Genomic DNA, 67,498 nt, shown 5'->3' with positions numbered 1-67,498 from the left:
TTTGTGCAACAGAGGGTCCAGTAGGATTTTCTCTAAATGGGAGGTTAGGTATGGGTGGCTTTGGGACTTGGTGCCCACATTCGTTGGCAGCTCGGCAGAGTCAGGGCGCGTTGAGTGCTACGGAAGGTCCAATTAGGGGGGTGGTAAGTGGGAGTCTAGGTCTGGGTGGCTTTGGGACTTGGTGCCCACATCAGGTCAGAGCGAGGTGCTGGCGTTTGGAGGGCCCTCTTTGAGCCGAACAAAGTTGAAGTGCCGTTCAATAAAAGTGCTCGGTAAAAATTATGCCGATCATAACTTACTAATGAAGCTCGGCACTCCCGAGCTGTGATAGCAAGGGTTGGGCCTTGGGGCGAAATGAGGATTGGGCCCAAAGACCGCGTGTTTTGGGACGGAGACTTGGGGTTGAGTAGGCCCAACACTTCGGGTGCCGCACAGTATTCATATGCCTCTTTAAAATATAAAGAGGTGAAAATTGCTAAAGACAAAGGCCACAATTCATTGGACATTATAGAAATCCATATAAGAAGTTAAAACATTTAAAGTATAGACATCTTAAGTGATATTGCCCAAAAACTATTAAATTTATTCATTACAAAATCCATTCAGCATGATGTATTCCATATGAGAAGCCATTTCACAAGTCTATACATGAATAAACATTATATGCTATAATAACAAATCATTTACTAACTCAAAAAAAAAGAAAAAAAAAAATCATTTACAAAAGATTTGCTCTAACAAATCTAAAAGGGAAAAATTTTCCCTACAATTTCCTTCTTTATGTCTTCAAGCTATGTTAAACAATTAGACTTTAAACAATGATAGCTTTTGAGCAACTAGAGCTTTAGTCTTAGTCCATAAAATTATGGTTTTGCCAATAATGCTGTCACAACATTTAGGTCCATGTTTGAAGCTAGATGCCGATCTTGCAAGTATCCTACATAATAGTAGACAACATGAAAAGTTAAGCAACCAAAACAGAGAAATTTTCAGAATCCAAAAATTCAAAACTTTAAAGGTTGGGGAAAAAAAAAAGACTTTAGTGAGGTGAGTTTAGAGCAAAAATAAATCATGCTAAACTTCAACCATGATTCCAAGATTAAGTTCGTTCTATTAAGCTTAAGAGAGTACACACCAGTTCAATCCAAAATTGAAGGAAGAAATTAAAGGTGATATTTATGTCTATAGTTTAGGATTAAAAGGGTGATATATATATATATATATTATGTATATAACCAATCAGTTTGAAGGTGGCAATTCAAAGGCACCAAAGGCAAGCAATGGAAAACCAAATCCAAATCCTCCACATCCAAATCCAAAAGCCCCTCTGAGATTTGCTACCCCAAATCAAAGACCAACCATTTCATCAACTCAATCAACAAAAACTACCAAAGTAACACCGATTGTAAACCAAAAACTAGCCACCAATATTAGTAGTAATAAGCAAACAAATGCAACAACCATTCCATCAAAATTCACAAACCAAAGGGAAATTCATAATAATAATCCAGTTCAACAAAATCCAGAACCCAGTCCAAAACCAAGGAAGCAATCATGTTCACCAAGTATGACGAGGGGTCCAAAAGCGAAATTCAAGCAAGAGAATACATAATCAAATTTTATACCTTATTCCATTTTCTCTTTATTATGAGTGTGAAATTTGAATGAATTTATAAGTAAAACAACTTTGTGTTTCCCTTAAATTTTATGACATAGCAAAAGCCAGACATAATATTATAACCCAAATAACATTAAACGCCCACCAGTCACCGCCTCCAGCATTCACCAACCCAAACTCACAAAATCGAGAAAAAAGAAGAAGAAAGAGTTGCCTCCTACAACCCAACTGTCCTTGGTCATCAACACATATACACCCAACTTGGGTTTCATACCCATTATCAAAAATCTTAAAAATTTCAACAATACTTTAATCAAAATCACAAAATGAAGTGAATTGAAAAAGAGATGGGATCAGATTACCTTTAGGTGAGCAAATTTGAGAAAAAACTTGTCCCATAGGATACTTTCTCAACGCGAGAAATAAAGATTTGAGGAAAAAAAAAAAAGATGCATGATTAGACTGTACATAATAAGTAAACAAGTACAATTGTACAAGTAGGAAATGTTTTAAATTGGGCCAACTTAGCCCATTGAATTGCCATTAATTAGTGGACTATGAATCTGGTGAGCTTGCTCGTTGTGGTAATGTACAAGTACAACAAACCCACCCTACTTACATCTAATTCTTCCAAAGATGCCACATCACAGCTTAAGTGGCCTAGCTCTAGTGTCGGCCATGTACAACAACATTTATGCTTATGAGTTATGACACGGCTTTTACATTAATTTTGTAATTATTTTCACTTTGTGACCCTTATATTATATTATATTATTCATAAATGACTCTCTTCATTTTACAAATGGAGGGGTAGACCTCTCAAGAATATTATATGTTTATTGTATTTTCATACATACATGTGCCTTGAGGCTTTAAATAGAATCACGTACAAATATTTTCTTCAATGAATAAAAATTTAGGCCCCAATAAATGTAATTTGCAAATTTTTTTTTTTTTTTTTTTTTTGTAAATGTACTTTTAGTCTCTACATTTGGACTTTTTTCCATTTTGGTCCCTACATTTTAATTTTACCACTTTTAGTCCCTAAACCAATTAGCACATGTTATTTTTGTCATTTCCGTCAATCAACCGACAAAAATAGTTGAGGTGGCTACCGAAGGAATTAAAATATTATAAAAATGCCATATCACCCCTGACACATCAGCATCTAAATTTAAAAAATTAATTTATTAATTTAACTAAATAATAAAAATAAAAACAGAATTAAAAACTAAAATTCACATGAATTAAGATTGTTCTTCATGTTCTTCAGATTGTTATTCATTTTACAACTTGTTCTTCATATTCTTCCCAAATCAAACCTAGCAACCAAGAAATCAAACCCATCACAAGAACAAAAACCCAACAATCCAAGAACTCAAACCCAGATCACTAGGACATAAATGAAAACAAGAAGAAAAAACCCAAATTCAACACCTCAAAGATCATCAAACCCAGCACACTATTCTCTCATCTCAACCAACCCAAACAAAAATTTATCATTAGATCATTTTAGTTTCAAGTGTATTTATTTTTCTTTAAGTGAGTTAGTTAAAAGCATCAAATGAATTTTATTTATTTATTATTAGACCTTTTTAAACCATGATCTGATTTTAGAGAGAGCTCTACCAAAAAAAAAAAAAAAGAGTTAAGAGAGAAAGAGGGAAAGAATGAGATAAGGCCGGCGATTTGGAGCAAATCTAGAGGAAGGGGGTCGGTGGTGGTTTAGAGAGAATGGAACTCCAACAATGGCAATCACAGCCACAGCCACAGCTCTCCAAGACCCACCTTAAATCCACAGATTCTCACAAACCAAATACATCAACACCGTCCGCTAGCTCCCTCAGCTCTTTGCCTTCAACCGCTTCGCCATCCTCTCTCTCTTCGACTCCGACCCCAACACCCCTTCTCTCGAAATCCACTCCCTCAATCTGCAATCCCAAACCTTAACCCTAACCCCTCAATCCCCATTTTCTCCACCTTCCTGAATCTCCTCCCTCAAAACCTCCCAAACCCCAATGCACAAACCCCTCATCACTGCCTCCACCTTCTCCGGCTCCCTCCACCTCCTCTTCGCCAATGTCGTCGACGCCTCGCTCGAGTCTGAGTGCTCGGTCCCCGCAAAAGAGTTGCAGGTTGGGGCTGTGTCTTATGTCGATGTGAAGGATGGTGGGGCTGAGTGCATGACAATGGAAGGGTTGTGGTCGGCGATGGTTTACCTCCAATCTCTCACAGATCAGTGGGTCTCTATTAGATTGGAGGGTTTAAAATTTCTGGGTTTGTTTACGGGTTTCTCGAATTTGGGTTTGAAATTTATGGGTTTGTTTTTAGGTTTGATGTTTGTATGGAGGGTTTGATTTTTCATGTGATGTTTTGGGTTTGCTAGAGATTGAGGGTTGGGTTTGGGTTTGTGTTCTTTGTGTTTTGAATCTTTGAAGGTCTTTGTATTTTGTAGATCTGTGCCATTTGATTTTACGTGTTCCATGTTGGCATGTTCTTGATTTTTTTTAATTTTCTCGGCAACCAAACATATTATTTGAGGAAGTGCATGTTCTTCATGATGATTGGGAAAAACATAATGTAAAGAATTTTTTTTTTTAAATTTAATTTCTTTTTTAAATGATTTGTTTTTAATTTATTTTTATTTAGTTAAAATTAATAAATAATTTTTTTAATTTATAAGCTGACGTGGCATTTTTAATAGTAAAACAAAATTTTTTATTATTACTTTAATAGTTCCGTCTGCCACCAAAGCAATTTTTGGTAGTGGGCTAACGGAGAGGACCAAAATGGAATGCGTGAATTGATTTAGGGACTAAGTGGTAAAATTAAAATGTAGAGACTAAAATAGAAAAAAGCCAAAATGTAGGGACTAAAAGTGCATTTACACTTTTTGTGTGTGTGTGTGTGTGTGTTAAGAGCATTCACATCAAAAGTAGGAAATGATTTAAATTGGGCCAACTTGGCCCATTGAATTGCCATTAATTAGTGGACTATGAATCTGGTGAGCTTACCCATTGTGGTGATGTACAAGTACAACAAACCCACCCTACTTACATCTAATTCTTCTAAAGATGCCACATCACATCTTAAGTGGCTTAGCCCTAGTGTCGGCCATGTATAACAACATTCATGCTTATGAGTTATGACACAGCTTTTACATTATTTCTAGTTATTTTGTGTAATTATTTTCACTTTGTGGCCCTTATATTATGTAGTATATAGATGATTCATAAATGACTTTCTTCATTCTACAAATGGAGGGGTAGACCTCTCAAGAATGGTATAAGTTTATTGTATTTTCATCCATACATGTACCTTCAGGCTTTAAATAGAATCACGTACAAATATTTTCTTCAATGAATGTAATTTGTAATTTTTTTTTTTTTTTTAGTGTTAAGAGCATTCACATCAAAAGTCTAAAAAAAATTTAGCATTTAACATCTTAAAATGTCATTTTATTTATTTTAACAACTCATTTTACAATACACCTAACATCAAAGGTTTTATATTTTTTACCACTTCATTTAAATATTCTTTTTTTATTACTTCTTTATTCTTCAATATATATTTCTTTCTCTCTCTTCCTCTCTGTCTCTCTCAACCCAGCAAACTCACACAAACCATCTCAACCCAACAAACCCATATCCACCACCATCACCCGAAAAAAAAACACCAACAACCCTTACCCATCTGTCTATTCAACAAACTCATACTCTTCCATCTCAACCAGGCAAATCACACCCATACCCACACCCACACCCACTGCCACCAGCCACACCCACAACAATCACTACCACCATCACCATCACCATCACCCACAACTACAACCACAACCACAACCACCAAAATCAAAAGCCTAAAACCACAACAACATCCACCACCAATCAGAAAAACAAAAACACCAAAAAAAAAAAACATCAGATATATGCAAGACCATTGGAATTTAAATCAATACTAGAGAGGAAGAGGAAATAGAAGGACAAATCCAACATTGAACCCAAACCTAAACCCACAGCAACAATCAACACATGGCAAAACACCTAGTGATGATCAACACATAGCAACACATGGAGGAAAAATCTTCGAACAAAGTCAATCCAAGAGCAGGATCTGCATGTTGATCTCCACACCGATGCTGATTTGGAGTAGAGAAAAAAAAAAAAGAAAAAAAAAAAGAAGCTTAATGTGAAAAAGAGGGAGATGGAGAGGCAGAGAAAAAGAGAGAAAATGTAGAGAGATTAGAAAGAAAGAGAAAGAGAGAAAGGGTAGAGAGAATGACAAATCAGAAGAAAGAGAAAATATTAAAAAATTATAACATCTTGCTACGATGCGCTTTCATTTTTTAGAGAGCACACTATAGCAAGATGTCAAATTTTTTAGCATATGGCATCTTTGATAGAGTGGATTTTTGTGGTTATAAATGCTAAAAATAACATTTTAGCACTTATAGTACCCTTGATAAGAATGCTCTAAGGAGATAATACTTTAGGGATGCTCCAATTAAGGTTTTATAGAGATAGTATTTAACCCAAAAGCTTAAGCTTAATAAGGGTTTGGACTCATTTATGTTATATTAAAATTTTCAAATTCCTTATGTTTCCATCATGTGGATATTTCACTCACACATGTATACTTAACAATTTCCTCTCACAAGTGATTCATTGTCTTTATCTAGGTTTTGAGATATTTCTATGGATAGCAAACAAGGCTAACTAGTTCCCTGTTACCTATGTCTTCACTTATGTTATTCATGGGTTCTCATCAACCATCCATGAAAACCATGTCTCAACACCACACACTCCATGTGAACCACAATACCACATCCACGTTAATGGGAACTTTATATTGTGCCATTCTTCTTTGATCTAGCATTATTGATGATATCATCCATATCTTACCATAATGACTATCTCTCAAGTCGAGCAAAGAGGATGTATGCACAATTCTCATCATTGTTCATTAGACATTTCGAAAATCCTATAAATTAATAATGTGGTTGATAAAACTTAGGTTCTACAAATCACGATATATCCTTCAAATCACGATATATCCTTCAAATCTATTGAGTAGAAGAAGTAACTTAAGTTGGCGTTTTTCACCTAGGGTGATCATAGTGGTACTCTACCTGTTAGATCGAGCATGAGGGAGCATTGTATCAGGGTAAATTGCCAAAAATAATAGAAAAACTCTCCAACTTTTAAAAGTATACATGCGATCCAAAGGAGGAATTGGACTTGGTAATCGGGAACGAACCAAACTTGATGCGATAGTTCATGAACCGAACCAAGTCCAGTCCAAGAGCAAAAGTTGATAAGATTAGGGGTAGGGCAAAAAGTGTAATCGAGATTCGAGAGTCGAGACGCAGCCCACTGTCCATGCTAAGTTGTAGAAGTAGAACAACGTCTCCATTGAGGATGCTATTGCAGCTTTCACCATTATTATATTGCGCTAACCCTAATTTACTGCTCTCTCCATCTCCAATTTCCAGATCCAGAACCTCACAGTCTCACCATCCCCTCTTCTTATTCTGCAACAATAACATTGATCCCTTCTCAAGCTCTCACACTCAGAGCAACATGACTGGCATTTCCAGATGCTTCTTCTCTGCGCCCATCATCGAACCCAATGATGACCCTGACCCTAACCCGGAGGGGGAGGATTCTCAATCCCTCGTCGTTGTCTCCTTCTACAAGTTTGCCGATTTTCCCGACCATGCCCATATGCGAAAACCCCTCAAGGACCTTTGTCAGCAACTGGTACTTTCTTCTCTCTCTCTCTAAAAGGATTGTCTTTCTTTCTTTGCTTTCAATGCAAAATCGATTGCTTGCAACTGACCCTTTCATTTTTTTCTGACTGCTGAGTCTGAGAATGAATTCTAACTAAACCCATTTGATTGTTAGGAGATAGCAATCTGATTTTATCATGCACTTATTAATTATTATTGATTTCCTTAGAATGTCTATCATTTGCTTTTTATTTTCAATAAGGAATCCATGCCCCCACAAACTCTACTACTTACTTTGGAATGGGATCAAGCCTCAATATGTTGAGTTGAGGTGAGCGTTATAAAGTTTGAAACTTTTGTATTGTTGGCTAACCAGTTAGTCATAATGTCCGGACTTAGAATGTGTTCTCTATTTATTTAGTGCTTAGAAATTCACAATGCTAGTGCCTATTGCTGGGCCTGCCAGTGCCAACATCATTTGCAATTTTGTTTTCCTTTCTTCCTGTATTGTATCGTATGCTATATGACTTGTCATCTTTACTTAGTCCAAGTTGTGCTTCTGACCTTGTGTACTTGTACCTCACCAAGCTGATGCTTTTCAGCGTGTTTCAGGTGGTATTATACTTGCACCTGAAGGAATCAATGGCAGCATTTGTGGGACGTGGGAATCAGTGGAGAGAGTTCTTGGATTCATCCAAAGTGATAACCGTCTAAAGGAGCTAAGACAAGTGGAATCACCTGTGAGTCCTGAGGATGAAGCTATCCATCATGGTCATGGACACTCTACCAGTTCTCCTCTTGCTGCAGGGGAAGATGCACCCTTCCGATGGGATCATGTGAGGGTCAAGTTGAAGAAAGAGGTATTTTTTTTTCCCTTAAAACTAAGCCTATGCATTTTCTTTCTCACTCGTTGTATAAATTTTAAGGCTCTCTCATTATCATGAACAGTATGAAGTACTTCAAGAACTTTATTTATAAGGTGATTTCTTATCATTGGTCTTTATCTTTTTTTGAAGCAGATTGTTACTCTTGGAATGCCTTCTGTATCACCTATCGAGAAGGTTGGAACATACGTGAATCCAAGGGATTGGAATGCTTTGATCAGTGACCCCGATACAGTGAGTGATCAAAACTTTATTACAGTTGTTTACCCTGTAATTGGTATGGGGATTACAAATAATGTTACTGTCATTTTCAACTTCTCTACAACTTTGACAAATACATGTTCTACTTATTATAGTTTTTGTGAGAACGGTTTATCCCAAAGCTTCTTCTTTTTTTATTGATAAGCTAAATAGCACCTGGCTGAATTAGGCCTCTAGCCTTAGAAAATTCATTGCTTTATGTTTTCTTGGTTGGATTGAAAAAAAAAAAAAAAAAAAAAAAAATAAAATTCATTGCTTTATGTTTTCTTGGTTGGATTGAAAAAAAAAAAAAAAAAAAAAAAATCTGATAAAGGTGTTACAAATCTCTGGTTGGTTCTTTTTTTTCCCCAGTCAGAAAACAGATGTAAGATTTGTTGGTTATCTGTTCTGAAACAAACATTTAAAAGGTTTGGAGTTGTCATTACCTTTGAGAAAGTCACAACAGAAATAGACACGGTTTTGGGTTAAGTTCTGTTATCTGTTATACACTTATACCCATCTGACAGCATCGAAGCAAGGTTTCTTGGGTAGAGGCATGCAATAATTATCATATTTCCTGTATTATTTGTGTAGTGTAGAAGCTCTAGAAACTTTTTTTGTTAAGTAACAGGTTTTATTGAGATATAGAGGCATGTAGAGAGTATACAATAGGTATACCCACGCTTAAACTCTAAAATTACAATGATCAATCAAATTTAATAAATTTTTAAAATAAAATAATCTTGATGTGGTTATCCAATCAAACAAGGATCTGAAAAACAGAAGTTTCAGATCTAAAATGTCCCTTTCACAACTCTCAAAGCTTCTAGTATTCAGTTCTCACCATATGCCAAATCGAACGATGAGGAATCACCTTCCAAATTTTTATTTTTCAATGTTGGCCAAAGTTGCCTTGCCAACAAGCTTGCAAATCAATTACCCCTTTAGGCATCACCCACTAGACCCCAAATAGGCTGAACCCCATAGTCCACAGGACAATGGAGGAGTAAATAATCAACTCCCCATTTCCTTTGTACATAAGACACCAATGTAGCACAACAATATTCCTTTTTCTTAAGTTGTTTATTGTTAAGATTCTCCCTAATGCTGCAGTCCACAAAAACGAAAGCGACTCGAGTACCTTTGGCTTTCAGATGCTCTTCAAGGGGAGATGTGAACTAAGGTACAATAGTAAGATTTGACCTCAAACCCCTTTTTTGCAAATGGGGTCCAACGAAGCTTATCATAATCGTGCTTTCTACTATCTATATTCCAAAATTTCTACAAAAATTTCAAGCACTGAAAGTCATTTTGATTTACGTTTAGGATTGAAATAAATGTTAAAATTAAAATAAGAAATGTAAACACTGTATGGACATACAGAGTGGTCACAATTGAAATTTGAAGCTTTCATTTTGTATTAACTTTGCATGTGTGAAGACTGGATCTGACTGTATTTAATTTACAGTAAGCAGGCATAGCGATAAGTGTTGGGACTTCCATTTGCATACATATTTTGGTTTTAATCTTGATTTTGTTGAACACATATTTAGGTGGTGATTGATGTGCGCAATGACTATGAAACCAGAATTGGGAAGTTCAAAGAAGCAGTTGACCCATGTACGACAGCATTCCGGGAATTTCCATCTTGGGTGGAGGATCAGTTCGAAGTTTCTGATACAGATGATGAGCATTCAAAGGGGAAAGAGATTGGGCCAAATGGAAGCACCAAAACACTAGAAGAGAATCCAGAGAGAAAAATGCCTCAAAGGGTTGCAATGTACTGCACAGGAGGAATAAGATGTGAAAAGGCTTCAAGTTATCTCCTCAGCAAAGGATTCAAAGAGGTGATTCTGTTTGGAAGATCTATTTTCTTCCAGATTTCTAATTATTTGTTTTATGAGTTATTATACAAGGGTAGATATCCTGTGGCCATGATGCCTTATCTGGTTATACATTTACTTCTGAACTTTGGAAACATATAGTAATTGTCAAGTTTCTATCATTTGAATGCATCACCAAAATGCAATGGATGAAATATGAAACCAACATGTTTCGTGTCTGTACTATCTCTAGTGCATTAGAGCTCTGGATGCAGGCCAAATCCAAATATTATTTGGGAAAAGTTAACGGATACCCTAATGGCATTGGTTTAAGAAATATTTTTAGAAACTTTTTATTAGAAAAGAAAAAAAATAACTAACTTTTTTTATAACTTTTTATATTTCCTATGAAAGTAGTATTAAAACTTTCTTAAAATGGGCCATGCCCTGAGGGCATCCGTTAACCTGGCACATGTTATTATGTGCTTTTGTTTTGACCCATCCACTTGTTATAAACCTTTATCTTTTCGTTTTTCACTTGCTTAGAAAAAGCTCATAATATCATTTGTTGGCAACTTGCCATCACTTTATTTCTTAGAGCAACATAAAACAACCATCTGATACTGCAGTTTTTATTTGACAATTTTACATATCTTCAACTATAATTCTTCCCAGGTTTATCATTTGGAAGGTGGGATTTTGAAATACCTTGAGGAAGTACCAAAATCAGAGAGCCTCTGGGAGGGTGAATGCTTTGTGTTTGATAAGCGGGTCTCAGTTGGGCATAGTTTGGTACCGGGAACTTTCAAGCTTTGCTATGGGTGCAAACAACCAGTGAGTGATGCTGACATGGAATCCCCTGAGTGGGAGTATGGAGTTTCTTGTCCATACTGTTACTCATTGAAATCTGATGAAGAGAAGGAGAGAGCAAGAGCTCGACAAAGGCAATTTGAGGCATGGGGCATCATAGGTGGCCCAGACAAGGGTCGTCGACCAACATCAAGTCAAGATGGTAATAGTATTGAGAGTTCAACTTCTACCCAGCTTTCTGATTCAGCTTAGCTAGTGCAGAAAATGCAGTTTGAGAGAATTTTGTGTTGGAAAAATTTTGGTTGTGTTAGAAAAAGTTTTTAAGAACAATGAATTAATGTTCTCATCTCTCTCTTGCATTCTGTCTAATTAGTTGTCTTTACTGTATGCATAGAGGGTTTTCCCCTTTTTTATTTCTTATGGTAAGTGAACTCATCCCATGATACTGTAATTACTATAACAACAGATTTTTGTGGGTTATAGAAAGCTCTTTGGATTGGCAATTGGTTAGGTGATTTTTTAGTGTAGATACAAATATAACATGCAGTGCAAGAAGGAAAATGTCATATCTGTTTAAGTGGGTTGAGTGAATTTATGCCTTTGCATCTGCTTTGTTCACATTTGGCAAGAGAAAATAGAGCTGCGGAGAAGTTAGGGACAACTTTTTTTCACAATATTATAAAGTGGTATAATGTGAGTGGTAAAACTTGACTTATGGATAAGTTAATATAAAAGTGATTGTCCACCATTCAAAGTTGTGTTTACCATATGAGGTCTAAGGATATAACAAAATTTCATAATATTATCACACACCCTTGTTTTTGAGTTGTGGTTGGTATGTCTATTGAGTTGGAGAAAAGTTTAGGGTATCACTTTTATCACAATTTCTAAAAAGCTTTAATCACAATTTTATAAAGTAGTCTAATGTGAGTGGCAAAAACACAACTGTGAGTGGTGGGTCAATGTAAAAGTGATTGTCTACTATTTACAATTATAGCGTTTATCATATGAGAAAATTTAGGGACGAGAAAAACTCACTACATTTTTATATAACCATTGATTTTTTTTTTTTTTTTTTTTTTAAGTTATGGTGGATATGTCCATTTCTCATCAACTTTTTAGTTTAGTTTTTGACTTGTGATGTTTATATATTTTTTTAAAACTCACCTTTTCTCACTTGAAACTTTTTTAACATATAAGTATAATTTAGTTTACTTCTAGTAAAAAAAAAAATAATAATAAGACAATTAATAAAAAGCCAAATAAGTTAATGCCAAATAAACACTTAATACGAAGCTTATGAATAAGTTTAAGCTTATTCACCAATAAAATGAATCAAAATTGAATATATAATCTCATTTATTGATAAGTTTTAGCTTGACTTGTGATTGAAATAAAATTAAATAAATTATAAGGATTGTTTAATAGCTACCCCCCCCCCCCCAAAAAAAAGGTCCATGAGTAGACTTTTGTAGAGGGTTTTTTTTTGTGTACTGTGCGTTGGGCTGGGCTGCCTCCTGCAGTAATGGGCTCGAGTATTCTGAGTAGGAGAGTTGAGACCGATCCAACTGTAACTCAATTTGGGTCGGCTTGTGCATAAACTAGACCTCATTTGCCAGGATTGTACTTATGACAGGTAGAGCTGTTTCAAATGAGTTATGGTAGGCAAATATAATAACAAAAAGAAAAAGAAAAAAAAGAGTACAATGACCTTTTTTTTAATGAAAAATGATCAAGTAATCTCTATTTATGACAATCACAGTGATAACAATGGCTTTTACAAAAGAAATAAAGGAGTAAGTGATAATATGAGTTAATCAAGAATAAATATCAAGTCAAGTTTAGTCTGTAGAGGCAAAGACCAAAGAGAAAGAACACCTCCTCTTAATGCAACTAATCTCCTAGGAAAGATCCTGCCGTAGGGATTAATAACTTTGAGGGAACTGGACCTAAATGATTAGTGCCCAAGGGAATCCTCCTTTCATTACTTTTCTCGAAGAGAGTAGGATTTCGAAGGGGAGAGAAAGAAATTGACCTATTGGTGCATGCCCATCGTATTATCTCTCTTTGTTTTCTGTTTTCTCTCTTATCTTTTTTCTTTCCCTTGTTTTTGCTTTCTTTCTATTTTACTTCATGATACTCCTTGTTTTTTTCGATCTGCCGTTCTAGGCATGGCAAGGGTCTTCTTATAGTGCCTGCCGTGACCAGGTTTTACCACTTTGCCCTTTAACTGCCTTTGTTTGGTCTGGGCGTACTTGCCGACCATCAAAGGGTTCGTCTGTGTGCCACTCACTCTCGCTAGACAAAGGTAAGTTTGTTTCATTCATTAGTCCACCGTGGCACCATTTCCTGCCACAGTGTAAATGCTTTCTCTCTCTTTCCCTCATGGCATGCACCTAACGGTTCCCCTCTCAATCTTGTCTTTTTTGGGTGGTCTATCATCCTAGCAAGACGTACCCCTCAAAAGAGGTTGGGCAAGAGCCGTAGAATAGGTCTTTTCCCCTCTCCCCACCACCAAACCATACCTCCCTTACCTCTTACCTCTGACCCATGACCCTACCATGTCCCATATTGGCTGGGTACAGGCTGGTGGCGCTTGGGCCTTGTGCGTGCTTCCTTTTCATGTATGTCTAAAATTTGCCTGTTGCTCATGCGTTTGCTGTGGTCTGGAGCTGCGTTTGTACAGTTTACCGCTCTTCTTTGTCCTTTTATGTGGACCGTTTTATAATTCACTGTTCCCCTTAGGGGCTGGACTTCATTTGATACTGGACTTCACATTTCTTCCAGCCTATTTCTTGATTGCCATCATGTCCTGTCATATTACTTTGTCATTCTTGCTGTATTGACTTGATCTTGCAGGGTCCTTTTTAGGCCTACCATGTGTTCTTTCCCATGACTTTGGGTTTTCTTACTTATGGGCTCCTGTGTTCCTTTTGTTTTCCCTTGGACATCTTTGGCCCATTTGCTTGCCTTGGACTTCCTCGGCCATTTTTCCTAACTTTGTGTTCCCATGAGCTTTTACTAACTTCATTGGGTTTCCCCGACCCAATTACCTTATTCTCATCTTTGGGGTTTGTGGGCTTGCCATTAATCCCCTACTGTTTTTGTTTATATTGCTTTAGGCCTGCCGCGGCCCATTCTTGCTTTTCCACATCGTATTCTGCCCATAGGTTTGTTATTCACTGTTTCTCTCTTTCCGGACTCTTTTGAGCTCATTTACTTTCTCAAGACCCATTTATTTATTTCATGGATCTGTGATCCATTATTTCTACTACTTGGACTTAATGGTTTTTATTTCCTATCCTTTTGCCAGTTTCTTTTCGGTCTATGTTGTTGGGTTTCTTTCTTTCTTTATGATTCTTCAAAAAAATGGAGTTGCCAATTTAATGTAGGGACCTTTTTTGTATACTGTGCGTTGGATTGGGAAAATTTATCAAGTTTATTATCATATCAAATTTATTTCTCAAATTTGTTTGATAATAAACTTGATATGAGTTTGGGAAATAAACAGATATCTTACAAAACTTTTAATTAATTATGAATTAGAATCACTTGTCTAACTCAAATGAGTTTGATAGTTTACGAGACTATTTGGGATACGCTTATTTTGTTGAAATTGAAAACTTTTTGTTGCAAGTACGATAGGTAAAGGTAAAAGTTAGTTGAAATAGTACAATAAGACCCATAAATAATATCAAAAAGTACAGTAAAACACATAAATAATAGCAAAAATAAGTTGAATAATAAAATAAATTGACAAAAATAATTTTTTCAAACACAAATTACATGTGTTTAATCTCAAACTTAAAAACTTAAGGCCCGTTTGGTATGTATATTTTAACGACAGTTTTTAGTTTTTTTTAAGAATATGTATATTTAAAGAACAGCTTGAGCTTTACTTAATTCGCTTTCGAACAAGATTGCACTTGTTATTGAACCGAAGTGTGGAATATTCTAAACTAACAAAACTCGGGTCCTATGCAACAAAAAGAGAGTTGAAAGGGTGACGTGGTGGGTCCAATGAAATGAATCCAACAGTTTCTCCGAACTTTCTCGTCCTCCAAAAAGAATCGAACGGTGTAGAATTTATGAGATGAGATCCATAAGACATTGATTTGACTTATTTCTTATTATATGAAAGGTGAGAGACAAAGATAGTTGGATTGAATAGAAATCAAATAGGGAATTTATTAGGCTTTTGCAAATCTAAAGAAAAGAGAAGAGAAGAGATGGCAGCAGGAGTGTTCAAGTTCCTGAGTCCTAGGGCTCGTCCCCAGCCGATTGACATCCAAGCCGCCGCCTTGTGGGGCGTCGCTGCCGTTACCACCGCTCTTTGGATCGTCCAGGTTCCTTTTTTTGGTTAAAATTTATATATTTTACCTTTTATTATTTTGATGATTTAGAGCTGAAAACTGTTGTGGCGAGGCGAAGGAATTTTGGTGCTACTGCTACTTGCTTTGCTAGCCTATGCCTATCTGATCATTTTGTATTTTCTGCCTTTTCTCACCATTATTGCTTCACCTTCAATTTCTGTGATTATTCGTGGAAAATAATCGATGGGTTTCATTATATATTTCTATGTTGTATATGCATATTCCTTGAATTCTTTTCCAAGGTGTTATTTCCTTCGATTTAGTTAACCTTATTTCACTCGTAAAAAACACACCTCTAATGTTGTTGTTGGTTTCTTTTGTCCCCCTTGCCTTTAGTTATTGGTATGCTCAGTTTTGGAGTTCATAATATATACACACGGACACATATCAAATTTCTTTGGCGCTCCGAGCATGGGCTTATTTTTCTGAGGGTTGGGTTGGTCACATGTATATGGATGCTACCATCTCACCCGTATTGTGTATTTAAAAGGATTTATTTGATGTGATATGTTGATAAGTACTAGCTTATTGTTGCTTATAAACTTGTTTGCATTTCTAGATTCTATCTATGCTAAGATGAAGAAGTGGAAATATCATCAAAGAAGAATAAGAAGAGAACGTGTTTGCTTCTTTCATAAGTAGAAAAGAACTTGTTTGTTACAAGATTGATAGTGCTGAATGCTGATGCTAAAATAGTTGGGACTAAGATTGCGTAAAGAGAGTTTGTTAGACACAATTCCATAGCTGCTTAACATTTTTTGTTTTGTTTAATTTGATAGTTGGGGGAGGGGGATTAACATATAGAGGATTTGAATAATTTTTATCTTTATTTAAAAAAAAAAAAAAAAAAACTTCCATTGAATTATCTAAGCATTGTCTGCTACAGTTGATTCTGTGTTTTCTAAGTATTAATGCCACTTCTTTCTGAAATATTTCACAGCCGTTTGATTGGTTGAAGAAGACCTTTTTGGAGAAACCAGCGCCTGAAGAGAAGTGAACAAAGATGTCAAAATTCTGGTAGAACTTTCTGATAGTCTTATGATGGGTTGATGAGGAAAGAATAGGGGAAGTTGAAAATATTTGATCTGAATAATGTAATTTGACTTTCTAGTCTATTGTTGGTTTCATGTTGAGGTTTTTCTTTCCCTTGATTCTTGGAATCATATGATAAATTCTGGCTCATAAATTTAGCGTTGCTCTCTCTCTCTCTCTCATTTTTAGCTCTGCTCTGCACTTGTGGACATTCAATGCGTACTTGTTTGATAGTTCTCTAGTTTTATAATATACCAAACTCAATCTCAAACTGTTCAATGCATACTTGTTTGATAGTTCTCGACTTATATAATACAAAATCAATCTCAAACTGTTCAATACTGGTGAGACTCTAGACATGGCAAAACGGGTCAGAATTTTTTGATCCAACCCGACCCGAAAAATACCCGACCTGAACCCGATTTTTTTTACCCGAAGCAAAAACGGGTTGACCCGTGACCCAACCCGTGTTTTTTGCGGGTCAACTCGACCCGCGACCCATCTCGAACCCGAACCATTTTTTAAAAACTTTTTTTTTTGGGGTAAAAAAATAGTAAAATTAAGATAATATTGGTTTAATTGTTTTTTTTTTTTTTTGAGAAAGATATTGGTTTAATTGTTTATTGTGTACTTTAAGGAAACAATTGATACATTTACATAATTATATGCAAATTAATTGAAAGATTAATGGTTGAACATTCTGTAACGAGTAAATATTTTTAGATATCAAATAGCAAAGTACATGCCAAGATAATCTGGTTACAATAGAGTTAAAAACATAGATTTAAAATTGTAGACATGCAAGAAATATTCATAAGTGTGAAAATAGTGAAGCTAAAGTATCAAATTAGCATAAATTATGAATACTTAGACCTATTTTTTAATAATTTATGTCTAAAATAAACGGCTTTTCAAAATAAATTATGATATTTCCTAGAGTGTGTGTTGTTTAACAATAATATGATATTCATAAAAGAGACCACGTATAAATAAGTAAGCAATCAAATTTTAAAGTATATCTCAAATTAAAATAGAGTGTCAACCACAACTGATAATAGATTATAAAATTAAATTTCAAGATTGTAAATTTCTTATATATTTTTATTCTTTATCAAATGAGTTATCCAATAAGTCATTTGTAATTTTGTTTTATATTTGGAATGTTGATATTGTATAGAAATAAAATTTGTGTATTTGTTTTACTTATCTTTGTGTTATTTTGTTTTAGATTGTAATGTTAGGATTTGTATAATTTTAAAATTGTTGAATAAGTATTAAAAAGTTTAACTGAGTTCATTCTTGATATATGTGGTGAATTCAAAATAATGCATTTTACATTAAGTAATTTGTTGCATAACTTTTCAAATGACAGATACATGTTGTTTTCTATATAAAAATAAAAAATAAAAAAAATTCATGTGAAAAATACGGGTCAACCTGACCCGACCCGCAACACAATTGACCCGAACCCGATTTTGACCTGCTTAAAATGACCCGTTTTGACCCGTGACGCATTTGACCCGTGATCCGATTAACCCGACCCGACCCGCCTATTTTGCCATGTCTATGAGACTCCTAGAGTGCTGTCTGACAGGTACCTAGCTGACCAGAGGTCCAGAACGTTCCAGTTACTTCCTGAATTTATGATTTTTTTCGAACATTCAATGTTTCATGCCTGTTTTTGTTTATTTCTTCCCCATGTTGCCAGTTGCGTACGATAGGAAGACTCCACAATGCACAGATCTATTCTCATTTAGTTTTTGCTTATTTGAAGGCAGTCTATCCATGCCCTTTAATAATTTTTGTACGACGACGATCCCAGGCCTTTTACCCATGAATATCATGTCTTTAGTCCACTGGAAGTAGGAGTATTTCACCAACCAAAAATAACAAAGAAAAAAAGGGGGGGAAAAGGGACTCAGGTAAATCATGAATAACAAAAACAAATGATTTTGTTTTTTGGGTAGAAAATGAACGCAACTTAACAGGTTTTGCCTTTTCGGTGGCCTGTGGTGTTTGGTAGAGCGGAGGTAGAGCCGGCGAGGTTTGGACTGTGGTAAATGGTAAGTGGTGCTAGGCGGTTTGCTTGTCATTGTTTGGTGTGTGGATGATATCATGGTACGTACCAAAAAGGAAAGGAAAAAAAAATGTCAATATAGAGTAGAGAAAATCTAGTACCACACCTTATCTCACAATTTCTTTGCTATAATTATGATGTGACAGAGTATGAAATGATAAATTCATGTCTAAGTGATAGGTATTACTCATAGTCTGTTACATAAGAGTTATCATAAAAAGTTGTGAAATAGTATATGATACTAGAACTACTCTATATGGAAGGAAAATTTCTCTACAATACCACGCTCATTTGCCTCAACAACTGTCCTATGTGGTAGATTGAGTGGTGGAGAAAAAATGACTAGTTCATATGATAGATAATCAATCATAGTCTCTTACATGGTACGATTGTGGCAAATTCTGTGTTTTTCTAGGATGAAAGCAAATTATCTATTTTGGATGTCCAAAATCATTGTATGCTTTATTTTATTTATGCTCCATTTGTTTCAACATTAAAATTTTCAAGAAAATTAATCATTTTTCTAAAAGTATTTTTTAGAAAATTATCTCATTTTCTTATGTTTAGTAGCAATCTTATAATAACTCAAAAAATTATCTCTTAACCTTCCTTAATTAGCATGGCATGAGATAGAATTGTTTTTTAGATAATTTTAGTGGAAAACAATTCTATCTCATGTTAAGATAAATAAGAGAAGTTCAAAAATAGCTGTCATTTGACCATTTTTTTTCTTATACTACCAAACATAGGAAAACACAACAAAATTATTTTCACATAATATTTCTGCTAAAACAAATGGATTTGTAATGTAATTTTTAGGATAAAAAGTTTCTCTTTTAGTGGAGACATGATTCAATTCAAGTTCTTTATTTGATGGCATGAGACTGCTAATTTACTTGTGGATAGATAAAACATGAATGTATATTTAATAATAGTTAAATATACTATTATTGGTCCGTAGAGTTTAACCAACTATTTTTGCTTTTAATTTATGAGATGATCCGACCAAACCAAAAAAAAAGAAAGTTATATCATCACTTTATTAAATATACTAGCGACTAAAAGAGACCATTTTTAAGTTGTTCTTTTGTTTTGTTTTATTTAAAAAAAAAGGGTTTGTTTGAAGCTAAAATTGATCACTTTGAGTTAGGAATCAAAATCAATCACATTAAATTGTTAGGCTCTAAAAGTAATCACTTTTAAGTATTTTAGGGACTAAAAATAATTACTTTAAGTTTGTTAGGAATTTCCAAATTACAAATGATTACTTTAAATATCACAGATTAAAATAAAATAATTTTAATTTTAATTCCTTGTGCATTTATTCTTAGGAATCAGCAATGTTTTGGATTATGGAGTATTTTAGTGAAAAACTGAAAAAAAAAAAATTGGATTTATGATAGTGTGAAAATTGTATTTTGAAGACAAGATGTTATATTCAAAGTTTCATTTTTATATTTAATGATGTATTGTAAATATGATTTAATCATTATGGAAAATGAATAATGTTAAAATTACTATTATTTCGACTTCAAATTTTTTTAAAAAGTCTGAGATAAGGAGAATGTCAATAGTGCCACGCAAATGACATTAATATTATGAATAATGATATAAACACTACAAATTTTATCATATCAAGCTTACAAAATGATGTATTACTAATTATAAAAATATAATTCAAATATTCAGTTATAAGGTAGTTAAATTCCACGAATCACATTAAGTGTCACATTAATTTTTAGGTTTTATATAATAAAACTTGTAGTATTTTTAATACTTTTTAATATTATATATATACACACATGTGTGTTTGTAAAAGTTGACATATAATTTAGTAAAAGAGCATGCAGTAAAATTATGAAATACGGAGTTTAATCTCTTATCTAGAAAGAGAAACAAAAAAGAATTAGATAGGAATAATAAAAAGTGGAGTAATTTCTATCTCAAAAAAAAAAAAAAAAGAAGGTAATTTCAGACAACACAGTGTGTAGTACAACAAAGGTAGGCAGTGGCACGTGGCACAGAGACTTAGAAAGAGAGCAACCAAAAAAAGGCAGGCCTACAAGTAAAGAGGAGTTGTAGTAGGACTAGGACTAGGACTAGGAGCAGGAAAGGAAGACCATTTCCAAAGTCATCCAAGCACACAAAACAAAAACCCCAAAAGTATTAATAGAATCAATCTGATCCCCTGAGCTAAATCTAACATCTATTACACGTGTCTCAAATTCAACCCTTGGATCTGATTACTCTCATACTATCGCTCCTTAAATACCAGATAAGACCCCATCCTCAGATTTCTTTCCTTCTTTTTTTCTCCCTTTTTGGTCCTATTTCGCATTACACAAACAAAGGCTAGGGATTAGGGATTAGGGATTTCTCTCTCTCTCTTCTTTTTGGGTTTCTGAGAAATCATCAGAGAACTGGCGAAATTCCTCCCCTTTCCGATACCTGATCTAGGTATGTTTATTTCACAATTCTTCTCAAAAAATTTTTTTTTTCTAATTTTTGTTTTTCTGATTATTTGAATCTCTCTTTGATTATTAAATTTTAAATTAGGAATAGCGAAATATAAGTGCAATGGAGAAAGAACTGGTGGAATTTTTCGAAGCGGCGAAAAAAGCAGCGGACGCAGCTGCATCCGAATCGGCGGACGGAGGAGCAGAGGAAAGTCGGTGCCTTGATGCCTTGCAGCAGCTCAAGAATTTTCCTGTCACTTATCAACTTCTTGTATCCACCCAGGTACTTTTTTTCCCCTACTATATTATATATACATTGTTTCTTTAATTTTTTTTTATAGGTTGTTACAAATTATTTGCAAAACCAATGGAATTTGGGATTTAGGGTTTTTTTTTTTTTTGGTTTTATGGGTTCCAGTGAATCTAGAAGCTTTAGTTGAGTAATAAGGCGTTCAGTTTGATGAATGTAATTGTTGAAATTTTGAGCTTTGGATTTTGTGATTTTGTGACATATCATTGCTAAACTTTACTATTTAATCCATTGTTCAACACATATCACCCAAAAAAAAAAACTATAATTTTCATATTCTAAGATGCTTTTGGAGGATTGTGTTGTTACAAATAGTTTCTAAAACCAATGGGATTTTGGATCCTAGCCAACCCCAAAAAACTTGGGACCAAGGCATGCTTCTTCTTGATATGGGTCCTGTGAATCTTAAATCTATAAGCTTTAATTTACTATAGCGTTTTGTTGTTGTTGTTGTTGTTGAACGTAGTGTTAAAAGTTGGAGCTTTGGAATTTTTCATATAGAAAATCTTGGTGGTAGTTGTGAAATTATAGTTGAAACCAATGCACAAAGCTTCCACTTTTGCAGGGTCTAGATGAGGTGATTGGTAGTTGTGTAATTATAAGAACATAAAATTTAATTGATTGTTGAACAAAACAAAAAGTGTGAAAGATCAAATGTTGCTCTGTCTTTTGATTCATGATTTATTGACAATGTGCCTACGTTAGGTACACATTAAAATGCTTAATGCTGTGTTTTTTTAATTTTAATTTCAATGAAACTGAATGAGTCAACATGCAATAATCATTTTTGAGTGTGTAAAAAGTTGTAACACAAGTGATTGGAAAGGTGCTTTTCTGTTTTCGAAGAACTCCATAAGAAAATTTTGATGTTTGCTTATTCTTTTATCAATTTTGTTATCCACACAATTAATGATCATTCAATGAGCATTTGAACAATTTTTAATTTAGATGTTTATCTTCTATGTTAGGTACACATTAAAATGCTTAATGCTGTGTATTTTTATTTTTATTTAAATTACACTGTATGAGCCAACATGCAATAACTATATTTGAGTGCGTAAAATACTGTAACACAAGTGATTGGAAAGGCACTTTTATGTTATCAAAGAACTCCATAATGAAATTTTGATGTTCGTATATTCTTTTATCAATTTTGTTATCCACATAATTAGTGATCATTCATTGAGCATTTGAACAATTTTTAATTTAGATGTTCTTCTTCCTACATCACATGTTTATGAACTGCCTATGGATTTTTACTTTGGTCTCCATATGCTTGATACATGTCCCTTAACCAACTAGTGTTGATTATAAACTTGGATGGTACTCCAATGGCTCTAAATATTAAAAATATCTAGGCAAGGGCCATTGTTATATTTAAATTTTGGTCAAGTGGTGGCATTGGTGTTGGAAGTGCACTTAATGCACAAGGCACTAGGCCTTTAGCGCATTTTGCCTCTAAAGCGAAGCGCATTTTCAAAAAGTTCACCTAAGATGTGATTTTTCGGAATTTCAATAAGCATGAAACATGCCTTTTGAGCTTTTATTTTTTCAAAAACTAAATTAGTTATTAAATGTGACCCTGAAATCTTAACAGTATGATATATGCCTTGATTTCTTATACAAAGATCAATATTGTGGTATGCTATAATACCACATAAGCTCACCCCTCAACACCACATTACAAATTCTAGAAGACAATATCCATGGGGGAACACTCAATCTCACCACTACACAGCAAGACAATCGAGCCAAAGACAAAGCCCCCTTTTTCTGAATTGCTGCTTAACTCTCTCTCCTCTCTTTAGTTTTATGTTCTCTGACCAAATTTCTGCCTAACTGTCTCTCCTATACTTGACCCAACATCTAGTTCCTTTTTTTGGTTCTTGGTATAACCCTCTTCCTTTTTTTTTTTTTTTTTTTTTTTTTTTTTTTTTTTTTTTTTTTTTTTTTTTTTCCCCCCTCCCCCCTCTTGATCTTTTTAATTTATCTTGAAATTCATATCCCTTCTTTTTTCTTTGTTTAAAAGGTTCACTTGTGCCCTAGAGGAAGTATGATTTATGTCGTGGCAATCAATTATCATGGTTATGTAAATTTTGCAAAACATGAGAATTATATAAATTGTTATATTTCCATTTTATATGATTAGTTAATCACTTGATTGTCATATTGTCCATTATAATTGTTCTCCAATTTCTTACATCAAATTTTAAGAATGTGTTCTTTACTTCAATCAGGCACATGCTTGCGCTTTGTGCCTAGACTCCTGGAGGCCTTTGTGCTTCATGCTTTTACCAACACTAGGTGACACTCAATCTACATCAATGTGTCTCTGTGTATATGTGTGTGTGTATATATATATATATATATGCCTTTTTGCCTCTTTTTTTTCTTTGTTTGGTTTGAGAGGCATTTGGGATCTGGTCCACAAGGTGGATCCTGAAGCAAGAGCTATTTGGTCAGTTTAACTATGATTTCCACTTAAAAGAAAAAATAAATTTAAAAATTTTCTGGGTAAGTTCTGCATTCAGAATTTTGTGGTTTCTTATATGGGCCAGAATAAAAACTGCTAGAAAGTAGAAACTATAAGCATTGATAATTAAATTTATTACTATCACTTAATTTCCTTTATCAAAGAGATCCCACATCTGTTTCATTTATTCTACTAATTTGCATTGGGTTCTTTTCATTTTGTTTCATGCAAACAAAATTTCAAAACACAGGTACAGAATCACATCTTCCTGTATTTTCTAGTATCTCTTTTTAACCAAACAGTATTCAATTTCCTTAAGAGAATGATGTTTTGCTTCTTCTTCCTTTATCTCTTCTCATGAATTATATTATTTGCTGCAATTATTCTTAATCAGTCCTTTCTCTGCCCTGGTGAAGCCCATGTCCATATTTGCAATTAAGTCCCATTGTAGATTTTGGTTGAAGCAGTCCTGTTTTCTATTTGGAACATCTTTTGATTTCTGACATTTTCTCTCCCCAGATATGCCACATATGGCAAAAAATCAATTGCATTCCAGTTGTCAATGCAGTGATATCATTTGAAATGTTCCTTCCAGATGGGGAAGAATTTGGGGGGTGTTTGGAATTTAGCTCCGTTGTGTTCGATGTGGTGCATTTGGAGAGAATGCAACTGGCGGAATTTTGAAGACTTATATAGATCCGATGACTAGTTGCTTGCTCTTTTTTCTAGTTCCCTTTTTGATTGGTCTAAGGCTTGGCGACTCACATCTAGTGAATCTCTCCCTTTGTTCCTTAGCTCTCTTTTTCTCTGTAATTAGTTTTTTTCCTTTTTTTTTGCTTTTCTCTCTCTTTTTTTGTAATCTTCGATATGCTTTGTGCTTCTTTGCATAAAGTATTTTTTCGAATATACATCTTTCTTACTTAACAAAAAAAAACCACCCTTTTTAAGTTTGTCCTAGGAGTTTTGTGATTTATTGGATTGCTGAAAGAGATGTTTTGGACAGCATTGCAGCATTGACATTTGGCTTGCAATTCCTTTGTGTGCCTTATGTGTTGTATTTGAAAAGAAAGAAATGCTCTTAGCTTTGAAACATGTGAGAGTTTTGTTTTGGATCTGAAGCTTGTTTCTGTGCTTCCTATATGATTGGGCGGTTACCACTAATTGCTTGCTTTTCTTTTTCCTATTTGTTGGAATTAATTGATCTTCTAAATTTTAGATGCTAGTTTTACATTTTAAGGTGTTTCTCTTGTATACATCCTGTGTTTTAGGGTTGCAGCTTTTGCTCTTTTTTAATAATATTACTTATAAAAAGAAAATCAAAATATTTTTTAAATGAGAAAAACATTTGATGATTGTAGGAGAAAATTTTTGTTCTTTGCATAAATCTATGCTTGTTTATGCTGCAGTGCAGTAATGCCTTTGGTTTAATTATATGCAAAATTGGATTTGAAATTGGTTGTCTTTCATATGTAAATCAGGTTGGAAAGCGTCTTCGACATCTCACAAAGCATCCTAGGAAGAAAATCCAATCATTTGCTTCTGAACTGATGGAGATATGGAAGGATATAGTTATAAAGGAAACAAACAGAAACAGAAAAAATGAAAGCTTGGATGTTAAGGATTCTGTCAAAGTTGAGTCTGTAAGTGCAGGGACTCCCAAGGCTGAGAAGGATCAGAAGCCCTTTTCTGTGAAGGTTGAGAAAGTTTCGAAGGCTGAAAGCATCAAGGTTGAGAAAATTGATCGAAATGGTACACCAAGCTCGGAGAAAGTTTCAATGTCAGTTGGTGTCAAAAGAGAGAGAAAGGTTCAAAGTGTAGATGTTGTCAAGATTGAGAAAACTGATTCAGCTGAAAAAGTTAAGTTTGAACAGAGAACCAAAGAAGAAAAGCAAGCTTTTGGAGTGAAGAAACAATCACTAGTCCCTAGTGCTCCCAAAGCTGACATCAATGGTTAAATCTAATGATTCTGTCCGGGACAAAGTACGAGAAAGTCTTTGCCAAGCTTTCTCTAAAGTTTCTGATGAGGCTGATGAGGATGTTAAGGAAGAAGTGAATGCATGCGACCCTATTAGGGTTGCTGTTTCTATAGAGTCTCTTCTGTTTGAGAAGTGGGGAGGTTCACTAGGGGCTCAAAAGGCCAAGTATAGATCCTTAATGTTCAATCTTAGGGATGGTAACAACCCAGATTTTCGGAGAAGGGTACTTCTTGGACATATCAAACCAGAGAGGCTTATCAACATGAACACAGCAGAAATGGCAAGTGATAAGAGGCAAAATGAGAATAAAAAGATTGAAGAGAAAGCATTATTTGACTGTGAGCGTGGAGGGCAACCCAAAGCAACAACTGATCAATTTAAGTGTGGTAGATGTGGGCAACGCAAATGCACCTACTACCAAATGCAGACACGGAGTGCTGATGAACCCATGACAACATATGTAACATGTGTAAACTGCAATAACCATTGGAAATTCTGTTAGTGTTGGGTAGCCATTCTTTATTGGATAGCCATCATGAGAGAATTTATGTAACTGCTCGTGTCATGGTGTTTATGTTTCAGCACCTAGTGTTAGTCAAGAGTCTGAAATTTCAGTGAAGAACCTTTATTTGTAGAATTAAAATTTTATTTTATTTTTATTGATGTTATTGTAGGCGATTTAGATTTTACTTTGTTTGGATGCTGAAAGTTTTATTGGAGTAATATGGTAAACATCATTTCATGTTTTGTTACTTGTTTGGATGATTGGCTATGATTATGGTAGAACTCTGCGGTGGTGGCTAGTCTCTTTCAGGTCAATACAATGCTTTTATTGATATAGTTGCACTTTTGTGGGGGGGTGGTGGTGGGGTGGGGGAAATGCTCGCGTCTGATTTTATTTCTGTGATTAGAGATGACTACTCAAGATGTACTTATTAATCAATCAATCTTTTTGCATGCATTGGGAAGTTTGCTGTTACACACTGATTGGAGATTGGGTAAAACAATAGATAAGATGGAACGAAATAGTAAATGGTTTTGAGGATGGAATCATATATATAAATCATAAATAGGCATTGTCATTATTATTAGAAGATGATTGATGATACATGGATGGGGTAGAATCAGATTATGATGACGTGAGGTGAGTGTGTTTTTCTTTTTCCTTAAGGGCCTGGAAAACTCTGGAACTACTATCAAAGATTTGAGCCCTTCGGTTGTAGTCAGTAGGCTCTCTACCTTGATCTTCTCCCATAATAGCTTCGCTTTCCAAACACTCGAGCAAATCCACCAGTCCCCTCCTCTCTCCACACTTGTTGCTTCTTGTTATTGCGCTCATCCACTCTTCCTTTTCTGGGTTTATCTCAATTGCTTCCAGTTCTCTTTCTATGTCAGCTAATGGACCCTGAGCCGCCGCTGCGCATCTAGCTGCTAATCCCCACTTGCCTACCTCGGACCTCAGCCTCAAACCAGTCTGTGTCTCTGGAACATGCCACCAACCACGACGACTTTCACATTGAAATCTAGCATGGTGGTTGATTTTTCCAAGGGGAAGAAGAGAACACATGTTGCGTGTATTGGGATTATGATAAAGTGAGACTTCCATGGTCACCTAAAACTAAGAAGAAAAATAACACTGGGCTTTGTTTTGTTTGTGAGCTGAGCACAGCAATGGTGATGGTGGGGGTGGGGTTTATTGTATATAAGGGTTGAGGAGGCACCTCTTCTCCACGTGTTGCAGAATGCAGACGTGACATGCAGTGAGTTAAGATAGAGCCACTTGTAGCTAGCTAGCTAGAGTGTTCGAGAGAGAGAAGGAGAAGGCACGCGCTTTCCACTTTGACTTCTTATTATAAAATGCGTGTCGACTTTGTCTGACTATAATGCTATCCGTATCCATCCAACCTTTTCAGTCCCTTGTTCACACTGGGCTTTCCACACTAGATAGTATTAACTTATTAGCAGAACACATGAATGCTACAATGCCGGACTTGCTCACTGTTGATGTGATTCGTATTGTAATGTTTGGCAAGCAATACACAGGCTATTACATTTCTAAAGAAAGACAGAGAGGGATATAAACAAATCAAAAACTTCATTAGCTCATAAAAATTGAATTAGTAACGAATTTGTTATTTACTAAATAATATGAATCAGTTTATTACAATGAATTATCTACTTTAAATTAGCCTAAACCTATGTAGTTGTGTCATTGCAGCCAAAGATATCTCCAAGGAGGAATAAAAAGAAAGAAAGCATCTTTAACACACTGCAATTAATAATTAATTTTTGTTAGACTAAACAAAAAATTGATAACGCAGTGCAAGATTTTGCCCCTATGACTATAAAAGCAATATCTGGCTGGATTAAATTTAGCCAGAAAATTGCTTTATTGCACTTGTATCAAGAAACCTATCCAATGCTGCAGATTGATTGATTACATCTTCATGAAGCAAATGCTGTAAGCTCCTTGAGCCTCCTCTCAGCTGCTACACCAGCAGCAACTGAAGGTGGCAAATGTCTAAGACTTTCAGTTGCTTTGTCCTCATTTTCTGGTACCGTTGATGCTACAGTTGCAAATAGGGATTCAACATCTTTAAGAGTCAAAACAGGCTGATCTTGATTTTTAGTGTTCCCACTGATGAACGAATTAGTATTCCTGCTTCTATTCAATTTGTATAGGCTCTCTTCAACAGTGTTTTTAACCTACACACAAGAAAAGAGAGATTTAAGTACTGTTATTCCATGCATTTATCTATAGTAGATTCACTGTTACAAAGAGAGCATGACTGTGTGTGCGGGTCTACGTTTTATGTATATTTGATGACAACTACAACTAACATTGCATAAACAGAACAATGCACATACTATAAAACGGTGAACGAGTGTCTTTTTTTCCTGCCCAATTCGATGTACCCGGCTGATAGCTTGTGCTTCTGCTGCTGGATTCAGTAGCGGTTCTACTAAGACAACGTGCTGTGCTTCTAAAAGATTGAGGCCATTGGCTCCATGCTGGATTAGGATCAATAACACCTGAAAATTTTTTGATGGTGGTTGCTGGGCATTCACTTTTATATTTTCCATTGAACTGTTCTGTCCTCTAAATTTGCTGATGGCAACATGTGCTTTTCTGTACTTACAAAGCCAAAATCATTACCAATATGAATAAGAACACACACACACACAAAGTTTGACTTGTGTGTTTATGACACAAACACACAAGTCAAAGCCTGATAAGTGCAGAATAAGTACTTATAACAATATAACAGCTGAATGCGCCCGCCACCCCCCCCCCCCCTCTTCTCTCTCTTCTTCTCTTCTCTCTCTCTCTCTCTTTCTTTCTTTTGGGGAGTGCTACAAAATAAAATGCTGATATACTATCCATGTCAAGTAAATAAATTTCTTTTGTGAAGCAGAGATGGGATGAGAAGAACGATCAGTGCTTTCATATTAAACAAAGCATTGTATTGATATTTTTACAATAGATGCCATCCTCTAAGTTCCACACTTATCAGTTTTTCTCACCCTTGACATATTATGTTTGAAGGTTGGGTAGATAACATTAGGTGCTTTATATTCTTATTACCAATCTCATTCGTGACTATGTATTATATTATTATAAGACTCAGGAAATTATCATTTGCTACTAAAGAAAGTGCTTTAGCTTATTATACTCAACAGATCAGCAAGTTAAATTCCATATTGAATTGTCTGACAGATCTCTTACCTGCCACCTTTCATCCTGATGAAGCTGATGTCATTAGCAGTGAAGGCATGTTCCAAAACATCAAGGACATCATTCCAACTCGAGAAAACAAGAATTTTTGCTATTGGATCTGTATGCTTAATCCACAGAATTCTTCTTGTGACTGCCTCAATCTTCAGAATATCCCAGAGAAAATTAATACGATGGCAATGGCATAATAAAAATGGCAGGGAGACTTCCCTTAAAAAAAAAAAATAATAAAAAACAATAATAATAAAAGTAAAGAACTGGACTAGTTAAAGAGTAGACAACATATGTGCAAGAACTCATACTTAGTAGAATACGTCACTTAGGTGTATGGGTGTATGGGTCACTTAATATCTACCAGGTAAATAAAGAGCACTAGAATCAATTCCCAAGCATGATGAATCTGAAAGTGCTAGCAATGGCTTGCCATGAAAGTATTCTATTACACACACACATCGTGGCAGTCCAATTGGCTTGGGTAGACTCAAGTCTACACACTGTGCAAACCAAACATTGAGTAGCATGGTTGAACCAATGAGTTACCACACACTGATAAATTCTGGTAGTGTCTTTATCATACAGAGTGATGCAAAAGTAGAAAAAGGAGTAACTAAAACCCAGGGGGAAAGGGCAAGGATCATTTGGAGGCAAAAAGAGAACACATAACTGCACATAATGTGCTGGAAAAAAATAAATAGCAGATCATTGTAAGTCATGCCATGCAAGCTATATCTAATGCATTAAGAACAAATATGTGATAAGGCATTAATTAAGTACAAAGCATACCTTTGTTCCATATGAACCTTGAACAATCATAGATGCTTCACACTTCTCAAGTCCTTGAATTGTGTTCAGCACAGATGAATTACAGGATTCGTTCTGTCTATCATCAACATAAGCAATATTTCCAAAATCTGTATGCTGCCGACATGTTGGGCACATTACCCATTTATCTTTAAACTTATTATGAAGTGCTCTCCGCTCAGTCATTGAAAATAAACCTGCAAGAAAGAAATGCAAAGTTACAAAGATGGTGTTTATTACAAAGAATATCCATCAATATGGCAGGGACTACTTATCAACAAAGAGAAAAGCCCACAGAAAAGGAGGTTGCACTTTAGAAGGATGGGAACATAGCTTCCTAAGCACCTTGGTTTATGAAAAATGCTTGTCCCAAAAGCTTAAGCTACTAGGAAAGGGTGAGTTTTAATCATTTAACCATATTATTCTAACACACTCCTCTCACATATGTGGTTGTACTCCCCTCAGTAAGTCAACCAGTGGAATTTTTAAACTTTTTATATTCCATAAAGTGGAGAAAATGTTCAAACTCAGGACTATCCATTCTATTACCAAACTACCACTTGTCCCCAAAGCTTAAGCTATTAGGAATGGATAAATTTAATATATCAATTATATTATTCTAGCATTATATTTCTGATATGAGCCTCATTTCTTTGTTTATTTAAAGGATTTCACATACAATGCACAATCACTACATCACAAAATGCATACTTACATTTGCAGCATGTAACATGTCCACATTGAAAAACCATCTTTTGATTGCTCAACTTTTCTTGACATACTGGGCATGTTTCCTCATCAGCCTTAGGTGCACATCCACTTTTCTGTTCTGTAGAAGTTGACATGCTACCTATCTCCTGAGTTAATGAGGAATCATTTAGGCCTTCCACTGTCGACTTTTGTTTCGATAGTACCAAACCCTGGAAAAGATACATACAGACTAAGTAACAACAGCAGAAAAGAAAATATACTGATGAAAATAGTCTTAATTATGAAAACTTTCCCATGGACTGAGTTTTGTACCTTCAAATAACGAAGTTTCCCTTTTGTACATGACAACAAGGTCAAGGAGATGAACTTGTCATCAGAAAACTGTACACTAGCTGAAGGTAACTCATCTTGACTTAAAGCATCAATAGCTCTATCATTCTCGTTCTCTCTTAGGTGTAATCGTGTTGTCGCCATCTTAACTTCATCATGCGCGCACAGAAATTGAGCTTGTGCTATTGCCAAGGACCTTGCATGAGCATACTCCTTCCGCATGCCCTTAAACAAGTGAAAAGAAAAGGCACCAATTTTAAAAATCTCTGACCTTACATAGTTGCATCATTAATATTAATTAAGAACTCCTGGAAACTTCTGAACAGATAATTAACACGTTAACACAATAAGGAATATGGCTAGGTTCTCCACTTTAAACTTTACCAGTGGTAAAGGATTAATCCCTGGTGGCAGATAAGTAGTTGCAGCCAATAAAAAGAATTAATTAGGCTATACCTCAAGAATGTGCAGTTGCTTCATGGCTGCTGGCATACCCTCTCTCCCTAATTGAGCCTTGCAATAGCTCTTTATAACTCCAAGAACAATCTCGAACTCAGATGAAGATTTGGAAACCTATCGACCAATATGATCATCAGAAGAGATTATAAGAACAACTGCCATGCTTTTTTTTTTTTCAAATATCAAATTAATAGCCTGAAATGAAAATATCAACAATAAATTCCCAGAGTATCTGCATCAAACCAAACCAAGATACAGCTGCTCCACATACTCAAAGCTATTTGGGTAATGAACTGTGGAGTTTGGTATGCAGCTAAGTTTTAACTTAACCAGTTTCCTTCATCCAGATGTGAAGGTCAATTATGATATGAAACCTTTTAGTATTTATTTGACAAGAGATTGTTTCAAATGTTTGAAACAAAAAAGATTATAAATTTCATCATGAAGACAAACAAGAAAAAGAAGCAATCTGCACCAGGCTACTGTGAGAGAGAGAGAGAGAGAGAGTATAGCAATCCGCTCTGAAGGTCTGAATCAAAAAGAGATTCTGAATTTCATTATAGTAAAAGCAATATATTGGTGTAATGACTTAGGAAGCACAAAGAAATATTCAATTTAATTTTGGAGTCAATTGTATTTTATTTTAGGCATTAGTATTAATTAGGTTTATTAGTACTTTTATTTAATTTACTAGAGTCAAGGATATTTTTGCAATTCAATAATTGAGATTTCTCAAATCATATAGAACGAAATTGTAACCCCATGCACAAGGAAGGATACATTTAAAAATAAACATAAATAGATGCATAATAAAATTCCTACGTGAGTTGAATACAACTAGTGGTCATTTTTATATTCTTGTCAAACTCTAATAAAATCCTTGAAATGATATTATTTGGTTGAGTATGCAAATTGTTCATTCTTTATTAGTTTTATTTTAGGGGGAAAAAAATAAACTATTTTGTTACTTCTTAGCTTAATTTATGTTATTGTGGTGCCAAGAGCTTTGTTTTTTTTTTTTTTTGATAAGTAAGAAGAGAATATTATTAATAAAAGAAAAACAAGAGAAGCACAAATAGTTCATGGTAGTGAACAAAGGAATAAAAAGAAACAAAAAAACAGAAAACAAAAGCAGCCCCTAATCTATTCTTGGCATCTCCTAGTGTGTTCATGACATCCAGTGTCCATAACATGTAGGATTCAAATTCCCCCTCCCCCATTGTAACTACAAAATGTTATTGTGGTGTAATAAATTCATTTCATGTGTACATTTTTCAATTAAGATATGAAAAACCAATTTTTTTAGAACATAGTATACTTTTTCATTGAAATTTATATTTGAGCTAGTAATAAATTTTTGTAAGAAATTATAGATTAGTTTTATAATGGACCTAAAATAGTTTTAATTTTGTCTAAAATATTACACGTTCAAAGTTTTACATAGAAGTATAATAAGTTTTAAATTGAGTCTTTTTATGTTTTTTAAAGTTTAGATTCATGAATCTACATGTAAAGACACTTGACAAAAAAATAGAGATGGAATGACACTTGGCATAAATTGAAGCCTATTTAAAATCTATAACACTTGGTGCAAAATTATATTGCAATTCGAATCTAATCTGGATTTTTAATTAATATAATATATGTGATTAGGTTTTCATAGTAAATTAGAATTAGAATTAGGGTTTTCCTATGTCATAGGAATTAGTCCTAGTAATCTATACAAGCACAGGTCATAGGAATCAATCTTGGTGTGATGGCAAGTACTTACTAGCAAAAGCGACATGTCATGGGTTTAAGCCCAAGAATCAGCTTTTCCAAAAATAAAAAATAAAAAATTGGGATAAGGCTACCTCCCATGGTCTCTCATAGACCCCGCAAAAATGAGAGCTTTATGCACTGGATACGACCATTTAATCTATATAAGCACTATAATATACTTCTATGGAGACAAATTATTTTGATGAATTAAAAAATCTCAGGGAATTTACCCAATAAACTGGTGCTGATTGCAGCCAACCATAGGTGTAGACTCCTAGAGGTTCTCTTTTGCTTGGTGCTAACTCCAAGCAACCTAGGTGCTTACTAGTCACTCCTAAGTTATCTATCTTTATTTTTTGTTCTTCAATTTTTTTGTTGCATTGTTTTGATTTTGTCCTGCATCAATTACTTTAGTGTACACAAAAGGAGATAAGATTTAATAACTAACCACAACTCTTTCTCCAACATCTCTTTTCATTAATTTTCCATAATTGGCGACATGTGAAGTCTTGTCTTTGTCTGGCTGTGAAAAATTCCAATAGAAACGATTGAGTGCAGAGTTCCTCTTCTGCAAATCTATGGCCTCTTCAGCAGATGTAATCATCCCTCCATGTTCTTTGTTAAGACGAAAGAGCCTTGCTTCATAATCCTGGGGAAAGAAGTCAAGAGATATGAAAAACCATCATATGAATTAATTGTATAGCACAACATCAAGGTTAATGGACTGATCAGCAACCTGGAATAATCCATCCAGTTCACATGAAACACATAAAGGACCATCCCCATTGACAATGCAATTTCGGCAGTATCTCACTCGTTCAATATCCTCCTCTTTTGGTTTCTCCATAGTATGATCAATTTCCAGAAGTCGATCAAGTAACACTTTCCTAGATGCTTCCAGTAGATCCAAACCAGTCTGGATATGATACTTTAGAGAACTTATGCTTTGAAATCTGGGATAGAAACAATAAAAATTACTATCTAATTGCAATATAATATTTGATATGTGTCATATCTACTTATTTTCCATTGGAAACTATAGGCAAAAGGCATCTTTGGTTTCTAAAGTAACATATTCCTAATTGGCATGGAACTCTATAATTTCTGCACTCTTCTCCTATTTGAAAAGTCAGAAACTTAAGGAATGACACCAATGTTTACAGCATGGGATGTATAATCACTGGTTCTGATGCAACTGCTGTTAGATTTAAATCAAGAAACTTTCACACAATGCACACAATAATGTCTTTAATTTTAATAAATTCCAAATTTATGTCACCTTACAATAACCTTGTGGCTTAAAATTCTTAGCACAAAGTACTTGCATAAGGACTTTTTGTAGTCCTTGTAAGATGGAGAGAGTGATGCAGAAGCAGAAAATTAGAGAGAGAAAAATAGAGAAAGGGGGGGGGGAGTCGTGGGTTACTGTTCATTTTATTGCAGTGCAGGTACTGTGGGTTGATATTTAGGTTATTTTGTATGGCTGATATTTTATTATTTTCAAGGGCTAGGATTTAATTTTAATTAGGGCTTCTAAGTTATAAAAGTGTTCTTAAGAATTGTGATTAGATTTACTGAGATTTGAGAATTTTACCGCAAAGAAAGTTCTTTTACTCTGCCCTACCCCAGAGAACCTGCCCCTTGTGGTTTTTGGATCTCTATGGCTCCCTCTTTTATCTCTAAATATCTCTAGTAACAAGACGACCTGTTTTTGTGGGTTTATCAAAAGACTATTCCAGAAATATAACTTTAACATAAATAAGAACCACAACAGAGTCAATTTTAAATATAGGAACTTGACCCAATTTTAAGCGTGGCCTGTTTTTCGCCAAACACATTTCAGAAATTAACTACCAAATATTAACTAGTGGAGTTTCTTCACAATAATTATGCTGATGACTAGAGAGTATCACAGGAAAATTCATGAGGTGGAAAATCATGTCTAAATACAGTTGGAGGCAATTACGAAAAACAGTTCAGGAAATTGAGAGGAATAGTCACATTATTCATGGCAAAAGGGATGTAATATAGAGGTTTAAAACCATAACTAACCGGGATGCAATTCTTGATGACCTTGAATTATTTTGTTTTCCCGAGATGGCTTCTTCAATCTTTCTAAGCAACTCGCTTGAGAAGTCCTTGTTTTGCTCGGCCTGATGAAGGACTTCCAACCACCAAACTGTATGTTGATCTTTTCTGTCTCTAAGTGCGTTAGAAACCTTCAAAAAAAAAATCAAACAAGATTTAAGATATATATTTTTTTTGATGAGTAAGTTATGGCCCCAGGAGGGAGAAGAAATTCGAACTAGCAACCTCTGCTTCATGAGACATGGTCCCTAGCTGATTGTACTACCCCTTGGGGTTGACTTTAAATAAACTATAAGAAATAACCATTGCCACATAAAATATGATCTATAAAATTCAAACTACCAGGAGGTATGATGATAAATAAAGAAATAGTAAAATCTTGTTTACAATAACATTTCTTTGACAAGGGAAATTTTAAACAATTAACCATTATTCTAACACTCCCCCTCACAATTGGGCCCAAACTCCCCTCAATAAGTAGAGCCTAATACTTGGAATTTTTAACTTTTAAATGAACTCAAGATGACAGGATCACATGCTCTAATACCATGAAATATTATCACTTGTCCCAAAAGCTTAAACTTAAAAGAAATGGTAAATTTAATCATTATTCTAACATCTATCACCTGGCACTAATTAGCTTAACATTATATTTGTTAAGTATAAGAATAACTAATAAAACTTATAATTATTTCTTAAAAAGCAAGAGAAGAAACATGCTTTTATTTTCCCTTTGTTGTTGCAAAGCAAAAATAAAAAGCATTGTTTTGGAAACTGCCACACAGAGGATGTAGCATTTTGATTTTCTGAAGAAACATACTCTTCTTTCACTACTTTTTCTTAGAGAATGAGAGAAAGGAGAGGGGGGGGGGGGGGGTGGAGGGGGGGAGATGGGGGGGGCAAAAAACAACACGCTTGGCAACCAATTGTTGACATACAAGAGCTGTACGGCAAAATAATGGTTGATGCTAGGCGGTATTGTGAGAATGAAATTGCTAAGTGCAAGATATAGAGAGCACTTGGGATGCCACAGGAGGTACAGGGAATAATAAGCAGTTGAAGGGACTAAAAAAAAGGACATAATTGGCTAGAAAGAAATAACATCAAGTTACCTACCAAAAAAAAAAGGACAAAATCACATTAGATGAGATATGTAAAGTAGGGCAAAATGAGGTGGTCTTTGAGAGATTAATATTGCTATTGACTTGCCAAATGCAAAGGGAGATTCTTAGTGATCCTAAATAGTCCCTTGGAGGGTGAGAGCAGTGGTTGGAATATCTCTAAATTGCAGAGGCTTGGTTCTTGAAGGTATAGACATGTATAGGAAACAAATGCAGCTGCCAACTCTATATAGCTAGCTTATGTGCAGTTTTGGGTGGTTAGAGGCAAGTGCTCAACCATATGGAGCATAGTAGACTGTCATTAATTGTAAGCAATATGCAAATGGATCTACAGTATAGATGGATCATTAATAAAATTTCACTTTTCACCCATAAAACTTATGAACTGATAGCATGTAAATTTCATTAATTGAAGATACATCATATTGCAGCATAAATTGATCATAAGTTCATATAATCTGTCAGGATAAATGATCAAAATCACCATTTTCTAATAACTTAAGCTTTTAGGGCAATCAGTAATTTACCATGGTATTTGAACATGAGTTCCTAGTTTCAAACCTTGTCTCCACCTTACCTTCCATTAAATTAAAAAAAAAAAAAAAAAATCCCACATATTTGGCCCCATTTAGTAAAGGGCAGTTTAGGCTCATGTGTGAAAAGGGAATGTTAGATTATTATTATTTTTTTTTTTGATAAGTTAGATTAAATGTTTAAATTCACTATTTCCTAACAACTTAAACTTATGAGACAATTGGTAAATTAACATCATTAATGTGGACTATTATGCATTTAATACATTATATTAAATTTTATATATCGTGAAATGAATCCTCAAATGCCAAGGAACATCATGGAGGAAAAATACCTGCGTGTAAGATTTTCTGAACTCTTGTTGAGCTATGGATAGCTTTGAACTAAACACAGATAAGTACTTCTGCTTTATATTCTCGCATGTTGATCTTAGAGATATTTCGCTGATGCAACCAGATGATACATGGGGATCATTATCACATGCTTGGTCACCATTTAACCCATTTTCTGCTATGCCAGATGTAAAATCTGTTTGATTCCCAGCCTCAATTGGGAAGTCCAAGTTGTCTTCCCCACTCACTTTTTGTCTCTTAATAATAACATGTTGATCGCACTCTTCAATGCCATGTATTTTGGAGGACTTCTTTTCACAGCTTCCAGAGAACTGCTGTCCTTCTGAGTAGTTTGAGACCAAAGGGAGTATCTCATCAAGATTATGATGAATGTGAATATTCAATAAAGGGTCCAGGCGGAAATCTTCAGAGTGCTCTTCAACTAAAGACAGTGCTTCCTTGTATAATGACACTGCTTGACAAAATTTGTTCTCAATTATTGCTATCCCAGCGAGCCCATTTAAAGCAACAACTATTCTCCTGAGAGCTTCCTCCCCTTCTATCTTAGTCTTACCAATCAGAACCTATAGAACATGATCTGTTTAGATAGAAAGAACCACTTGATAAATTTTAAATTTGGAAATGAAACCAATAATTTTCTCATTTTTTACCCACCATCAATATTTCCTCCATAGTCATTGGGATTGTTGCAAGGAACGCAGCCCAGAGCTTCCAACTTGAGGATGGCAGCAGGCCTGGCGAAGCTTCAAGAGTGTGTTCAGCAGCTTGCCAGCCTCTGCATGAGTGATGAAAGGATCGGAAGAAGCATCAGAAGACACACAACCTGAAAAAGGTGAGCATGAAGTTAGTGTAAGATTTAAAAATTGATTGCTCTACTTGAAAATTGGTATATTTCTTGTAACTGACTCTGATATAAAATCACAGTATAATAATTAGCAACCTTGGAATTCCCTCTTGAGAAGATCATCTTTTAAATGCTCAATAACTTCACGGGCATAACTCACACAAGTTTCATGTTGTCTTTGGTAAAAGTGTTCTTCAATTGGTGACAAAGTGAGCCAAGAAACGCACTCTTCCTGAGGTGGAAGCTGCAATTCATCTGCAACATGTCTTTTTGATGAGCGCCACATGATTTGTTTAAGGAACTTATGAGTAAATTCCATAGCTCCTGTATCTCTCCTCTGGAAAGGTAAAGAGAAAAATTAAGAAGCTGGAGAAATATAGAGATATCAGGAACCCCAAAGACTGAGTAAAACACTTGGAAAAAAAAAATCCAAAACAAATTGTAAAGAGAGCCTGTGAAGAAAGAATAAACATGATGAATGCAAGTGCTAAGGTCTGTGTGAGAAAAAAAAAAAGGAGGGGGAGGGGGTGTGGGAGTGGGAAGTGGATATTTAGGTACTATCCTTTTGACAAGGAGATATCCTTATACAATAATAAGCAGACCAAAAATGCCGGTTTGGCATCAATTAATACCAACTTTGTGAGAGAAAACACGCACCATGGTATCCTATCTTAAATATTGACAAATGAATTTGTTAATGCTCTACTTTCCTGGGAAAGTTTCACCATATCTTGAAGTGCCCTTACACAGTATGCTACTCAATGCTCTCTACATGTATCTAATGGCATTATCATATAAATACACCAATATAATTGCCCATAAGTCATGACAAATTCTATCATTTCAACTGTTAAGGAACCTAATGGTAGCTCTCATCATGTCAACATGTGAAGGGTCTTTCATTTTCAGTCCACATTTTTTCATGGTTATCAAAATAAACACCTCTCTAAACTCTGTCTTCTTCCAGGAGAAAGATCAAAGTCTACCATTCTTTTTCCTTTTTCATCCCTGAAAAAAGGAACGTCTTTAAAATTTGATCGATACATTTAGTGATTGTTGACAATTACAACTTCTCTTATTATGTATCCTTATACGGATTTAGCATATATATAACTGCGTACCTTATAAAGAATACAATGATCTTTATTTCAAGGCACAATCCAACAAATAACTACAGGTATATCAAATTATAATTCAAACTTAACGATTTGATGGCCATATGGGCATAGGTATCAAAATGGATGAAATATTGACAAGTCATTTAACTGTATTGATTTCTGTTAAATGTCTTCCAAAACCCTGGGCAAGAACAGGCAGTAGCCATTATTTAATACAAGTATTGACATGGCAAACAACAGTGTCAAGTGTCCACTATTTCAACCTCAACTGCTAGGGTGGTACCAGTATTTAGCCACTGAAAGTACTTCAGGGGGTAATAGAGAAGAAAAAAACAAGTCATTATATCATCTCATAAAGAATTTGCAGCATAAAGGACTAACTTATTTCTGATCATATGAAAAGCAGTCCCTGTCCAAGTTTAAAATTCACCTTGCATATACTTGATCATTGAACAATAAAAAATATAGATATACCTCATAAGGATTTCGTATAACTTCAATCCACCACCTAGAAACATCAAAAGGACTTGCTTTAAGAAATCGCAGAAGTCCAAATAAGTCGTCCAGTTTGCGTTGTATAGGAGTCCCTGTAATGCACCAACGATGCTTAGCATGTAACCGAAGAGCCATTTCCGTGGCAGCAGCAGCATTGCACTCCACCATTTGAGCCTCATCCAAACAAATCCTCCACCAGAATATTCTGGTCAGAGGAGTTGGAACAACGGGATACCTGCAACAAAATGACCACTCATCTTGAAACATTCTACTCAGAGATCTGTGTGTGTGAAATCAAAACATTACTCTGTTTATGGAATGGTATAAAAGGAAAAACAAAAGTAACAAATTTTGTACCTTTTTTATTTATTTTTTTTATAAGTAATGTAAATTTTATTCAGACCATAAATAGGAGTCACCCAAGTGTATAGGAAGTATACAGTTATGGACCAAAACAATCAAAACCACAAATTACAAGCATCCATCAAATCACTATCGAATTTTGTACTTTGCACCCGAAACTATGAAAACTTGCAATCATCACACCAATCGTAATAAATTTTGCAAATTGCACCACATAACTTGATTGACTATTAAAATTAACAATCACTTGCACATGATTGTTAATTTTAACAATCAGTTAGGCTATGGGATGTAATTTGCAAATTTTGTTAAAATTAAGGTGGTGATAGAAAGTTTTCATAATTTAGGTTGCAAAGTGCAAGTATTCCAATTTGCAAAATTTGTTACAATTAAGGTGGTGATAGAAAGTTTTCATATTTTAGGTTGCAAAGTGTGAGTATTCCCAAAGTTTAGTGTAGCTTTATATAATTAACCCTAAAAATTAAAATGTGACTAAGTTTAAGGCAGCCATACGCCTATCTGGCCATCCTTGGGACTGATTGGGCAACTATTATAAGGCACTAATTGTGACATGAGCAGAGTTCAAAACAGATAACTACGGTTTTAAAATATGTGCTTTTAGGACACATGGTAATCCAGAATCAAAAACAGAACATAAATGGTTTGGAAAACTGAAAAATAAAATATCACTATCTAATTTTGTTTCTAAGTAGTCGCATTAAATATCATTTCTGAAACAAATATAAATACACAGATCTAGACATAGATATTAAACAATTTATCCTAAAATGGTGGTTCCGGGATATTCCTTAAAGAGAAGCAGCTAAGGATGGTGTGATAAGATTAACTTTTAAAAGCATAAAGACTATAGAAATTAACTTTTCCACAAAAGATTACCAATATGTTGATATTCTAGAATAATGAGAGAACTAAAGAAAAGAAAGAAACCTTGATTGTCCCTTCTCTCTCCCCCCCCCCCTCCCCAAAAAAAAAAAAACTTTTTGATACGGTGCTGTTAAATTCTTTTAATTCTTAATATTTTTTTTTTTTTTTAATGATAAATGATATTACGTAAAAGCATTTTCCAATTAAGCAATCAATTGCAAAGAAATATGGCAACACTACCAAATAATAGAAAATGAAACATTAAACAATGAACTGCAGCTTATTTTTATTTTTAAACACTCAATCTTTAAGAAAGAGGGTAGAGGAAGACCAAAAGCAACATTAGTGGTGGTAAAAAATGACATGTCAATTAAGAAAGTGACAAAGAGTATGATTTTGGATAGAATAGAATGGAGTAAAAGAATACATGCGGCTGACCTTGGCTAATCTATTGTGGATCCATAGCCAACCCCAAAAAATTTAGGACTAAGGTTTTGTTATTGTTGAAACACTCAATCTTTTTAAACCAAAACTGCCTTTATCTTTGTTTCTCAAACATTCAGAGGGAGGTGGGGGAGAATCAAAGAAACTTCCATAACATTTAGAATTAATTCCAATTGTAAAAATTTCCTTGAATGCGGTTGCATGAAAATCTGTGCATGCTAATTCTACGTCATAAAAAAGCTTTACAGGCAGATGGGTACAATCTAAGAAAAATGTAGGGGCAGACTAGCATAATAATTTTTCAATACAATTCAGGAAACAAAGTCCGGGCAAGGAAAAATGGTCATTACAAACAAAAGCTAAATTACAGACCTCTTCTGGAATCTCAATAAGCGCCGATCACCTTCATGCCTATCAGAGTCATGTGATAGATCTTCCTTAAGCACATCATATGTGGTTAACACAATGTCTGCACCCACAAGCTCACTGATATCTGCTACAGACGTATTTGAAAGAGGAGTGATTTTCACGCCTTCATAGATACAAGTTTTTAAGGAACCTGGATGTGTATGACTAGGATAATAAATAACAAATAACAAGTAACAAGTCAGTTGGTACAGCAGTTTGATGCATCAGAAGAAAAAGAATACAGTAACAAATTCAACAAACCAGCCTGGACATGGGTCCAAATTGAGGGTTTTTTTTTTTTTTTTTTTTTTTTTTTTTTTTTAAATTTCATTGATATGGGCTATCTAAAAAAAATCTGAATCTTTCATCCCAAAAGAAGTGGAAGTAATTAGTTAATTTAAAGCACATATAGTAACAGCAAGGATGAAATTTGGATCCTATGTGTTTGCAAGTGTGCACAAGAAATATAAATGTTTGTCATTACACTTCTGAGTAGTTTTTCTCCCATAAACACAATGGTTATGTGTGACTAAATTTTTTCCTATAATGCCTTCTTCGTGGATCTTAGCAAAAACACGATTCTTGGATGACTGGAACACTGGTTAAAGCTATAGGGATAATAATGTCAAAGCCTAAGAAGAGCCAAAATCCCAGTAGATCTTCTATGACATTAATGATTGATTGCAATATAGAGAACAAGAACTAGTTCATTATTACAAATCAACAACCAATCTAATCTAAAAATTAACTCAAATGTACTGTTAAGAGATACTGAGGTTTTGAGGACAGTTAAAGCAGAAAATTATACCGTATAATTTCAGCATGCCATTGGGGCAATATTGGAGCTGGGCAGACTATAAGAGTGGCACCAGTAGCAACAGGAGATTCGGTTGCTTGTATCAGTTCCAAGCACAATGGGCAAATATGTTCCCCGTCTCTCACAACTATGTCGGCATTATTTTGTTTCCTTGTGTGCTTTTCGAACTCACCCATTGACCCATTTTCATATCGTTGTCTGTTGGAAATTTCACTCGATTTTAGACATTTTCTTTTAGGTGAATATCCAACACAATCTGCGTGTTGCCAAGAATCACATATGTCGCACTGCACCCATAATCCTTTATACTTTCGACTCTCACTAACAGCTCCACATATACACTCAACACGCTCTCTTTTCAATCTCTTAAGATTAATTTTTTGTTGCCCAGGAAACTGCACTTCAGTATTAGCAAATATGCCACATTCAGATGCTGACTTCCGATGAGCAAAGATGCAAGCAAGCAATTCAACTGTTTTTCCCAAACCCATCTCATCTGTGGAAGTCATAAGAGTCATAATCATTATGGTCAAATCAATCAGAGCCACATCATATTTGCACACACTTACTACCCTTACAATTTGAAATTTGCATAATCATAGCCACAATTTTCAGAAGATTTATAATAGCTTTTTGCCATCAATTGAATTATCCAATAGAATAAGGACAGAAAAAAAGAAAAGCAAAAAGAATCATTCTTAAGTGTATTCCTCCCCTTACTTTCATTTCCCCTGAGTGCCAAGACAGTTTTACAAATTTTGGAGTAAGCAAAGGTGAGTTAGGACAAGTCAATATCATAACTAGTTCTTACTCAGGCAGGCCTCCATGTCCAAGCTATTTTTCAAAATTTCTATCACAAATTATGGCACCAACATGCCACTCTAAACATTTGGGAGCACATTTAGGCCCAAATCAAATTGAAAACTAATTAAAGAAGTACAAGCAGTGACATAATGTGAAACGCTTGATTACAAATTATGCATAGAACATAAACAAGGCCACATCCTAGGCAATCTCATAATAGCCATCTGCTAGACTTGCCTTGGCCATTTAACCAATAGGTCCTCAGTTTATAAGAAATAGTTTTGTGTAAAACATTAACTTTTTCAAGAAGTAACAAGGCCAATATTATGCATAAATTTTAACTCGGTTCCACAAATTTTGAACTACATTATTTGTTAAGAGTTTTGCATAAAGTTGTAGAAAAAACTCCATTAAAGGTTTGATTCATGCAGGAAAAAGTATGAAAGTGGTACCCACCAGCAAGAATTCCACCAAAGACATATGGTGAAGATTGCCCTGGGTGCAAAGAAATATTTCCACTGAAAACCAAAAATATAACGAAGTAAGCATATGGAGAGAGAGAGAGAGAGAGAGCTCAAAGTAAAGTAAGAGTAAAGTGAACAATGAAACTATTTTTCCTCAATACTCAGACCCAATTGAGAAAAGGTACCTGAATGGATTGTAAAACATTTTTGTACATGTGTCAAGAAAATCCACTGGCAAACATAAAGGAGAAAAAAATGGACTTTTCTCACTTTCAACCAAACTCCTTAAATCTCCTTTCTCACGTTGTACCATCCAGTGGGCTGCACGACGTTGATATGGCCTCAATTCAGGAAGCAAGTCAGGTATGACATCTTCAAGCATGGGATCCACTCTGTACAAAAGAGATGCCATGCACTTAAATACAGGATTCAATAGGTGCCTGTGTAACTTACTGATGATAAATAAAGAATGATATCATTATCATTAGTATAGAATAGAACAATGGTAACAGAAAGATGTTGTTACTCACTTTGACGGCTTGATGGCTTCATAAAACCTAGCAGCATCAAACCTTGCTTGTTTCTTGGCATTAAGATTACCATCTCCCGTCTCCATATGCAAATCAATTTCCATTTCTGTTGATATACTAACTCCATACCTAGCCTCTGAAGTCATTACTTCTGGACGCAACCAAGCCATAACATTCACCATACTCCTTTTCCATACTTGCCTCGTATTCTCCAGAAGGGACTCACAGGCTTCAAAGGCATTTCTAAGAATCTCTACCCTCACCCTTAAGGATGACTTGTTCTCCAAAGATGTAACCCCAAGAACTGGCCTAAGCGTCATAAACTTCAAACTTGCCAAGTGAACAAGACCTGAAATTCCCTCATCTGGTCCATCAAAACTCCCTGATAAAATCACTGAGTGTGTCTCTGTATCCTCTCTTGTGCATTTTTCTACGAATTCTAAAGATATATCACTAGAGGATAATACAGGCCAATGACCTAGCTTAATATGACTGACAAACTCATTTACATTGCACACCCTAAACCTTAAGGCATACTTGGAATCCAGGATAAAATCCTGATTCCATTCATAACCAGAAAACCCTTCCTTCAAATTCAAAACTGTTAGAACAACTTCCGAAATATCAAGGTGGTCATGTGAATTCCAAGAAGTCCGATCAACTTCCACAAAATATGGCTTATCAATTTTATCAAATTCATTATTCTGGACTTGCTCGGTATTGAGAGCTTGCTGAGTCTCTATCCCTGCTTCAGCAGTATCATGGGGTCCTACTATTACCCCGCCCGAACGATGGGGATGGCTTTGCTTCCTTCTACCCATCACTATAAGCAAAAATTAATTATTTGTCAACATTAAAAGTGTACAAAAATATAAACTTTAACGAGTAGCTTCAGTTCTCAGATGGCATGGATGCAAAGCAGATAAAAATTTACATGATTCCATTAATCAGTAAGTAGTAAGGACAAGAAGAAGAAAGAAAGGTAACGAGCACACATTGAATTGAATGGTAAGGAAGAGCACCCAGGTACTCAAATAACTTAACTAACATTAGAAAAAGAAGAATGAAAAAAAGAAAAGAAGAAGCAATAAACAGAATTAGCAGAGTTGAAAAAAAAAATGCAGGGAAAGCAAAAATTACTTAATTGTGAACATTAATAGAATTAATAAAGCAACAATAAAGGGTAAAAATAAAAACTTGAATGAGTAGCTTAAATTCTCAGATGGCATAGATGCAAACCCAGAGAGGAATTTGCATGATTAGACTAATTAGTAATGAAAAGCATGAAACACATGTTGAATTGAAAGGTAAGGAAGAGCACCCAGGTGTGGTATTACACTAACATTAGAAAAAGAATTGAAGAGAAAGCAAGAAACAATGAGAAAGGGAATTGAGTGACATGGAGAGAGAGAGAGAGAGAGAGTATAGAAAGCATAATGGTAAGAAAGCGAATGGAGTTGAGAAATTATGGATTTAGAACCAAACCTGAAAGCGGAGCATGATCAACTGCAACTGGAAATTGAAGAAGAAGAAGAAGAAGAAGAAGAAGAAGTTGAAATATGTAAAAAAAAAAAAAAAAAAGTTTGAAAGAAAAGAGAAAGAAGGGGTTGTGTATTTATATAGGTTGCAGAGAGAGAGAGAGGGCCGGATGGGAGAGTCCGACTAGCAGTAGAAGAAGAAGATTATATTTTTCCTTCCGTTTAGGCTCGGCTAACCCGACAGCTAGTGTTCGTTCTTTGGCGTCAAAAACCGGACTTTATGATTGGCCCGTTATTTATGTCATCCAAACACGTAACAGTAGCTTAGCACCGGATGGGCCCTGTCTTTAAATTACTGTTATACCCTTGCTACGGACCGCCTCTTTTATTAAAACCAAAAGAAAAAAACCTATACTTTGCGAAACCCCGATTGCGATTGAATAACAGACACCGCCTCTCTCTTCTTCTTCCCTGAAAATACAGCGACCGCTTTGTATACAAACACAAACAAAAACCCACTCTGTCTCAGATGAGAAAAGCACAAACTGACTGGCAAAGCTCTCAACTTTGATAATTCGTGAGTCCGTCCTTTTCATTTTTTCTTCTCTTCTTAGGCTCGGTTTGTGGCATTTGAATTCTTAAATGAGAGTTTGTTTTTGTTTGCATTTTTTTTCTTTAGCTTTTTTCCTTTGCACGAGTAAGTAATTCATTGTCATTGTGTTGTGGTTTGATAAAGTTCCAATTTTTTTTTTTTTTTTTATTATTATGTTGGGAGTAACAGTGAACCGTGAAGAAAGAAGAAAACCTAGAAATCTCACCAGAAATTTGGAGGAATAGAAGAGGATGATGAAAGGGGGAAGGAAGAATCTGAAGAAGAGAGCAGTAGAATCTAGTGGAGACAAGTTGAGTATCCAGGATGGGCAGAACATTATGCAAGTCGTGTCTCTTCGAGGCTCTAATCTCATCGAGGTACTACTCTCTTTTCTCTTTGCTTGCTTCCTGTTCTGTGTCTCTAATATGAATGATGAATTGGGTTTCTGTTCAATATTTGATTAACTGCCCACCAACACCAACACCAACACCAAGCTTTGTTTACTTCCAATTCCAAACAAAAATATGCACCCATTTGACCACCTTCTATATCTCAGGGATATTGTACATTCAAGCAACATCCAATTGGATAGTACGCTGGCTTTTAAAATGCTAATGCTGAGCTAGGAGGTAGAACACTAGAACAAGCTGAAATTGTAAATCAGAATTTTAATGCTTTTTTTTTTTTGTAATGATTTTCTGTTCCCCTTCTTTTCTTTTTGAAATTTGTTTGCTTCTAATTTTACATAATAAATTTCTACCTATAAGTTTTAATCCTGCTAAGTCTATCTATCTTCTAAGGTAATGGATACACAAGGCGAGAAATCACTGGCATTGTTTCCAGCTAAGTTTCAAAAGAGCATGTGGATAAAACGAGGTTTGTTCCACTTCTTATGGAATCTCAAGAGTCAAGCCATGTTCCCTACTAGAAATCCATCTAATTTCTACATCTTGATATCATGATAACCAGGGTTTTTTTTTTTTTTTTTTTTTTTTTTGTAATGTGGCTGATCAATTACTTTTGTCTCAAATATGTTTTTCACTTCTATAAATATCATGATTTGAGTCTTTCTATAAGTGAGTAAACTCTTGGATGGACCATAAATTCCATCATGGCATCAGTCCCTATAGTTATCTCTAAGTTTTTTTTCCTTACTATTAGTTTTTCCTTTTATTGACCAATCATTTATAAATCATGTCGGTCCAAGTTACTTTTTAAAAAAAATATTTAGGGTCATTTGGCAGAGGAAATAAGAAAAAAGTTTAATATTCCCAAATTTGAAAAAATATATTACACATGTTTGGCTGCGTTCAGAAACAGTTTTCAAAAAACTTTCCTGAACAGCTTGCAGTTTTCTGTACTTTCAAAATTTTGCTGTTGTTTTAACCGTTCATTATCTGATAAGGAGCTTGCTCTCAAAAGAGAATCATGATTTTATTTCTAAAATCAGCTTTTGGAGTTAAATCTTATTTGGCTCTGCCACTAAGATGGCCCTTAGCAACTGAATGTATAAAAGTTCTCGGGGGAGCATTAGTAAGATAATTTTTATGTGTGTTTTATTCTGTTCACATCCTCTAAAGGAAAATTATAATATGCAGTAGCTGTTCCAATTTGCAGGTAGTTTTGTAGTGGTTGACATAAGTGGAAAGGAAAAGGCTCTTGAATCAGGTAGCAAGGTGGCATGCATTGTTTCCCAAGTTCTGTTTTATGAACAAGTTCGTTCACTTCAGAAATCTCCTGAATGGTGAGTTTTCTTCACATGTTAACTACTGCTTTAATAAAATAATTCTGACCATTTATGGTTTTCTTTGTGTTCTCGCTTCCTTTAGTATCATAACCAGATTTACTAGTGAGTTAAAATTGAGTCCAGCCGTTAGTTGAAACTGAACTTGGCACAAATTGTGTCCACTTTTGTTCTTTCTTGCTTATATTTTGCTTCTACGATGCAATGCAGGCCAGAAGTCTTCAAATCTACAAATTTGGATGATTGTAATGGGAGTTTGCATAAGCAGACCGCTCAAGAAGAAGAGAATGAGCTTGAATCTAGTGATGATGAGGGACTTCCCCCACTTGAAGCCAATACTAACAGAATCAAACCCTTTGAGGCACAATCGGATGTGGAATCAGATTCCAATTCAGATACAGATTCATAATCAGGCTCATTGATTCAATTGTAACAGTTGTACCCATGTCCAATGTGACATAATATCTATTTTAATATATGCTTTGAAGTGCCACTCATTTAATTATGAAACCTCATGAGTTTCTCCATCAGCCCTATCTTGAGAATTTTTTTCGTTGGCTTTAATGTCATAGAATGTGAATTTATTTATTATGGATTTTTGGGTTTATTCGTAGCGTGCGTTTGAATGAGCAGATAATTTTACCGAGTGAAGGAGGAATACGTAGTTTGGGTTTTGGAAAAATGTGGTTTGGGGACGCGTGTATTTTTGACAAATCAATCATACTTGGTAATTTAAAGTGCGGATTCCATTAACAGTAACACTTTTCCTTTTATGGCCGTTTCCATTATCAAAATCAAAATGCTCTTTTTAAGGAACAAAGATGCGGTTTTGCAAACATACTTGGCAACAAACTGTGGTGCCACGTGGCAGCCTTTATTGACACGGGGTTTTCTTTATTAAGATATAATAATAATAGAGTATAAAAAAGATATTATTATTATTCGCGAGCGTTGCATGAAGAGCGCACAGACGTTGTCGTTTTATGGTAATTGCGAGTGTAATTGGATGAATATTGTGTTGGTGTCCTGGTTTTAGACAGACAGAGCTGGAGTGAGTTTCAGCTAATTGTGAGTGGTTAGAGAGATGGCGGTTTCAGCTATAAGAGGCGGTCGGTTGTTTTATCATCATCATCGTCCTCAGTGTCAGTTGTTATCATCCTCAGATAATTCCTTAAGAAGAAGGAAGCAGCAGCTGAATTGTGGAGGTGTCTCTAACCCCCCAAATTTCACTTTCTTTGCTCGTTATTCTCAAGCCCAGGGCCAGGGTCAGACCCAGGATCGTTTCTCTTCTCCTTCTCGCCTCCAAGGTCTCCTCTTTTCCTTCTCTTTTCTTTTTTAATTCTTAAGACAATCGTTCGATTCAATTTGCTCACTTTCTCTTCAAAAGTCTTCTTCTTTTTATTATTTTTTGCTAAAATTTATTTATTTATTATTAATGATAATAAAAATCCCATCATCATCATCATCAATTAAGGTTTAATGTTCCAATTATATGAAGAAGAAGTTGTTGTTGGTGTTGGGGTTTCAGATAGTATTGAGGGGCTTCCTAAACTGGTGGAGGATATTGTCCAAACATCCATCACTACTGGTCCACGTGGTGCCCTTAGGCTTGCCCAAGGTATCCAAGCTTTTCTCGGTGTTGGTAGCGAGTGGCTAGCTGATGTTTCCAATGTAAGCTCACTTCTGCATTTCTTTTTTTTTTTTAACTCTCATGCTCATCCTGCTTCTTCATTCTATAAAATTGTAATAAGTCTTTGGGATTTTCTTTTCCTTCTTCCTCCCAATCCCAATCCCATCTCCTTTACTATTTTCTTAAATATGTTGGATACTCCCTACAGGGATAATCAATGACTTACTCCATTTAATAAATTCTTCAATTTCAACCAGTTTAGAAGAAGATGTTGTACTTGTACTTATGCCTTCCTCCAAAATAATAATTATACAAGGATATTTATTATATATGAATTTCATTCTTAATCAATGGATTTTATTTTGGTCATTAACACGATAGGAATTAGAGTCATTACTATTGACTACATTTTATCCTATAACTTCCTTTTGGATCTTTCCAAATAAAAGATTTTGAAGGATTTCGATTGAGTAAGGCCCCCTATCCCTATCCCTATCTGTAGGTTTTCTTGTTGATCTGTAATTTTTTTTAATCCTATTAATAAATTATGCTCAGGTAGTGGATACACTCAATATTAATTTATTTTGATTTGATATAATCATCTTTTCCTGTAACAAATCTGACAATGTTGAAAGAAATATTAACACCTTTTCTTCTTTTCTAGTCAACAAATTCATCTGTTGGATTACAAACTCAAATGCAGCTTGGACTACTTTCACCAGTTTATTTAAGGAGATTATTTGAACGCATGGGAGCAACCTACATCAAATTAGGTCAGGTAAGTCCTGATTGTTGCTTGTAAGAACCTCCCCCTCCCAAGAGAGGGGTTCATTGAGTTATAGGAAAGTAAAGTGTACTCTTTTTTTCTTTTCTTTTTTTTACTGAAGTGCATATTTAGTTATGACCCCAAAAATGCTGCTTAACTTGAATGGCCACTTAATAAGCACATTCTTATATAAATTTATTTTTTGATTCTCTTTCTTTCTTTTAGATTGATCTGCTCTATGAATACATTGTAACTAATGAATAACCTGGCTTCCACTTGGGTAGTTCATAGCATCTGCACCAACATTGTTCCCTCCCGAATATGTCCAAGAATTTCAAAGCTGTTTTGATAGAACTCCTGCAGTTCCTTTTGAAGACATTCAAAAAATTTTGCGTGAGGAATTGGGGAGACCCATAGATAGTGTGTATGAATATGTTGACCCAACTCCACTTGCTTCGGCCTCAATAGCCCAGGTTAATCTCTCTCTCTCTCTCTCTCTCTCTCTTCCTTCTTCAATATCGTATACTGTAGACTTTTATGGGTAAGATTTATGTTATATTTTGTCCAGGTTCATGGTGCAAGGCTCAGAGGCTCCCAAGATGATGTAGTTATAAAGGTCTTGAAACCTGGAATAGAGGACGTATTGGTGGCAGATCTGAATTTTGTATACATCGTTGCTCGCATATTGGAGTTTTTGAACCCTGAACTCAGCCGTGCATCATTGGTACTTATGTCCAGCTAACTTCAGTGCTTATTTTGGATGAAACTTATAAACACCCTTCCATGATATTTCATACTCTTAACAATCATCTTCGAGTAGCATATTTGTTCATTTCACGTTGTTGCAGTCAAATTTGAGGATGTAAATTCAATTTTAGGTACATGCAATTCGGTGGTATGTGAAATAATCTAATGAAATGATGAAATTTTGCATTGTCGTGGTGTTTTACTTCCCTGTCCTTATTGTGAAGAATCTATGACATATTTCTAATTATTGATAAATATAGTTGCATACTGTATTATTTTTTTCAATTTTTTTCTATAATAATGATAGCTTGAAGCTTCCATGTAATATAAACTTCCTTTCAGTAGGTTGGTGTTGTCAAAGACATACGAGAGTCAATGCTTGAAGAAGTTGACTTTTACAAGGAGGCTGCAAATATTGAGTCCTTTAGGAGATATTTGGAAGCCATGGGACTCACAAGGCAAGCTACAGCTCCAAAAGTGTATCGGCACTGCAGCACCCGACGACTTCTGACAATGCAGAGGCTTTATGGAGTTCCTCTTACTGACCTAGACTCCATGAGTTCACTTGTTTCTAGTCCAGAGGCTAGTCTTATAACTGCTCTTAACGTGTGGTAGGACCAAAACCTAATTTTCAATGCATGTGCTTGCACAGTTGATGTTTATTTTAGTTCAAGTTTTGAAACATAAGTCTCTTAATGAAACATTAATGCAGGTTTGGTAGCTTGCTTGCCTGTGAATCCTTCCATGCAGATGTTCATGCAGGAAATTTGTGGTTGTTACGCGATGGTCGTATTGGGTTTCTTGATTTTGGTATGCAGCCATCCTTTGTGATGAGTTATATTCATGGTTTACTTTTTGCTTTTATCTTTTCCAAAATAATTATCATCACTAACTACTAAAAATGCTTTAGTTTGGTGTTTACATTACTCAAATCAAGTAAACCTTAACCCCAGTTTATTCTAGTTGGCTCTATGGATCCTCTTCAACTAATTGGGGTCATCTTATCTAAAATTCCTACTGCCAGGCCTGCAATATCTCCTCTGATGATATGTTGGCACATTTTATGAAGTGAATTTGATATCACTATGAAATACTGCCGTTGATTGGTTCATAATTTTTCTTGTAAACTGATGTAGGCTTTCCATGTATCAACAGCAAAAGTAATATGGATTTTTTTTAATTAGTAAAAGTAATATGGAATATACATTAAAATTTACTGTTTTGGTAGGAAGGAAAAAAAAAAATCAATTAGATATTACTGATGGAGCATAAAGGAACTGCAATTTTTGTAATATGGATAAAAATGGCCATGCATTTTATCATATACTGTGAGATTTAAATAAATCCCTGCCTGCCCAGCCCACAGAAAGGGGAAAATTAGTGGTATCCCTACCTTGGAGCCAGCAGATTCCAGATACTTGGAGTATCGTCACATTAGCGATGCCCTAAACTATGATCTTTAAACATTTTATATTTGTTACTAGGCTTTGGTTTGAGAAAGATCTAGCCTTGCCCTCACTTTCTCTTCCTGAGTTTTCTTATACTTCTCATTAACAACAGTGGGCTGTCATTTTCATATACTTTACTGAACTGATTATTCATATGCTTATGAACTAATCCTGTTGTCATTACCATTCAGTAATTGTACATGAAAGTACTCTTGCATGTAACACAGAATATATTAAAAATTACAGGAATTGTTGGGCGTATATCTCCCAAGACATGGGCTGCCATGGAAATATTTTTGGCATCAATTGCAGCTGAAGAATATGATTCGATGGCATCTTCCTTGATTGAAATGGGTGCTACAAACAAGGATATCGATACTAAGGCTTTTGCAAGAGACTTGGAAAAGATATTTTCATCAATACAGGCAAGAACAGTAAATTATCCATGTGTGCAGTTGATGTCTATTGAGAGTTTGCTCCAAAACTATTATGTTCACATAATAGTTGGCAGTTAGTACATGTTAAATCTGAACATGAATCATCTCTTGGATTTTTTCTCTCAACACCTGCTTACACAATGTTTGTATTATACTCTTGTGGAAAGAACCAATGCTAGACCAAAGGCGCTTGGACATGGTTCTCTCTCTCTCTTCCAGAAATAGAGAACCGTAAATTATCCTTTTTGTAGGTGTCTTTTTTCTTGCTTGTTGAGGGACTGAATTTTGGTAAATTGTTTAGAGGAAGTTAGCACCCTAAAGGTTCCTTTACTTTCCTTATGAATGAAGGTATGAACTGGAGGAGGTTCCTTGGCCGGGTATATATCCTGCTTGGCTGTGTCCTGAATATTTTTTTCCTTTGGATTATTAATGCAGGATTTGGATACAGAAATAGTTGTAGCAACAGCCAGGGGGACAAATACAGATGCAACCGCTATCTCTGCTAATCTAGTTGTTGATGAGAGGCAAATGAATGCACTCTTTCTTGATGTGGTAAGCAGTTCTATGATAAATTGTTCAATACGAATGTCTGCCATTTAGACTTGTTATGCAACAACTGTATTGGTTTTAGTTGGTCCAACACCAGCCCCTGCATGAGTATTTTCGGAGCTCTATTGATATGACAAATTTTGGCTCACTTACCGGGCAGGAGAAACACAACAAATTTAAATATAGCATTCTGCCAGACCATTTCAATGAAGTAGTGGTAGCATACTGTTAAGTACGTAAATATATATATAGGCAGCCTTGGCCTTAAAAAATGAGAATATAGCACAAAGGGACACACACACACACACACACACACACACACATATATATTACAATGTCCACCAGTTCATCAGCTATCTGTAGTTGTGCATCTCTGCATCATGCTCTAGTTCTGTCCTAGACTATAGAGTTGTAGATTAAAATTCAACTTTGAATACGAGTTGCTTGGAGTTCTAGTATCAATGTGAAATATCATGATAAGTTGGAGAAAGTTTGAAAGGGTTTCTTTTTTGGGAAAAAAGGGAAAATTTTGTGGAATTAATTTAAACTTACATGTGGGAATTTCAATAATAATCCAAAGTCTCAAGTCGTAGATAAAACGTAAAAATAAAAACCCTAGATGTGTTTGGTTATAGATGCAAAGTATAATTTATGACTGCCAATAGTATATGGTTGATTGGCACTTCCTTTCTCTCCCTATCCTAATCAAGTGACCAGGGCTCATGTACACCCGCAAGAGATATTATATCCTTGTGTTTTGAGGATAAATTATGTTGTACCTTAAAAAGGAGTATAATATAAGACTGAAAACGCTATGGAATTTCTTGAAATGGTAGGTGAATATATTATTGAGTCTGCTGAAGGGCAATGACTACCTTTGAACTGTTTCAAATGTTTTCTACTGCTCCACAGGTTCGGGTTAGTGAATCTTATGGATTGAGATTTCCTCGTGAATTTGCACTTCTCATGAAGCAACTTCTATATTTTGACCGGTACACCCGGTTGTTGGCTCCGAACATGAATATGCTTCAGGACCAAAGGATCTCCATTGTTTCAAACCGAAGAAGCAAATACGGGGACAGTTTCAAATGAATCTTGTTTATATAGACATACTTTCTCCTAGGTGAAAGGCTTTATTTTTGTCCCTTTTATATGTATGACAATAAGCACTCCATAGTTAGAATTAAACATCCAAGAGGAAAATATAGACAAAGCAAGAAAGATATGTACTCATTTAATTCAAAGTGCTATACATGATTTAGTAGCAATGGAACTTTTGATATTTCTGCTGTATGAGCATTTGGTTACCCCTGGTGTTGCTGGTGCATGCTGGATCTGATGATTGTGCGAACTTTCATTGTATCCTTGGCTTTAGTTTAATCAACTAGTCTCATTTTTTTTTTTTTTAATAGGTAGATCAACTATTCTCATGTTATTGCATTGTTCCAGATATTCTGGCTAGTGCTCCATGGGGGATCCATAGCTGTAGCTTGCTCTGGCCTTTGGAATTTCGTTCCATATTAGATCACCAATTGTGTCTTTTAGTATGACCCCCTTTGACAATCATAACAACACTCTGTGCAACAGAAACATACTGCTTTAGTTACATTGCTAGAATGATAAGTATATCACTCTCTCCTAATATGATGGTTGGTGTGCTGGTCTGCCAGGAGTGACCAATAAGCCTGACCTTTTAAGTTTTGGAGCTCGTTTAGAGTTCAGGAATGTGTTATCACGGGACATAGGTTGTCGGATATTTAGATAGAATGAAGGTTTATACTTTACAGGTGCTAGTCTTATAATTCTCCTAGAATGAAGGTTTATACTTTATACGTGTTAGTCTTGCTCTTATTCTCCGTTAGCATGTCCTATGGACTCTCATAGATTTTGGGATGTAGTACTAAAAAATTATATTCAAACGCTTGGTCAAGTGCACAGATATGGATCTGTGCTGGATCGAACAAAACCAACAATTTTGGAGTATGGCTTCCTCTGTTATTTGGAGAGAGAAGCAACCCAAGCAAAAAAATATGAATATAAAAATGAAGAAAGAAAATAGGAGCATTTCTAACCGTTTGACTCGCGTCAAATACTCCAATGTTTACAAATGGCCACGTGTCATTGTCACTCGTCTCTAATTTTACATTGGTACATTTGGTTCACTTTGGTGATGCTTTGGGAGGAGAGGTTCATGTAGAAAGAGGAGTTGATTCATTGACACTTATGTCACTTTTCAGCTTAATTTAATGTTGGTAAGTTCTTAATAAAATTACATTTTTCTTTTGTTATTAAAGTCTTGTCTTATTTGTTCTAATATAAGTGATTGATTTATTTATATCCACTTCCTCTTTAGGTTATTAAAGATGTATAAATGATGAACCATTTGTAAGAAACACTTAAAACAAATTTCAATCACACATTACATTATTTACATAATATCTCACCATATATAATAATTAAATGTCAAATGCATTATGTTTTCTTGGAAAAAAAATATTACAAAATTTAGAATACTTTTATTAGAAATAATCACATCATTTCTTTTAAAATGGGTAGGTACTTACATCTACAAGTCTTATCTACAATTTTTAGTTTTCACTTAACAAAAATACTAAATTTAAAAGGCATAGACGGGGTATTAAGAAGCAGACCATCCTTTCCAAGCTCTGCGTACCGCCTCTTGATTAAGGTTAGTGCACTAACATCATTAAAACCTGCACGCAGAGAGTCAAAATTATGTCGGGTATCAAAAGCAAAGTGAAACAGTGACATTTATGAGTACGTGCAATCCTACTACAAGGCAAAGAAAGAATAAAAGAAAAGGCAGATGACATTTTAGAATTCATTCATGATACATTATTTATGACCCATTTCAATGTCAAGTATCTCTCTATGTTAATTGAAAAGCAAACACTGAATAGATCTAACAAGTTTGAAAATCCATTATACATGATTGACTATATTATACACAAATAAACAAATCAAATAGAAATCTAGGTGAATATCTACACACAATAAAAACTTTGGTTTCTACTTCTGCTATATACTCCAAAGCAATGAGATCAATCCTATTCCACCAGGCACCAACCTCCGAGGAACAAGTATCTAGTTTGCAGTTTTAGTAAATTCCCCAGGACAATCAACAACTGCCATATCCATAATGTTGTGTTCTGATCAAGATCTCTCATTTCCTTGACCGCATGCCTTGCTCTTTGTAGAGTATGAGCTACCTCTTGTGCGAGATGGCTCAGACCCATTTATGACCTGGCTCGGTGACGAATAACCCATGAGCTGATGAAGTGGGGAGCTTGATGTTGCTGGAAGCTCCTCAATTTCTGAAGATAAATTTTCTGCTTTGGACAGATTAGAGGAAGGCCTAGATGATTCTTGCCCAAAATTCTTTTGTTTCTTTTGGGACTGATTCAAAACAAACTTCTTTCTCTCTCCCATAGGCTTGAAAGGTTCATATTCATACGATGGATTTCTTTCATTTATGTTGCCTTGGAGAGCATGAAAGGATGTGATGGAAACAGGATCTGCTTCAGTGGAGCCACTTTTGCAATAAGAGAGTCCATAATCATCAGAACATGACACAGGATCTGCCTGTAGACAAGCACTGGCATGAGAATGAGACGCTGAGACCAACCTCCTATTAATAGAATCACTGCAGTCATCAACCTCACTTGGTGGAGGGTCTACAGCATTCAATGAATATGGTACTATATGAGTGCGATTTTGCAGTGAAAACTTGAGCAGCTCCGAACAAGCACCGCACCTTAGCTGATGAAATCTCCTTCTGAAGAGAACAAAATCTGCAGGTAGCTGCAGTGGGCTCAAGCAACTATAGCAAGTTATGATAGGGGCTCCACCTGCTATGGGTCGGAAATGTCGCTTAACCAAATGCTGTTTCTCTCTCAAATACTTCTTCACCTCATGGTCTTTATGCCTCTGATCCGCAGATTTTGTTTCACGACTGCACATGGGGAACTTAGAGTCCACATACCATTGGGGACTAGAAGGACAAGAGCTGTAAGAATTGTACAAGTTATGTCCAGGATGGACCCAACATGACCCTTTATTACGGTGAAGGATGGGCAGTGGCAACTGTGCTGAGCATTGCCAGTCTTGGGGATAGCAATGCTGACAAGAGTGATGAGCTTGGTGCCTGCTCCTAGTTGTCTCCCCTGAGAAAGGTATGTGGGAGGAATTGGACTGCTGGAGCTGGCTGCTTCCCTGCATGCACCTTCTGGGAAACCTAGGATAACCTAAGTCGTGACATACTTCCTCAGCTGCCTCGTGATCATAGTACAATGGAATATGCTTTTCCTTCCAAGTGGAAACCCTTTCATTAGCCATTCCACTTGGATAGCATCTTTTGCTAAGTTCATCCTGCAATTCAGAAACCATTCTCAACAATTTCATCTTGTCCTGTTCAAGGTACTCAGATTTGCCAGATGAATGAAAGCTTGTATTGCGGTCAAACTGATTATGCACTTCATTTGAAGGGCCACCACTCTCATAGCCAGATATGGAACCCCTTTGATAGAAAGGCACCCTCGATGGATGGCTATCTCTCTCACGTCTCCTCCAATTTCTGACTGGGCGGCCATGAATTGTGGGTTCCATTAATTCATCTTGATCCCACTTGCTTTTATTGGCTAAATGCTTCTTAGCTGATGAATGAATTTCCCCTTCATGTTCAATATAAGAACTACAATTCATCATGCCGTTAGCCTGGAATTTGTCCTTTTTGCGCCTTTCTTCAGAAGGAACAAAGTCTGAAACCTTATAAGCACTTCCAGATGAATGTATATATCGTTCAAGAAGGTGGTCATCCGTCCCATCATAAGAAGAGACACTGCCCTCATATGCATAATAACTTCTGGTTGGGGATTTAGACAAATCTCTGAGTCCACCACTGAGCTCAGAGCTGGGGTTGACAAAATCTGCAGATTCAAATGTATCTGATGAAATGCTTTCCCTTGCTGGCGTATGATGAGTAGCAATTGAAATACTTCCATTTGTAGCCACTAAATTATCAGTGTTCAAGCTTCTGAAATTAGAATCACCCTCTTTGATATCTATCTCTGACTTTGCTCCTGCCGACAGCAAGCCCTCGTCATTTGCCTCTACTTCTGAATTTGCTTGTGCTATTGGCGATGGCTCTTCATTCCCCTGAGAAGCAAGCTCGGTTGACAAAGAAACTTCATTGGAAACCCCAAGCTGTTCAACATTGCAGTCACATGATTCAATTTTATCAATGTCACTGCTTTGGTAGTTATGGGATAAGTTTACACCCCCAAGTTGCTCGCCATAACATTCCTCAGACTGGCTTTGATTCCTTTCATCATTTTGATCTTCATTTGATAAATTTATAACTCCAAGCTGCTCGCTAATGCAATCCCCCGATTGTTTTTGATCCCTCTCATTGTTTTGGTCCAAGGAACATTCTCCCAAGGAAGTAAGAATTTCTTTGTTAGAGCTGTTGGATTCTTTATCTTCAACAACAAGATCCAATGCATTTGTCTGAGTAGCATCTGTTTCATGTAAGCCAGAATCTATGCTTTTTGGATCACGTTTTCGATTTTTTGCTGCATGCGGGAAGAGGATTGGAAGAAATTAATACACAACTCTAAACGCATCAAGATATCTAAGCAACAATTTTTAAAATCGACATAAAATGTAAGCCGTGACTTCAAACTTATGGATAAGTAATAATTGTCATCAAAAGTCAGCACTAGTGGTAAAGGGTCCAGTGGTCCACTATTTTTATCTTTTATATTAAAAATGTCTGTTAACTTATTTTCATTTGAGAAAATAAATAAAAAAATTTTGCCCGACATTGGGATAGTGGAGGGTTACAACTTACAGCCACCAGTTCTAGAAATTTCCCAACGTAAATTTCTAATCCATACATCTGTTTCATGAATCATGACAATTATAAAACCAATCTACATTCTTAGAGTTAATCAAAATTGTTCTTATATTTCTTAGATTATTACCTTGGAGAATTGTGCCACATCCGCCACACTGATATAAAGGAAAGTCTGCCAACTCTGGCAGAACCTGCCGACATTTGGGGCATTGAACTAATCGAACTTTAGTAGTAGTCACTCCGCTCGTCATCTTCCCCCAATTATGATGCCTTGATGAACCTAAGGTTGCACTTCCAACACCCCACTTTGACAGAAAAATTAAATATCAAAGACTAGATTCATCCATGAGCGATGTTTTTTAACCAAAAAAATAGTTGCCTCTCACACTGTCTGCAATAAGATAGAACAAATATATAGAGGAAATGGGTTAGGAGTATAGAAGACAGATTTTGTAATTACGAATTGAGAGATGGTGGAAAAAAGAAAAGAAAAGGGACTTAATAACAGCATAAGCTATGTCTAAAGGAGTGGTTGTCTCAAATTAAGCATCGCAACAATGATCCAAAAGAGTATTTAAATTTTGTTGTGCGGATAGGGGTTGAAGAGTTGTGTAATTAAAAGAGTAAGATAATTAAGTAATCAGAGAAGCTAAAGTTTAAGATTGAATGCAAGTTGGAGCACATACACAACTGGTGATTGTGAGTCATTTTGCATTGTTAGGAAAATTCTTCAAAGAATAAAAGATCATGGAAATAATCAGTTCAATGCAAATTGAATTAGGAATGAGCATACCCAATGTCTTTTGTTTGATTGAAGAAAAAATTGCATAAAATTTCAAACTTCCTAAATGCGAGTATATGAGGAAACAGCATACCCAATGTCTATGACAGTTATTGCAAAAAAAAGGGGGGATTAAGAATGAATTGAAACATAAAAACAGGTCGTGGATGAAATGAAATTAAACATAACGAATGAACAATTATAAATTTAGGAGCATAAAAGTGGGAAAAAGAAGAGAGCATGTAAATATTAGTAACATAATTAAGGATAAGAGGAGAGAAAATGAACAAATATAGTATTGAATTTGGATCTGGATTCTTAAAAAGTTAAAGAAATGAGAGTGATATTAGGAAAAGGTGGATCAAGAATATTAGTAGTAGTAGTAAATTAATAAGGATGTCATATTATTTGAACTATGTCTGGAAATAGTAAATACGGAGAGAAGAGACAATTAAGGTTGTTAAACATAAAAAAGACATACACACCTTCTTCTTTTTTGACAAAATATAAGATCTGCAGAGAGTTGGGAGTTGCCACACAAAAAAAAAAAAAAGGATATATATGTTGATATTAAGTTTAAACAATGAACGGTGTTTAGGTATATAGAGAGAGAGAGAGAGATTGTGTGTAAAAAGTAAACAGAAACGAACCTGTGCGGAAACAGAGACAGAGATGAGAATGGAGAGAATTTCTTTTTCTTTGCCGCAAAGTTCACGACCCCTCGCTTTTCTTTTCTTTAATTTTGAATTTTGAATTTCTAAATTTGTATTTTTCCTTTTTCTTTCACATTAACGAGTAGTCGTCTTCTTCTTCTTCTTCTTCTTTCTATTTCGTGGTTTGGAAAATGCTTTTACAGTCAAACCCCTGAGTCTTCAAGACTTTAAAAAAAAAAAAAAAAAATTTTGGGAGATTTAAAGGACGAGAATATAGATTAGAGATAGTGTTTCTCTCTTTCTCTGTTTAGTTTTTTTTTGGCTGAATTTTCTCTGTTTAGTATTTACACAAAAAAGAAAGAAAGAAAGAAAGAGAAACGCGGAGAGAGAGAGAGAGAGACAGAGGAAGAAGTTGGTGAAATCGCGCCGATCCCATTTAAAGCTCTCTCTCTCTCTCTCTCTCTCTTCGTTTTCATTCATTTATTCAGAGTCTTCCCCCCAATCCCCTCATGACGTGTACATGTCACTCTTCTTCCGTCACTCTTTTCAAACCCCAGCTTAAATAATAATTTTTATTTTTTTAAAAGTACATTTTTTAAAATCAAATCAAATCAATTTTTATTTAATGTCATAATAAATTTTTAAATACCATTCCTATCAAAAAACAAATTTTAAATACCATTATTTATTGGGTCAAAGTCAAACTAAACTTTTTTCCTTTTTGCTGAATAAATATTTTATTACTCAGCACAAAATAGGAAAAATACAAAAAGATTTGAAACTTTCATCACAAATAGAGGCAGAATGGAGGTGAGAACCGGCTCAAACCAAGATACAAAAGTAGCTTATTAGGCAAGAAAATGAGCAGGAACATTGCTCTCTTTATTTACAAAAGAGAAAGAAATATTTGCAAAAGATTTAGATAAATACAAAATATCATTAGATATAGATTTGATGCTCTCTCTCTAGTGAGGGACGGAATCTACATTCTTCAAAGGATCAATAACATTTAGAGCATCACCTTCCAATATTATATTTCTATAACCTTCCATAGCAGCACACTTAATAGCACACCAAGCTGCTTTGGCTTCTCCTATCAAAGAGTTCCTTGAATCCAATTGTTCTGCCCATGCCAACAGAAGCTTTACTGAATCGTCTTTGCCCACTACTACAACAAAAATTTTCTCTTCCCTTATTGCTGCATCAAAGTTTAATTTTATCTAGCTGTTTGGAAAGGGCTGCCAAGTATTAATTTTGGGTGGTCTACTTGGTAATTTACTCCAAGCTTGTTTATGCTCCTCAAAAACACACCTTATTAGTCTTGCAAGCTCAATTGGATTGCTTTTAGATCCCTCCACCCTAGCTTTGTTCCTGAAAAACCATAATTGATCATAGATAAGGAAGGAATATAATTGAAATTCTTGAACAAATTCATCATCCAGCCCTAAATTTGTTTTTGGGTCAAGAATAATCTTAACCTAATCTAGAATAGATATATTTGACAAATTACTCAAGTTACTAGGCCATAGGGCCATCAACCAGATTTGTGCAACCCAATCACATTGAAGAAGCAAATGCTCTAAAGATTCTGTAGCATTATTACACAAATAGCAGTCTAGTGAGGGAAGAGGAAACCTGTAATTAAGGACAGTACAAGTTGGTAAAATATTCCAACTTATCTTCCATAAAAGGTTTTTTAGTCTAGCATTTGCTTTTATTTTTCATAGCTGCTTCCAATCCTTGGCCTGCAATAGAGGGTGAGTTTAAGTATTTGAGCTTCTAATAGCTTTGTAGGCTGATTTCACAAAGAACTCCCCAGAAGAGGTCAAACACAAAAAGACTTGGTCACTCAAAAGCTAATGAGGCAAGTGGATATTAAGAATTCTATTCACTGTAGTTGGCTCAAACAAAATGGATAGTTTCCATCTATCCCATTGCCTAGTGTCTTGATCAATTAGATCAACAACTAGATGAACATTGTCAATTGCTCCACTTCTGGCTTGGGGAATAAAACCAGGTTCATTGGGAATCCATGGATCTTCCCAAATCCAAGTATTAAAGTCATTGCCAATTCTATGGCACATGCCTTTTTTTATTACTTCTCTATAGGCAAATATACTCTGGGATGCCCAAGAAGCATTTTTAGGCATAGAAATTTTCATGAAATTTCTATTTCGAACATACTACTTTCTGAACATAGTCACCCATATTTTGTCTTCATTACTAACCACTTCCCAGGTCAATTTGGCCACCAAGGCTTTATTCATATCTGCCATTTTTTTAATGCCCAATTCTCCCTCTGATTTAGGACTACAAATGGAATCCCAGATTTTAAGAAAGCACCCCCATTTGTTTTCTTCCTTATTTCCCCACCAGAAATTGAGATACAAAGCATCAAGTTTTGAACAAATTTGGTATGGGAGAATGAGAGAAGAAGCTTGATAAGAAGGGAGGGATGATGCCACAGAAGAAATGAGAGTGGCTCTACCAACTTGTGACAAGGTTTTCTTCTTCCAACCTTGAAGACGTTGTTTAACTTTCTCAATGATTTCTTCACATGCTACTTTCTTATCTTTACTTAAGACAATAGTAATACCTAAGTATTTTTCCTTCTTATTTGAAGCATTAATTCCAACTGAGTTGGCCAGCCTTATTTTTAGACTATGGGGAGTATTTTGGTTGAAAATAATGACTAACTTGTGGAAATTAACATTCTGACCTGACCGACATGAGAAAACATCCAAACAAGATTTAATTTTTGCCATGTTCTCATCATTTGCTTGTGCAAAATAAACATATCATCTGCAAAAGTCAAACTAAACTATGTTCTAATTTGGAATTTGTAATAATGTTGAACTTGCAATTACATTTTCATCAGTATCAGTTATTAAGTTCATGGAAACCATTTTAACAAAAAAAAAAAAAAATTTAATTAATATGTAAAACTACTCAAAAATTCCCTATCATTTCCCCCTAAAACTCTAAGCTCCTAAATTTTTTTTAATATGATACTTAAGTCCTTCATGATACTGTCTTACATTTAAATTGTTAAATATCTATTAAAATAAATAGCAAGTTACTGACATGATGACTTTTTTTAACACATAAAATAATAGAACATGGGGATTAATTGTTACTGTAGGGTCAGTTTTTGTTGCCCAAGCCTAAAGGATATGGGTTAAAGGCCCAACGAACCCAGAACAATGAATTTGTAGAGAGTGGATCGAAGGTTTAGGCGCTCGCCGGCGTGCATGAAGCATGAACTACTTTCCTTTTATTGAAAAATACTAAGAACAGTTTACAACAGGGGGATGCTCCTCTGCCCATGGCCGAGGAGGTTTTTTCTTCCCCTTTTTTCCCTCCCCCCCTTTTTACACTTTGCTTTCCTTTCTTATATATCCCCCTCTTCCTCCTCCTGTTGATCATCTATTGGCCTCTCTCCTGACTGTCTGTCCCATCAGAGGCCATATCCGTGCTCAGGTGGCTCACCCTGATCGATGTTACCTTGTCAAGGGGTTATATCCCCATTAATGTGCCCAGAAGGGTTAGGTGAGCGTATTCAATGCCGAGGTGACAGTTCGCCCAGGGCTTGCCCCTTCTCTATGCTTCTATAGCCAACGCGTGGCACTGGGCCCTCTCCTCCTTGGATATTCCAAGAGTCCTTTGTTGGGGTGGTCCCCGTGTTTTTCCGAGGTCTCGGACGCCCGAGGACAGAGTCATCCTTGGACCCATCATGCATCCTCGGCGTGGGCCATTTGGGCCTGGCTTGGGGTGGGCCAAGGCTACCCGATTTTCTGGCCCCACAATAGCCCCTCAAAATCTTGCTGCACGCACCCTCGGGCGGGGAGAAGGATTTTGACATCCTTGGCCTTACCCCCCCCCCCCCCCCTAAAAAAAAAAAAAAAAAAAAAAAAAAAAAAAAAAAAAAAAAAAAACAAAACCAAAACCAAAACAACGTCGTTTTAGCTCGCTTAACGGCAGTAGATAACTGAGATTTAACGGAATACTAAATTGACAACAATTAAAAATTAAAGGATTGAAATGACAAAACTGAAAGTTAGAGGACCGAGATGAAAAAGGCTAAAAGTTAGAGGGTCAATTTTATATTTTTGCCTAAAAATTATATATTTTGATAATTCGGTAGTTATTGTTAGAAACTATGCAAGCATAAAGCTTTAACAATGGAGTTTCGGGATTGAAAGAGAGATTGAGATTTTGTGAAAATATGATTTATTGTATTGAGTAATTACAAGCTTTCTGTTATATACTAAGAGCATAAAACGGAAAGAGCCTAACTAACTGACTAACAAAGCAAATAATAAGGAACCAATACAATCATGGCACATGTCATCTAAGCATTAATTAATTAACTAACAAAGCACTATAGTAATGACATGTCGTTTATAATTACAATACAAAACGACTGCAGCTTAAGTTTGCCTTGGCTGCAAAATCTTTCTTCTTCTTCTTCTAAACCTCTTCTTCTGCAATTCACTGAACTTGTTCTTAATGAGTCTTCACATATTTTAACAGTTATAATAGGGGAAGAAAGATTTAAATTCTTTGTTGGAAATACTAGAAGGTACCAGTTGAATTATAAAGTTCTAAACTATATAATACAAAATTAGATTGCTACTAATGAATGCAATAAATTAGTGTTGCAGAATAATCTATAGCTAGTATCTTTACTAAGGTATATCGGGAACTAGTTTCTTATGGTACTAATTTAGTGCCTTCATTTCCTTTTTCTTTTTCTTTTTTTAATTAGTACTTTCATTTCTCGATGACCCCTTCACCTTTATAATAATGATTGAGTGTCTGATTTTTTTTTTTTTTTTTTCTAGAATCAATTGTTTGAAATTTTATCCCCAATAACTTCATCTTGGAGAAAAGGGGGGAAAAACTTATTGTTTGTTTCTTCTCAAAATTTTTTTTTTTTGAAGGAAAAAATATAGAATCAGTTTAAATCCCCATCACTTTGTTAAATTAATTTTTATATCCAATTTCGATTACAAAAGTTCGTGCTTCATTAAAGCTTGATAAATTTATTTTGATTGAGACATTCCGAATTCAATTAAGTAGGGACTCAGTTTGCAAAGTAAGATTTACGTACAATGTGGACATATGGTTTGTGTGTTTGCAACTGCAAAAATATAATTGTTCCTCATTTTATTTTCCAAGAAAATTTAACAAAACTAAAGGAAAAATACATAGGTATGTATACACATCAGTTTAGCATACACTTGCAGTGGCATTGTATATTTATATAATTGTAAGTGATTATCCCTAAAAAATTTATAGTGATGTCAATTTAATTATGTAGGGTCAGTTTTTGTTGCCCTAGCCCAAAAGATATGGGTCAAGGGCCCAACGAATCCAGAACAATGAATTTGTAGAGAGTCGATCGAAAGTTTAGGCGCTGGCCGGCGTTCACGAAGTATGAACTCTTTTCTTTCTTTGAAAAATACTTAGAACAATCTACGACTGGGGGATGCTCCTCGGACCACGGCCGAGGAGGCTTTCCCTTCCCCCTCACCCCCAAAAACCCCCTCCATTACATTTTGCTCCCCCTTCTTATATATCCCTCTCTTCCTCCTCCTGTTGGTCATCTATTGGCCTTCCACCTGACTGTCTATCCCATCAAAGGTCATATCTGTGCTCAAGTGGTTCACCCTGATCGATGTTGCCTTGTCAAAGGGTTACATTCTCATTAATGCGGCCAGAAGGGTTAGGTGAGCGTATTCAATGCCGAGGTGACAGTTCGCCCAGGGCTCGCCCCTTCTTCGTACTGAGGTCTCGTACGACCGAGGATAGGGTCATCCTTGGACCCATCATGCGTCCTCGGCGTGGGCCATTTAGGCCTGGGTTGAAGTGGGCCGAGGCTACCCGATTTTCTGGCCCCACAATAGCCCCTCAAAATCTTGCTGCACGC

At 35.4% G+C, this 67,498-nt stretch overlaps 6 protein-coding genes and 1 long non-coding RNA gene across 10 annotated transcripts; 5 read left to right on the top strand and 2 right to left on the bottom strand.

The window, feature by feature from the left end:
• The first annotated feature begins 6,793 nt into the window (after nt 1-6,793).
• LOC112025015 (rhodanese-like domain-containing protein 7) lies at nt 6,794-11,606 on the top strand. The gene is made up of 5 exons (XM_024057669.2): nt 6,794-7,377; nt 7,949-8,206; nt 8,366-8,464; nt 10,024-10,317; nt 10,969-11,606. Exons 1-5 carry the CDS (start codon nt 6,895-6,897, stop codon nt 11,353-11,355), a joined length of 1,521 nt encoding a protein of 506 aa, XP_023913437.2. The 5' UTR covers nt 6,794-6,894; the 3' UTR covers nt 11,356-11,606.
• A 3,421-nt stretch (nt 11,607-15,027) lies between these two features.
• On the top strand, nt 15,028-16,690 carry LOC112025041 (uncharacterized). Its single transcript, XR_002884215.2, has 2 exons — nt 15,028-15,449; nt 16,417-16,690. It is a non-coding gene; the product is annotated as an uncharacterized LOC112025041 (long non-coding RNA).
• A 4,189-nt stretch (nt 16,691-20,879) lies between these two features.
• LOC112025035 (transcription elongation factor TFIIS) lies at nt 20,880-26,547 on the top strand. The gene is given in 4 exon segments (XM_024057687.2): nt 20,880-21,042; nt 21,142-21,324; nt 25,303-25,755; nt 25,757-26,547. Coding segments are annotated over 3 exon segments (1,161 nt in total). The 5' UTR covers nt 20,880-21,042; nt 21,142-21,162; the 3' UTR covers nt 26,303-26,547.
• Nucleotides 26,548-27,898: 1,351 nt separating this feature from the next.
• Nucleotides 27,899-46,597, bottom strand: LOC112025021 (uncharacterized). The gene is given in 21 exon segments (XM_024057675.2): nt 27,899-28,506; nt 28,669-28,930; nt 29,528-29,679; nt 30,320-30,534; nt 31,053-31,257; nt 31,361-31,603; nt 31,835-31,951; nt 34,047-34,247; nt 34,335-34,551; nt 35,651-35,817; nt 37,676-38,257; nt 38,349-38,377; nt 38,380-38,517; nt 38,635-38,875; nt 40,131-40,386; nt 42,216-42,416; nt 43,060-43,564; nt 44,329-44,390; nt 44,522-44,728; nt 44,867-45,689; nt 46,352-46,597. Coding segments are annotated over 20 exon segments (5,082 nt in total). The 5' UTR covers nt 45,688-45,689; nt 46,352-46,597; the 3' UTR covers nt 27,899-28,245.
• A 149-nt stretch (nt 46,598-46,746) lies between these two features.
• Nucleotides 46,747-49,210, top strand: LOC112025022 (uncharacterized). Of its 2 annotated transcripts, none has more exons than XM_024057676.2 (5): nt 46,747-46,921; nt 47,126-47,313; nt 47,737-47,812; nt 48,554-48,680; nt 48,891-49,210. In XM_024057676.2, the coding sequence occupies exons 2-5, from the start codon at nt 47,188-47,190 to the stop codon at nt 49,087-49,089; spliced, it is 528 nt and encodes a 175-aa protein (XP_023913444.1). In that variant the 5' UTR covers nt 46,747-46,921; nt 47,126-47,187; the 3' UTR covers nt 49,090-49,210. The 2 variants fall into 2 exon arrangements, with proteins under 2 accessions (XP_023913444.1, XP_065636282.1); XM_065780210.1 differs by lacking the exon at nt 46,747-46,921 and adding an exon at nt 47,493-47,565 and having other exon boundaries at nt 47,204-47,313.
• Nucleotides 49,211-49,621: 411 nt separating this feature from the next.
• LOC112025025 (uncharacterized aarF domain-containing protein kinase At5g05200, chloroplastic) lies at nt 49,622-55,550 on the top strand. Its single transcript, XM_024057679.2, has 10 exons — nt 49,622-49,987; nt 50,209-50,351; nt 50,975-51,088; nt 51,361-51,549; nt 51,645-51,800; nt 52,169-52,434; nt 52,536-52,633; nt 53,518-53,696; nt 54,144-54,260; nt 55,170-55,550. The coding sequence occupies exons 1-10, from the start codon at nt 49,765-49,767 to the stop codon at nt 55,347-55,349; spliced, it is 1,665 nt and encodes a 554-aa protein (XP_023913447.1). The 5' UTR covers nt 49,622-49,764; the 3' UTR covers nt 55,350-55,550.
• Nucleotides 55,551-56,789: 1,239 nt separating this feature from the next.
• Nucleotides 56,790-61,791, bottom strand: LOC112025024 (protein ENHANCED DISEASE RESISTANCE 4). Of its 3 annotated transcripts, XR_002884209.2 has the most exons (4): nt 61,564-61,791; nt 60,260-60,523; nt 57,346-59,848; nt 56,790-56,971 (listed from the first exon to the last, which is right to left on the bottom strand). XR_002884209.2 is itself a non-coding variant. In XM_024057678.2 (3 exons), the coding sequence occupies exons 2-3, from the start codon at nt 60,381-60,383 to the stop codon at nt 57,432-57,434; spliced, it is 2,541 nt and encodes an 846-aa protein (XP_023913446.1). In that variant the 5' UTR covers nt 60,384-60,523; nt 61,564-61,791; the 3' UTR covers nt 57,070-57,431. The 3 variants fall into 3 exon arrangements, 2 of the variants coding, with proteins under 2 accessions (XP_023913446.1, XP_065636281.1); XM_024057678.2 differs by lacking the exon at nt 56,790-56,971 and having other exon boundaries at nt 57,070-59,848; XM_065780209.1 differs by lacking the exons at nt 56,790-56,971; nt 61,564-61,791 and adding an exon at nt 61,399-61,500 and having other exon boundaries at nt 57,070-59,848.
• Nucleotides 61,792-67,498: the final 5,707 nt, after the last annotated feature.

The sequence above is a fragment of the Quercus suber genome, unplaced genomic scaffold (assembly GCF_002906115.3).
Source record: "Quercus suber isolate HL8 unplaced genomic scaffold, Cork oak 2.0 scaffold_228, whole genome shotgun sequence".
NCBI classification, from domain to species: Eukaryota; Viridiplantae; Streptophyta; class Magnoliopsida; order Fagales; family Fagaceae; genus Quercus; species Quercus suber.
This window is presented reverse-complemented; position numbering and strand designations above follow the sequence as displayed.

Bases quoted from the DNA above. Each gene is read 5' to 3' on its own strand.
- LOC112025015 (XM_024057669.2), top strand. From the start codon at position 6,895: ATGAACCGAACCAAGTCCAGTCCAAGAGCAAAAGTTGATAAGATTAGG. The intron at 8,465-10,023 runs GTGAGTGATCAA...ACACATATTTAG, and splicing joins TGATCAGTGACCCCGATACA to GTGGTGATTGATGTGCGCAA. The intron at 10,318-10,968 runs GTGATTCTGTTT...AATTCTTCCCAG, and splicing joins TCAGCAAAGGATTCAAAGAG to GTTTATCATTTGGAAGGTGG.
- LOC112025022 (XM_024057676.2), top strand. From the start codon at position 47,188: ATGATGAAAGGGGGAAGGAAGAATCTGAAGAAGAGAGCAGTAGAATCT. The intron at 47,314-47,736 runs GTACTACTCTCT...CTATCTTCTAAG, and splicing joins GAGGCTCTAATCTCATCGAG to GTAATGGATACACAAGGCGA. The intron at 47,813-48,553 runs GTTTGTTCCACT...TCCAATTTGCAG, and splicing joins GAGCATGTGGATAAAACGAG to GTAGTTTTGTAGTGGTTGAC.
- LOC112025025 (XM_024057679.2), top strand. From the start codon at position 49,765: ATGGCGGTTTCAGCTATAAGAGGCGGTCGGTTGTTTTATCATCATCAT. The intron at 50,352-50,974 runs GTAAGCTCACTT...CTTCTTTTCTAG, and splicing joins GGCTAGCTGATGTTTCCAAT to TCAACAAATTCATCTGTTGG. The intron at 52,435-52,535 runs GTAGGACCAAAA...ACATTAATGCAG, and splicing joins ATAACTGCTCTTAACGTGTG to GTTTGGTAGCTTGCTTGCCT.
- LOC112025024 (XM_024057678.2), bottom strand. From the start codon at position 60,383: ATGACGAGCGGAGTGACTACTACTAAAGTTCGATTAGTTCAATGCCCC. The intron at 59,849-60,259 runs GTAATAATCTAA...TCCCGCATGCAG, and splicing joins ATGTGGCACAATTCTCCAAG to CAAAAAATCGAAAACGTGAT.